The sequence below is a fragment of the Rhyacophila brunnea genome, unplaced genomic scaffold (assembly GCF_057557595.1).
Source record: "Rhyacophila brunnea isolate RB1 unplaced genomic scaffold, BYU_Rbru_1.0 scaffold_9, whole genome shotgun sequence".
In the NCBI taxonomy this organism is placed as follows: Eukaryota; Metazoa; Arthropoda; class Insecta; order Trichoptera; family Rhyacophilidae; genus Rhyacophila; species Rhyacophila brunnea.
Genome location: NW_028233361.1, coordinates 43,791,938 through 43,850,930, shown reverse-complemented (window position 1 = coordinate 43,850,930; position 58,993 = coordinate 43,791,938). Strand labels below are relative to the sequence as shown.

General features: G+C 34.6%; 2 protein-coding genes across 2 annotated transcripts; one reads left to right on the top strand and one right to left on the bottom strand.

The window, feature by feature from the left end:
• Positions 1-9,582: 9,582 nt before the first annotated feature.
• Positions 9,583-22,950, bottom strand: LOC147063701 (ubiquitin-conjugating enzyme E2 W). The gene is made up of 6 exons (XM_085960118.1): positions 22,905-22,950; positions 22,568-22,659; positions 19,231-19,333; positions 15,153-15,308; positions 13,736-13,811; positions 9,583-11,943 (listed from the first exon to the last, which is right to left on the bottom strand). Exons 1-6 carry the CDS (start codon positions 22,926-22,928, stop codon positions 11,930-11,932), a joined length of 465 nt encoding a protein of 154 aa, XP_085816244.1. The 5' UTR covers positions 22,929-22,950; the 3' UTR covers positions 9,583-11,929.
• A 269-nt stretch (positions 22,951-23,219) lies between these two features.
• Positions 23,220-47,460, top strand: LOC147063700 (N-acetylneuraminate (7)9-O-acetyltransferase). The gene is made up of 7 exons (XM_085959835.1): positions 23,220-23,368; positions 23,477-23,573; positions 26,698-26,801; positions 40,586-40,748; positions 41,533-41,794; positions 42,920-43,149; positions 45,225-47,460. The coding sequence occupies exons 1-7, from the start codon at positions 23,233-23,235 to the stop codon at positions 46,624-46,626; spliced, it is 2,394 nt and encodes a 797-aa protein (XP_085815961.1). The 5' UTR covers positions 23,220-23,232; the 3' UTR covers positions 46,627-47,460.
• Positions 47,461-58,993: the final 11,533 nt, after the last annotated feature.

Genomic DNA, 58,993 nt, shown 5'->3' with positions numbered 1-58,993 from the left:
ATTGCAGGAGTAAACCTGTAATAGCTTATATCTTGCCTCTAATCTGTCAAGCAAGTTGCATGACGTGTGTTGAATTCAACTTCAAAATGTCACTTTCGAATTACTTAAAAGGTAAATCAGGTATATAACAAATTTGGATGTTTATCTTTATATATGTCACATTTTATTGGATATTATCATTATATTAGGCGTTATGTGTTTTGCTTTACCACTTTTTACGTTACGGGCAATTGGCATGCTATGTAGTTACAACATGTGTAAACTATTGTTTGGTATGGTATGGTATGGTATGGACCAAAGGTTGGTATGACTTCAGTGGGGTATGCCTTGATGCCAGATCAGGTGTGCTTCCATTTGAAATGCTGAGTATGTCGACTATCCATGATAGCCAACAAATCCTACCTCTAACCTCTCCGTGGGGGTCCCTAGGCAATGCAGCATGCTGTAGCAGATAGAGGAGGGTGCAAGGCGAATCACCAGCGCCTAAAAACTGGTACATTCTGGCTACGGGAAGGAAAACCCCTACAGAAAACCAGGGCATGTTCACGGGCCCTAAGGTGGCAGCCCCACCAGTGAACTCGGGTGCTGTGGGATGATCACCTGCACACCCTAAAACAACAGATTAATCCAAGCACAGGGAAGCCTCGGACCCCCGTTTCCATCTTGACGACCTCGCCTGAATTCGGTAAACGATTTTGTTTTGGAACCTACAATATCCGTACTCTAAATGTCCCTGGAAAGGCCGAGCATCTAACAGTAATACTTTCTCAATACAAGTTAGATGTTCTCTGGATCAGTGAGTGTCGACTCACTGGCATTGGCGAGAAGTTTATTCGTGGGTTTCGTCTATTGTACTCCGGACACGCCACATTGCGACGTAGTGGAGTCGGATTGCTGATGTCCAAGGAAGCTTGCAAGTGCCTCACCAGCTGGGAACCTATCTCCGAACGTCTACTCCGCGCTACTTTCAAGACCAAGTCGGGCTCCATCACTTTTCTGCAGTGCTATGCTCCCACAGAGGCTGCTAGCGATGCAGATAAGGATACATTCTACGAAAGTTTGGCGGAAGCCGCTGGAAATATCCCCAGCTGTGATCATGCAGTTATCCTTGGTGATCTTAATGCCAAAGTAGGATCTGACCCCTCGCGTGGACCCTTTGTGCTGGGAAAACATGGCCTTGGCCAAATGAACGATAATGGTTCCCGTCTGGTAGATTTTGCCTCAATGAATGGTCTTGTGATTGGTGGTAGTCTTTTCCCTCATAAGACCATCCACAAATATACATGGACATCGCCAGACGGTAATACAAGAAACCAGATCGACCACATTTTGGTCAAAGCGAAATACCGGCATGAACTGCTAGACGTGCGGACATATAGAGGTGCAGACATCCACAGTGACCACGAACTCTTGGTCGGGAAATCCCGTATAGACCTCAAACGAGTCCCAAAACCCAAAAGGACGGTCAGACTCGATGTGGAAAAACTGAAAAGTACCCGTGTGCGTGCAACCTATGAGCTGGAGCTGCAGAAGCGCTTATATGATGCTAGAACTCTCACGTCTTCCATCGACTCGGATCCCTTGGAAGGAAAATGGATATTATTCCGGGATGCTATAATGAGCTCCGCAACTACTGCATTAGGAGAGCGGCATACGCACAGACCGGACTGGATGTCACCTCATACATGGGAGATGATTGAGAAGAGGAAGCTCCTGAAAGAATTGCGAGACAATGGTACATACGACCCACAGCGCAGCGCGGAATACCAGACAATGGACCGCGTGGTAAAGCGTTCTGCCCGCCGCGATAAGCGCCGACGCCTGGATGACCTCATTCGGGATGCGGAATCTGCTGCCTGCAAGAATAATCCAAGTGCTCTCTTCCGCATCACCAGAGCAATTTGCGGTAAGATACGTCCAGTGGTCACTGCATTACGCAACTCTGACGGAGTGACAGTCACCGAACCTGCAAAGGTCCAGGAGCTATGGCGCCAACATTTCAGTGATGTCCTGAATCGCCCACCTCCATTGCATCCCTTCGATATTCCGTCGGAGATCACCGCCCTCGGAATCACTACTGCATCGGGATTCTGCGAAGATCCTCCGACAACTGCTGAAGTTAAAGAGGCTGTCAAAAGACTGAAGCGCAGGAAAGCTCCTGGAGATGATGGCATCCATGCAGAATTTCTGCTCTGCGGACTGAGCGCTGTATTGCCGTCCTTGTGTGACCTTCTGCACGAGGTGTGGGAAAGGGAGCAGTGCCCCAAAGCCTGGAGGGATGGTACCGTTGTTACTCTGCACAAAAAGGGTAACCCACAAGACTGTAATAATTACAGAGGAATCACTCTCCTCAGCGTTCCCGGGAAGGTGTTGGCGCAGATTCTCCTGTACAGGATTAGAAGTCCCATGCTGGACGTTTTGCGTGCGCAGCAGAGTGGATTTGTCCCGGGGAAGTCCTGCTCAGAGCATATTTCAACTCTCCGAAGCCTTCTGCAACAGTACCAAGAGATGAATATACCTGTCGCCTGCTGCTTCGTGGACTATGAAAAGGCATTTGACAGTCCTCATCGTGAATCTCTGTGGCAAATTCTGCTAGGATATGGTGTCCCACGGAAACTGGTCGCCGTGATAAGTGCTCTCTACACCAATACAGAGTGTCGCGTGAGAGCAACCGGAACATCCTCTGACCTCTTTGAAATCACGTCAGGAGTCAAGCAAGGATGTGTACTTGCGCCCTTTCTTTTTATCATCATGATGGATTTCATAATGCGTAAGACGGTTTGCCCCGACAGTGGGATACGCCTACATCATGATGACACAAGCGATCTATGCGAAGAAAGACTGTGCGACTTGGAGTATGCAGACGACGCAGTCGTGTTTGATTCGACGATCGAGAGGTTGGAGGTGACCGTGAACAGGCTAGCCGCGAACTCGATGCGTGTGGGTCTTCATCTGAATGCCGCTAAGACCAAATCCATGTGCAGTGCTGCTTGCATCGACGCCGACACTCCTCTGCGGGTTTCTGGTCTGCCCGTCGAGCTGGTGTCCAGATTCAAGTACTTGGGTGCCACGGTTGCCGATGATGGTGGTATTTCTAGTGAGCTTGGAATCCGCATGGGTGTGGCGGGCTCTGCGTTCAACCAACTTGGAGTCGCATGGAGGTCAAGGCTGTATTCTGTGAGGACCAAATGTCGTTTGTTTAACGCGTGCGTGCTACCTGTGCTCCTGTATGGCTGTGAGACATGGCATCTTACTAAGCTTCAAGAGTCACGGCTTTTGAGCTTTGAGAATCGATGTCTCCGCAGAATCTTAGGGGTACATTGGTACGACCGCGTTACAAATATCCGAGTTCGTGAGCAGACACAACAGCCTTCGGTGATTGAAGTTATCACGAAGAGACGATTCACGTGGCTGGGACATGTATTCCGGATGCCGCCAAAGAGTGCGGCACTTCGTACCCTTGTGGCACAGCCTCAAGGGTTCCGTCGCCGTGGCCGGCCCTCCCTCACCCTGCAGCGATGCTACAAAAGCGACCTACGTGCTGCAGGTCTGACATGGCGGGAGGCACAGGAGTTGGCGATGGACCGAGGGAAGTGGCGCCAACTTGTGCTTGCCCTATGCCCCAATGTTGGGACGTGACAGGGTGAAAGAAGAAGAAGAAGAAACTATTAACAGCCAGATACAGGATATTAAATATTTAATTTTTTTAGCTTCCTGCACAATTTGTAAAAAACCACTTACGGGATATTAACATTAGGCCATCGATATCTGATATCAGTGATACTATTCTAAAATCATACTTGGGCTACAATTTCCTTGGTACCTCCAATTGTACCTAAAAGAGCGGGGTAATTTGTAGTTCCGAAGATCCCTGCTAAGACGTCCGCAGCCATGATATAATGGTAAGGCTATATACATCAACTTGTTTCAGGTAACTCAGAATATTGCCTTGTAAAAGACAAAAAGAAAGAATATACTTTATAGTGAAATGTTTATACTATTGTCACATTATCGCAATTTAGTGTTTTTATAAAACACAATCCATGCATAAATAGCACGGTCCTGCTTTTGTTGTTTGTTTTGACAAATACTTAATGCCATCAAAGTGTAGGTATAACAGAGAATAAGACAGGATATGCAGGAATGTAGTATTCCAAAAATGGATTCAAAAAGCTAAGGGATCTTGTAATTATAATAAGGCATTCCAGGCGGTCGTCGACTTTCATATATTTTCATTTCGTACAATTTGCTGTTTCATACATTTAATATTTAGATTTTTGTCGATAATGCAAAAACTGTACACTTCCATACAGTCGCTCCCCGAAATATTTCGCCCTTATAAATTTATAAACATGAGTGAGAAACAAAAAAAATGCAGTGTTGACAGGAAATAATTAGGCGTTCTGAAAGAGGCAAATCTTTTGCTTCAATCTGTCGTTTAAACGTACATTAAGATTGTTTCCAAAAGACATGGCATAGCGATGGAAGAAATGGAGAGATCTTTGCTATCATGAATTGATGATAAACATCAAAAAGATGTCCCTCTGCTAAGGCTCTTTGTTTGTATAAAGATTGGAAGACGCAAGAACAAATATTATGTTATGTAATTGCAAAATGCGTTTCTTCCTTTGGCACATCATTATGTTACCTTACTATTGATTCAAACAATCAAGATTCTATTGTACTATATGGCCATATCATCGTTGAAACTAGAAAAATGTGTTAACTCCGTTTTCATTGAAAATTGACTTTGAATGCTATCTAGTGGCCATTGTTAATATCTACCCGTCTTGGAAATGATGTAATTCCAAAAAAATTGTAACATTGTTAAATCATGGATTATTTAACTCCATAACCATATATTTGTAAACGAAACCATAATGTTTTTTGTCTCTCCTGTTAAGTAGCATTTGGAGTTACACAATTTTCACAAGTTTCAATGACGGACGATATAGGAAAAATCAATTTGATTTCAATATTAAAATATGTACTGCATCGCAATGTAAAATTTACAGTTTTACAAACAGGGATAAAATTGATACAACGTAATTTTCATAGGATAATTGTTATATTTGAAGTCTTGCAATAACTATTCTATAATAAATATAAAAATATATTATCGTACAATAAAAAAAGTAGGATTCCACTGTAATCATGAATTTGATTAGAATATAACCATTCTTTTCGTTTGCCTATGGGTCTTTAAAACAGTGCAAAAGCATTCATCGGTTCAGATGTTTTTATTTATTATTGTCAGACATAAAATAATTATCAATGAGGTAAAAGTGCAATAGTTCATTGATGCACTTAATGAGTTTTTACCTCTGGTACGATATGCTCTTATATTTCAAACGCAGTTCTCAGTAGAAATACAAAACCATTGTGTAACTTTAACGTAAACCTGTTTAATAAGTGAAAATAATAATTATGAGAATATATTATCATGTATAAAACAACTGTTGGACTTTACATTGGTTACAACAATGACATTATTAATGGACAATGCACTCAATACAGTAGCTAGCAAGTAAATTCGCGCATAGCGACATTCGCACATGTATAGGTAGACGTTACGCAATTTCCATTATGTGATATCACGCATCGGGAATTTATAGCAATATCACCTTTATTGTAATGGCGTTAGAACAGTGTTTCTAGTGTCAATGTTCATTTGAGCAAACCCGTTCGAACCGAACCATTCGGCAGACCCGACAAAAAGCATCAGGAATTTATAGCAATATCACCTTTATTGTAATGGCGTTAGAACAGATTATGCCATTCGGCAGACCTGACAAAAAAGTGAGTGTCATTTTTTTTTCCAGGTGCTTCGTCCATATTAATGTCATTGGGTTACAATGATATTATCAATAAGTGTTGACCAACAAAACTGGATACAGTTTAAAAGTGTGCCAGGCAAAAGATCAAATGGTTATAATCTAACAACAAATTATATAACAACCATAGTATGCCTGTCCCAAATATAAACATTGTATATGCCATTTTTTATATAAATTCACTTTTATTGCATATTGTAGGCACCTATAATTTCATCTTTTATGTTTTTCCTAGATTTTAGAAATTAAAAAAATCGCATTTGTGCATTTCGTAAACATTACTTGTTGGCATATACAATGTTTTTACTTGGTGCAGCCAAGTATTGCTCAGAATCCGCCCAACGGATTAATAATCTCTCGATTTTATTCAAAGGTAGATCAGTTTTTCTGCTCTAAAATGGAGCATTTAGACCTCCCCTCCGCAGTATGGAGGTAAGTACACAAACAGATGTTCTTTTAACCAAGATCAGTTGTTAGACGTCCGGTCAACCCCTTAGGCACAACCTCATTACATTAGTGGCGAGGGGTAGAGGTAGGCTATTGAGATTTGAGATAAATAGTGCACACTAAACGTTGTCAGTGATACTTATTTGTTTTCATTGAAATAAGAATACAAGTTGCAGATGGTATTGGTTAATTTTTTAAACTTTACTAAACCCTGTCTAACGCAAGTTATTAAATCATACATAATTTTAGATATTTTATAGGTAGAAGAATATTTTTTATCCACTATGGTTTGGTTGAGGCAGCGTTTAATTAAATTTTATAGATTAGTCGACATCATCTGCAATTTATATTCTTAGTTCAATGAAAACAAATAAGTATGACTGACAATGTTTAGTGTGCATTATTTATGTTTGATCTTAACAGCCTATTTCCACCCTTCGCCAATGGATTACATACACCACAAACGTGTGAATTTTATGCCTGAGGATAATTAGAAGTGAAACGCGCTAACCTGTCTTTCATCGGGCGGCTCCATTTATTAAAATGTAATAAACATTACAACTTTAGATTCAGCCACACGGACCGCAAACAGAAAACATGTGGTAACCTGCAGTTGGTTACAACTGGCATGGAAAGCAATGCCTTTTATGCATCTATCAATTTCAAGAATCAACAGACATAAGTACTATCTGCCAGCATATGTACTTCATTTATTGACTTCTCAGATTAACAGATTTAAAAAAAATATAGGTATATATATCAGCTGTTTTAAATTAAATTGTTAGGGTAAATAATTATTATTTTTTCATTGTTTACAAACGCAAAAAGCGTATGTTTTCTGTGATTGATTGCTGTCAGTGTAGGCCGGCCCTTAGTTCAACTCATATATTGCTCTATAAATATCTATAGCAATTAACTATTGAGTATCAAGTAAATGTGCACAGGAAAATATATGGGCGGATTCAAAAATAAAAATGAATGCATATTACATCTGACTCATGTGTACAGTATGGCACCGTCTCTCGCCATCATGATAAAAAAAATCTCCTGCAAGTTCTCATAGTGACACCACGGAGAGACTGCGCTATACAGTATGAATGAATAATACTAGTACACAAATTACTTTCTATAAACGATAATGACTATGAATATATTGTTTATATAATATAGTATAAATAAAGACAAACACTTATCATTATTGTTAAAATAATATACATTATAACTTGCATTTTGCCATAATGAATAAAAATTTAATACATACAATGTTAAATTTAACAATAAAGTTTTGTAAAGTCATTTTCATAATAATTCTGTGTGCAAAATAAAAGGTTTAAATCACTTCTTAACAAAAAGAAGATAAGAGTCTTTGACAACTTTGTATGTTTTTATGTAAAAATTACTACATAATTCAGAGGAGTTGATTCGACTCACCCCTTTTTCCATTTACGCATATGAATTGTGGTTAATTTGGCATAATGTCGTTGTATCGTAAATACCTCCAATGTGGTGATTTTGACGGAAATGAATTATTGATACCACATCATGCGCATTTTTTTCCTCTACCATGTTTTACATCACTTGTGGAAAGATCTAATAAAAAATTAAATCACCAAATAAAATCGATATTAAATTAATACTATGTGAGAGCATTCAAAATCATGCACCGTAAATAATCCTATGTGAGCGTCCGCCGCAACAGATCAATATTAAAATAATCTTATGTGAACACGGCATGTTTACACATGATTCAACGTATTCAACACGGTGCATATAGGGATCTACAAAAAATGTTAAAACATATCATTTACGATCATCTTTTAAAACAGTTTTTTTCGATTATCTCAGAATATGACCCAACTCACATAGGAGGTATTTAAAATACAACAACGATAATAAACTAATTTTTTAATTACCTTTCTTTTACTTTCGCACACAAAATTATATAGGTAGGTAGGCATATGGAACTGTTTGATTATTTTCCCTTTAGACATTATTTTATCAAAGATTTTGTTTAAATTTTTATTTGCATTACATAATTATCCACTCATAAATAAATTTACAGTATTATAGATAGATTAAATTACTTGTTTCTACATACAAAGAAAAGTTATCATGAATATATTTTGGATAAAATTGTTCATCTAACATAAGATATTATAATGTTAGTATGTACATGTAACAACATGCATCTGAAATACATACAAGCCAGAGTAAGGTGCAAAATTTCATGAAAAATACTCATCCATATTACATACAATGTATAAAATGTTAATACTATCAAAGAAAATTCAACAAAAATCTATCAACATTAAGTACTTAGTTAATCTGTTTTGTCAGTTCCTGAACGTTTACCGTACCTAATTGGAATGTACAAAATGTTGTGAAACACATGAATCTAATGTTACAGTATCTGTATAGGCCGATTTTAGTGAAACTTCATGTCAATGGAGATTACTAACTAGTAAATAACAGCTACATAATTTTATATTCCTAGCAACTAAATTATGCATTTATTGTTAGATCAAACGCAACACCACCGAATCAAACGAGTTCCGTCCAGTAAAATCTCTTTTCTTCCACATTTGTGAATATTATGCTTTATTATTATTAAGACGGGCCGCATATCTAAATTCATCTCTACTGCAACACATTAAATATGTCAATGTGATTTTGTTGATATTCACAGAACACAATATGTAACCTAATGTAATATATAGTGTGTCCTTGGTGTTTGCTGCTACGCAAACGCAGAGTCGTCGGTCATTTCTAATATATCGATTTGACGAGATGATTTTGTCTTAGGCCAGTAGTTAGCACATAAGAAAGACAGTTGGTAGAAACATTTGAAATGTCTAGTGAGTGGCCAAGCAGATGAATGAATCAATTAACAGAGAACTCAAAATTCAAAACAGACTACTCAGTTTGCCGTCGACAGACTCTATGTCATATGGACGGACCAGATCAAGAATGCTACAAGTTTTTCATGGACACACTGTCATTGAATACCGAGAAGGGTGAAACAAAGCCGGGGAGAAGGCTGCCCAATCTTTTGCTAAAGCCTCATTTAATCTACAAATACAAAAAGGTGATTCAATTATATAGAAGAGATCACAATCTTAACGATAGATAACATATTAAAAATAATTTGAATCCTATTACATACTTTGCACGCGTGAAAGTACTAAGCAAAGAGGATCAACTACATTTTCAGTTATTGTGAGATTAAATAAATTGCACTATATTTTGGTTTCAATAATTGCACATATTATGAATTGATTACATTTTGTTATTTTCTTAATTTGGTAAGTTATGTTTTGAAAGTAACTTGTACTAAACTGGGCAAAACAATTACAATTTTTTTTCCTCAACATTTAACGTTGATTAAGTTATGTCATATTAGATACTAATTTACGTGTTACCATTGAGCATTCAGTAATTTTTCAATAACATTGTTCAAAACTACTTTCAGTGGTTTTGCCCTTAATTTATATTAAACAACATTAATTAGCCAGTGCACACTAAGAATAGAATGTAAGCAATAATTTTGCTCAATGACAAATTGTTTTGTTGCCACACAAAAAAAGTAAATAAAAGATTTAAGAACTTCATTAAAATTACTGACTTTTGGCATTCTGGCGATATTTCCAGGGTATATGGTTCAATACCATGGCCCCTACAAGGGAGGGGGCTGACAAGGCTATAGCGTTGAGGCCCGGGGTCAGAAGGGGCCCGGTGAGGCGAGTCGACAAGATAAATGTGATAAACACACATAACAAATTTGCTTTGATAGTAAAAAAATATCTATTTTCCTTCAATAATGTTATATTTAAAATCCTGTAGTTGTACAATAAAATTTTTAATTGTGTATCGATACTTGACAACTCCGTAATTCAAATGGATGTATTAAAATATACAAAAAAAACACTAAATATACACATTAATTTTACCACGTAAACCATTTGGAAAACGCTACTTAGAGCGTCACATTGCCTTTATCCTTAGCAATAGGTAGGGGGCCCGAAAAAGATTCTAGCCTGGGGGTCAGGTTCAGGATGTGGGGGCCAGGTTCAATACATTCTTCAGGCGCACGATAGTCTGCAGTCAAATCGAAGTTGAGTGATTGTGCAAGTTTAAACACTTTGATGATAGCAGCCTTTCAAGTGACGTTATCATGGCGTGCTGAAAATGCCGGTTTCCATCGCGCACGTGTTACCCATGCTGCTGCATGGCTATAACCCTTCAGCTTTTAAGTTTGAACTTTAGGGAAACAACTGCCTCATGAATGCTCAAGATTCTGAACAGATGCGTTAGGATTACTTGAGAGTGTGTGCCCTTATATATTATAAACCCTGTAGATTCCGTCGTTGCGGATGACCCTTTCTCACCCTGCAGCGATGCTATTGAGACTGAAATGGCGAGGCGCTGGACCAAAGAATGCGCAAAAGTTTCAATGTAATACATCTCGATTTGGCAACAAGACTACCTATAGTGCGCACATGCTTTAAATCTATGGAATGCATAAAATATATGGAATTAATAGTCCCCTTTCACATCCAGTCTCAATAATTTTGTTTTGATTTAATCTTATGCGTCGAAATGTATGAAATTTACTTCTCATTACTGTCAAGTGTATACAGCCTGCACAGATACTGTCAACATAAAAGAGAAATAATGCTAGGTACACAGGTTACAATTTAGGATTTTGTTTGGTACAATAATATACAATTTATAGACAATGACTCATTTTCAGAACTGTACCAAAGTGGTTCAACTCAGAACATTGAAAATAGAATTTTCGATCCATCAACTACACTCTATTCTGGCAGTTGTATTTATTTTTAACGTGAAATCTGCACCTGCGTATGGACAATATTACAATAGTAATAAATAATAGGCATATACTTTTAAAGTGGGCGAGCAGGTGCTAAATTTTGTGTTAACAGTCAACAGAACTGCTAGAATACGGCCACCAGAGTTTTGTCACATTAGAGCAGTCAACACGACCAAGAAAATAAACATTTTACTGTATTTCTTGGATTTGTATGTTTAAAAATAAGAGTATGTACCATTTCTGCACGGAACTTCAGCAATAAAGATTAAGAGCGGTACAGTTTTTCCAAATGTGATTACTATAAATAAAACAGTTAATTGCTTTAATCTCCACAGCTTTTTATTTTATTATCGGAGAAAACATTACTAAATTCTTCTAATGGGTGGTAATACCAGTAAAATAAAAATAAATCTCACTAAGATGCGATATACATTCGCTCGGATCGCACACTTGTTTGTTGCAGAAATGGTAGACACACTGTTATTCTTTATCTTCTTCTTTCACATAGAAGATGAAAGGGAAAGAAATATTATTTAAATAATTATTATAGATCGATAAGTTTAATCCGAATATTAAACACGGAGCAGAGAGACTATACTACTATTTTTAAATGCTAGCGATAACCATGAGGACAACAGCACTATCGAATTTCACTCGTTCATAAGACTATTTTGTAATCCTGAAGCACTGACGGCCACGGCTCTAGTGTACCAACGAATTGGTAAATGATTTATGAGGAATTTCGCAACAGAAAATATTATTTCAACAATTTTCAATAAATGTCTTAGGGTCACACTTTACACGGATCGTTCCTGCGTTAGACTGTGTCATCTGCAAAAAGAGAAAATAATGCATTTACATATATTCATTTTAGTCTAATTTAGGGTCTACAGACTCATAACATAAAGCTAAAAAAACATATATATCGCACCGTGAGTGTAAAACCAAGGCATCTGCAAAATACATATTTTGGATATATTAGGGTTTGAAGTTTTCGTTTTGTTAGGACCAATAGAGTTTCTAAAAAAAAACCATAATATTTGGTTTATATCTACATTATATTGCATGTTCTTTCAGCTACTTCACTTTTACATTATCAAGTTCACGACTTTTGCAGTTGTTTCGCATTTAATCTCGAAATTGAAAAATTTGCAGATGCCTTGGTTTTACACTCACGGTGCGATATGTATTAACAAATTTATCAAATGTGAGATTTAAACCCTGCATCAAAATCAACATCTGCAACTACTTCACCGTGGTGGTTATTAGAATGAGTAGGTACATGAATCAAAATCGAACATCTATTATATCCGTGTATGGCGTGAATATGTTATGTCTAAAAACATCAATTCTCAGGGCAGCTATTTATTTGTAAGGTTGGTTTTCTGTGGTAAATCAGGAATGTTTTTAAATTTAATTTGTTGAGAATTTACAAACATTTTACTAAAATTTAAAAACATCCAATAACATAATTATTACAGTCGAACTTGGTTATTACGAGGAAGATGGGACCGACTGAATTTGCTCGTTATAAGCGTTACTCGTTATATCAGAGAATACGTTTTTTTAAATGAGCGGTCACGTAACACAAAAAGTCGCAATTCAAACAAAAATACACTATTAGAATTTTTCCCCGAAACAAGCATGGCATTTATAACTACAAAAGAAGTTGTTTATTGTAATAAACGCTGGTAGATACCTATTTACTTCACAAACCTTGGATTTTTTTTATATGCGTGGATAGTTTTTCAATCTTGTCGGCGAAAACACTAATTAGGTATGTACTTAGACACTTAACTAGTGTAATAAATGTAATCCGAACCCAGCGGCATCCTGTACGTCGGATTTTATTGCTTAGGGTCGAAATGTTTTTAAATGATCAACACAATTTTAATAAAATTTTTGATGATATTTTAGCTCGGTATATCCGATAAGGAGCTCGTTATAAAAGTGAATACACGTATTGAGAAAATCATAAACTAAAATGTCAATGAATGTTTCCCAGTTATATCCGAGATCTAGCTATATCCGTGATCGTAATAACTGAGCTCGACTGTATAAATTGATTTACCACAGAAAGCCGAACGTACAAAAAGCTGCCTTGAAAATTGATGTTTTTAGACTTATCAACATATTCACGCCATACAATCCATTTACAAGGGCATGGATTTAATGCTGATAATATGTATTATCGCGGCCATAACAAGAAAATGCATGTGTAAACTGCAAATTGCAAGATTCCATGCATGAATCAAAAATGTTAGGAAGTTACTGAATTTTCACGCGACAGTTGGAATTTGTTTGATATCTGCGCCTGCGCAGTAGAACGATAGTGGCAAGCCTGCCGAAAAAAAAACCAGCTATACCGCTCATAGATTCACTTTGAGGTAAACCGATTTTTACGACTATCAAATAGTACCATAAAATGACAACATCACCTCTCGCTTACTCTTGAAGAATGAGATTGATAAGACAGTCTGCACTTTTACTTGTGTAAACAGTTATTATTGCGATAGTCGTGTACAAGCGGTAATAGTACATATTAAATTAATAATAATTTTAAGTTTTACTGTAAAACAAAAATTAAGTTCAGCATGAAAAAAATATAGCAAAAATTTCTTACCGTGATACCACCAATTTGTCTTCTTAGGGTTTTTATTACAGGTTTTGACATAGAAAGCATTATCAGGAGGCCTTTTCTGAAATTGAATTATACAGCGTTAATATCAAATGATAATAATATTCATCTGATTATAATGGCATCGTCATCTGGCTAACTTGCAGATACTGTTACATGTAAATTTTACGTATTACATTTCACTGTAACACAGTTCGCCGTGAGCTTTCCTATCAGAAAGAGATGAAAAAATTACACTTTGTTCATGGAGCATTGCAGACAATAATTTTCCAATTTTATTAGATCCAAACCTAACCTAACTTAACTTAACCTAATAAATAATCCAGTATATTGGCTATTTACAAAATTTGTTTGCCGCTGGCTTCCTGTAGAGCAGCGATACTCAACCTGCGGCCCTTTAAGCTTTTATGTGCGGCCCGAAACACATTTATTATCAGGAATTTCGTATATCTTGAGATTCATTTTGACTTTAACGCACAGATAGTGACACCCGAAGAGGATTGTCATTATGGTCCACATCAGATCTGGTATAAGAGTGTTGCTATTGCACACGATTATTTTTAAAATCTCAAAAATGTTTTGTAAAAAAGGGGGGTTTTCATGATTTTTTTCGTCACACCAGTAGTGATGCGGCCCGTGTTACTTTACAAATATAATATGTAGTTGGCCCGAAGAAAAAAAAGGTTGAGTATCATTGCTGTAGACTGTAGACCGACAAGAATCGTGTTTTATGTAGACATAAATTTTATCTCAGTACTATTCGACCCAAACAGGTTGGACGGTCTTTAATATACGACCTCATATTTTCGATACAACATTTCACGGTGAAGTGTGATACGGCGAACTACATACGTACAAATTTCCGGACACGGCAGATACAGGGGGTCTTCATTAGCTGAGTGTCCGCAGTAACGAATTTGCAGGTAAATGCGAAAAAAACTATAAAAACACAAGCACAATAGTTCACAGTCATCAACTGTCACTTTCAATCCCATACTCTTACGTTATTTCTGTCTGGCTCACTTGTCTTTTTTTTCTTAGCGTGTCCCAATTAAACCAAAGTTCTCCGTTTTAAGCCGATTCACTTTAAGAAGTATTTTTTCAGTCCTAATTACTCTCGGATAACGAGGATCTTCTGTACTCATTTTGGACCAAGAAATATTTTTATGCTTGACTAATGGAATGGAAAATCACGAATCACTATACACTATTTATTCTGCAGTTTATCATAACGCTAAAATTTATACGAAAAGGGTTTGCCATCCCTGCTATGCATAACATGAGTACATTTCAATCAAAGGTGAATTTTGAATCATTCCGACAGTAGAGGACAACTTACTGTACTCCTAATTCAAATATGTAATGACATGATTTAAAAAAGTATATAACATATTTGAATTACCTTATCTTTGCAACTGCTGAGCATGGAGACAATTGAGAGGCAGACAGAGCGCACGGAGAGAGCCGGAGACCAATCGTCCGTCAATATGGAGAGGCAGATGTGGCCATTTGAATAGATGTGAGGATGCACCGGTATGTTATTGCCAATGAATGTCACCTATAAAACAATCAATGCAATTTTCAAACACACGATAAAACATGGAGGCTTACAAATGGAAGAAGAATTTTTGGATCTCACAGACAACAGCGTGATGTACATTGTAGAGGTTTTACCCAACTCAACTGTCACGTCATTGTCTATGCTCATGTTTGGGGCATAGACAGTGGCGAAGCGAAAATAAAAAACTGATGGTTGTCTAGAGACCTCGTTATGTAGAAGTTATAAGGACGCTCAGTCCTTCGCTGAATTATCAAGTTAAAAGATTTATGTTAAACCTTAGCGATATAACATAGCACCATGTTATTTGGCATGTAATAACAAACAAGTTAATGTGCGCCATAATATAAATGATATAAAACATCAATTCGTGTATCATTCAACACTGCCCAGCAACCTTCAGATAATAAACATATAATGGGTGTAGTTGAAACAAAGTAAGTAACGACCACATCCCTTATAATCTACAAACACATCAGTCCTTGTGTTCATTCAGATGCATGATAGTAAAACGCTGAGATAAATCGCAGTAGACCAATGTGTCCAAAATAGATATTTTGTTAAATTCCTTGTGACTTGCCATGTTATTTTTTTTTTATAATAACCATACCCTTGCTTTTTCGTACAAGGTGGTTGGGTGGGTTAGTTGCATTGATGTGGGGCTAATTAGGTGCCTCCGTTTATATCTTTAATTTTCTTTATGGCCAGGATTAAATATTTTGTGTAGTGTTCTTGTGTTGTTCTATTGCTTAGTGCTTCGTGAGGCTTTTGGAGGTCAATTTCGTGATTATGTTGTCTACATCGAGTCCTGAGAGTCCATCGCTCCCTTTCTAGTATAGGGCAGTCGTTGATGACATGCCACACAGTTTGAGATGTGTTGCCGTCACATGGACAACAGTCGTCATCCCTCAATTTAAATCTTTTTAGATAAGCTCGCACCGATCCGTGGCCTGTTAGTATCTGTGTGAGTTCATGTGATATTTTTAAGTTCCTGGCAAGAGTGATGGCACAGTTTATGTTTGGAATAAATTTCTGCGTTATTGATCCTGTGGCGGATGTTGTGTATCTGTGGTTCCATAGCTCTATGGTATCTTCGTTTAGTTTTTGTTTTGCGTAACTCAGAGGGAAGTGTGTATAGGTTAAAGGTCTTTTGTCTGTTGTGGCTTGTTTAGCGTATTTATCAGCTTCCTCGTTTCCGGCTATCCCTGTGTGACTTCTTATCCAGAAGAATCTGGGGTTTGTTCCTATCATTCGAAGCTGTGTTGACAGTGTTAAAATGTCTCTTACAAGTGGATGTGTCGATGATGGGTTTTGGAGAGCTACCAGACTGGATTGGCTATCTGAGAATATGTTTACATAGTCGTGTCTGTGGAACTTTAATCTTTTGAGTGTCCACTCGAGAGATTCTCTGATAGCAAATATTTCTGCTTGGAAAACAGTGCAGTAGCTTTCGAGCTTAAATTTTCGGGGTGTTATTAATGTTCCATTTTCGTAGGCTACAAAAGCTGCCCCTACTTTGTTATCGATTAGACTGCCATCTGTGTAGATCTCCAATCCTGTGATGTGGTATTTTGTTTTAGTGTCTTCGTCAACTGTTCCTATGTGTTCTATATTTTCTAGATGTCTGTTGCCAGGATGTGGAAGTTGTGTGTAGTGTATTTTATTTTCGTATGTTCTGTCTGTAGGTAAGTGTCGGGGAAGTATGTGGCTTGTTTTAACTTGGTATATTCCTGTAAGTTCTTGTATTTTTATATCTATTGGCGCTATTCCTGCCAGGGCTTGTGCTGACGTTAGCGATATTGTGCGATATCCCTTGCAAATTGATATTGCGAAAGGTCTTTGCGCGGAATTCAGTCTTTTTTGGATCGACTTTCTGTGAGTTGCTTTATTCCAGACCGATGCCGCGTAAGTTAAGGTTGGCTCCACAGCTCCATGATATATAATTTTTAAAACTTCAGGAGACGCCCCCCAAGTGGCTCTTGCTGTTTTTAAAAAGAATTTTCCCATTTGAGCTGCTTTCTTACATATGTAGTCGACGTGTTTCGCCCAATTACTGTGCCTGTCTAGTATTATGCCAAGAATTTTAAAGGAATCGACCAACTCTTTCGGTTTTCCTTTCCACTGGATTTCTGGTGTTCGTATTTTCCTTTTGTTGATAAACTTGCCATGTTGTATTTATTACATTTTAATCAGCGTCAGAGATCTTCAATATTCGACAATAAGAATCATTTGGTTCAGTTTATGTTGATGGAAACAAAAATTATATACCTACATATGGGAAGGAATTATAATGTTATAATTATTGATTTGATTGCTGACAAAGTATCATATTAAGCAGAGACTTAATTCTTATGCACTAATAGTATTTTTTTAAATCAAATCTATGTAACTGTATGTAACTTTTAAATTAAACACTGGACTTTTTTATTAATTGAACTGGCGTTTAGATGGTAGAAGCCGATTGTAATTGACTTTCTTAGAATGCAATTATTTTAATAAAATAACTGCTTTATTACCCAAGTTGTAGAAATAAATCTTTCTAATGTATGTAATAACAATAAATGAATGGAAAGAAAACCACACCACTGTTGTATACAAGGGGCGTAGCAGACAAGTTTAATAGAGTACATCTTCTCTTTCTGACATGATTTACAGATCATGAACGTTCGCTGTTTGATTTGTTGTCATGAGACGAAAATAATATATATTTCTCAAATAGTGGGACAGAATGATTATTGTATTTATTGCATTCATGCAGTCGAAAAAACTTTCCATAGGTTATTTAAAATGCAGCAACGACTTTGGGTTTTGTCTCCGCCAGTAAATTTGCAGGTGTTTGCCTACTTATTTGCAGTGATTAAATTTATTACTTTCCAAGAAAAAAAAGTATTTTACAATTATTTATTTCGATTTATATGGATAAAAATGGCCTTTGGGACCAAATTCCATTTCGAATTAAGAAATAATTAATATTTCAATTCGTAATGAACTTTTTGTATGAAAAATGATTCTTGGGGGTTAAAATTGATGAAATATTTGATTTAGCGAGTTTCGAATTATCGGGGTTTTACTGTAGAAAAGTACGGGATAATTACGGACCAATTTGATTAGTTTCGTTGATTTGCCCTGTAAAATTTGTGAGTAATGAAATTCGCAGCGAATGTTCCGTTGCAAATTCGCACGCTCGATGCAAGATGGTCGCTCAAAGTTTGCTCTTGCCCGTAAGCCGATATGAGCATCATAGTTCAAGTGACACGAAACATTTGCAGCTGCGAATAAAACGAATGTTGTTACCTTTATACATCACAGAATTAACAAAAGTTTTTTAAATAGATAGATATATAAAATTAAAATTTTGTTCGATTGAACAATTTCGCAAACCAGTATCAGGGCACTAATCCACCCTTGATTTTTTGCACGGTTAAAAATTGTGTTTGCACTATGCAATATTTGTACAGTGAATTGATTCTGCCCAAGACGGCCGAGCGAATTGAGTGTCAGCTAATAATGTCGTGGGTCCGAGATTCGAATTCTGAGTCTGGCAAATACACATTTTGTTTTTCAATTTGTGTTTAGAGTCAGAGTATGGACCTAATAAATTGGGCAAGTGGCTAACATTTATTTCTCGTAAAAACAAAAATCTGTTAATACAAACCTCCACCCTGTGGAGCCACTCATATGATCCTATTACGTTCGGACATGGTCAAAAGAAAAGAAGAAAGAGAGAAGAATTGATTCTGCATGCCATTCACAACCAGAATTCTGGGAAATTCTTCCCAGGACGCTCCCAGCACAACTTTGAAGTCAAACTTCTGTTTGCCACTTCACAGTGTTCGGACGTGGTGGATGGTAAGCATATTTTCCTACAGCAGACTGACGAAACTGAAAGGGTAATTAAAAATAAGCCGGCCAAATGACTTACCTCGGGGGAATCGAACGGATATTTGTGAGTGAATTTGAATTGCAGTAAGAATTGCTCGCCTTCATACAACGTCCCAGTTACCCCCTCCATATGAACTATCCATCTGAAACAGAAACATGTTGCGATGATTTACTGTGAATGTGAATACATACACATGTAATACAATAGAGAAAAAGAATGTTGATATTGCTTTCATACAGGCGACGGGTGGTGCGATGATTTCAATTATTCAACAAAAGGTTTCCGTACGAGATTAAGCCACAATAGTGTTGCATTTTAACACTTAACTGATTTATTTCATGTTTTGTCTAAAAGACGATTCTATTTAGGAAATTTCTAAATATTAACAATGTCAATTCCAATTTGATAGGGAAAGGTAAATTACCATATTCGTTAATCGAAAATAATTCTTACGAGCAAGGAACACAAAAATAAAAAATGTGTGGATAAATATGGCATACCGACGATGGTCGTGCGACTTAAACGTCGGCCTATAACGTCATGGTTCGAATCCTGGGTCTGGCAAATACACACATAGTTTTTCAATTTGTATTTGAAGCAGAGTATGGACCTAATAGGTTGGGCAAGTGGCTGCTAACATCCATTTCTCATAAAAACAAAAATCTGTTAATACAAACCTCCACTCTGTGGAGGCCCATAATATGATCCTATTAGGATCGGACATTGTCAAAAATAAACATGTCAAGTTACATTAAATAGTTATTTGTACCATAATATGCATCAAAGTTTGTCACGTAAACAAAACATGCATTCAAATTTGGTAATATTTGAAAACACATAACCGACATTAAGTAATAAACTAAAACTAGCTTCAAAGCCCTGGTCTATAGGGACTGGCTTTCGCATTTCTATTTTATTAATCTATTCCATGGTTACGAGGAATGGTTGTTATCTATTCGCTCAAGCCATTGGGTCCTTGCTCTTTAATAGACCATCATTAAACCAATGTTATTTTAATTTGCTTAATAGTACTTGCCCAATTTGAGGGTCGAGGGTTCGAGTACGGCTGAGTGAAATTAACGTGTTTGTTTAATCAATCCGTCGAGAAAACAAACAATCCATCCTCGTAAAAAATCTGGTCAGTATTAACACACTGTAAAGGTGGTTAACCTCTCTTATTTCATTATATTACTTTTCAGAAGGTGCATATGGCCACCACTTTAAGAGAATGTTTCATTAGGTACTTAAGGCATTTTGATTTTGGTTGTTAACCGATGCTGCAAATTTTTTCAGGTAGATGAAAGGAAATAAATCACCGCTCTAATGAATCAAATGAAATCAAATACCTAAAAAAGTTAGTACATACTTAATGATTATTTAACGGTTACCTTGAATCGTAAAAAATAATTTAATTATGTAGTTAGTGAAATATGTTAGACTATGTGACACCCCCGTATGGTCCCCATTTGGGGATGTCTTTGTGTATCTGGAGCGGCCCGAATCGGTATCAAATGCAACAAATAGTAACGGCTGATTGCGAAAATAATTAAATAATGTTAAATATCTGCCGGCAACATTGTCTGATTAGCGTTAAAAAAAAATACGAATGGCAATGCTGCATTTTGTACGGCTCTCAAGTGACCGTTGGTTTTAGCGGGAGAAGCGTTTTTGACAGCAACGCTGTAAGCAGTGTTAACCTCGCTATCCGTCAAAATTGAATCGAAAAGAATTTGTATAAAAATGTAACCGTTTAGAATATATTAACGTAAATATACCTTGCCGTTTCCAAAACGATTCCGGTGTGTTATCTGTTCACCTCCACATCCCGAATCCAGGCGAAAAACAAGACAACAAAATAAAAGTGACAACCTCCACATCCCGAATCCAGGCGAAAAACCAGACAACAAAATAAAAGTGACAGCATGCTATCACTTTCGAAAATGGAGGGAAATGATAACTAGTTAGTTAATATTGAAATAAGGCCCACAATAAATAGTCAGGCCGTCATATGAAACTGTAAACTTCGATGGTAGTGCTAGTTATTGCTTATACTTTGAATGCAATATGGTGTAGTATTTGTAGAAATTAACGATTGTTGCATACTGAAATAAATGGTAATAATCAAAAATATTCATTTATTGCCAACAGGATCCCGTTACCGCATCGCATTCGAAAATAATCTATAGCTAGCACTGCCGTAGTAATTCACAATTTAGTGCCACGACATGAATATTGAATTAACAATGTGACGAACTAGCAACATCTATAAACAGTATTGCATTGGTTAAAAAGTTGAATGTGTGTAATTATTGATCAGAAATCCTAACTTAGAAGTGTGAAATAATTAACAAGACACTGCGGAGAAAAAAAAAGATTTGGAAATATATTATATTATTATATAAAAAAAAAATACTTCAGAAAAGTTGACTATTGAGAGTTTATAAAATCAAATTTGTCACATTTTGTCACATAACGCTGTGCATGTGCAATTTATTTATAATTGTTTTTGTCCAACAGATATTCTTCACCACTACCATCCACGTATATGTTGTAAAAATAATGCTATTTTTATACATAAATTAATTGATAGTTTTTATTTCATGGCGCCTTTATATCGTCTCTGTTCTGGCAGAACACACTAACTGGAGAATACTAGTTTTGAGTAATTTGACTTTGAAGTTGTTAAAATGTTTGAAATAATGGTATATCATGTGAGTTTATTAAGTAATCGTAAAAAGGATGACTTTAAAATAAAGACTGTTTATTTATTAAGATTTCCAGACGGTAAAGTTTGAAATAAGGAACATTTTGGTACTAACTCAATATGTAATTTTTTCGAATTAGTGTCTTCTGCCAGAACAGTGACGATATTATGATTATTTTGTGGTGCACACTTTGAATACCGCTGACAAAACTCATATCAACAGAGTTACCAATCGTCATTTGAATTATTTATTAGGCACAAAGCATTATTTTAAAAATTACATTGGTGAATGTCCAATGTTATTGTACTTATTAGAGACAAACTAGATGTCATGTATATTCAAATATGTAGATTAGACAACTTGTTACCTACGTGAAAATAATACGAGTGATTAGTATAATTTAATTAGCAACGACTCATTAGGTAAAAAAAACAACAGTATAAAGGTCGGGTTTTGATTTTTATAGTTTTATAGAAAGTAAATACTATTTTATGGAAAATATCATCAGGTATTGATAGTAACATATTGATAAACATTTCCAAATCATTCTCAACGTACGTAATTTTGATCGCTGTGATTGGCTTAGGAAATGTTATGCTGTCACAATCGGATTATAAACTGATTTCATCACTGGAGGAGAAAATTCAAAATAAAAATAATGATTTACTTACATCGTAAGGTTTTGACTCGCTTGATCTCCATCGACTGATACACCAGGAGGAGGTTCTTTCATTAGAGACATCAACTCTTTCTGTAAACGTTTCTAAAACAATAATAAACCCGATTATTTTCAATGTATGTATTTTCAAAGGCTTTCTTTTTGTCTTTGAAAGATCAATGATTTGGCTCATCGATATCTTTGGAGTTAGTCATTGATACTAAAGTCGTCGCAATTTCGCATGATGGCTATTACAATAGATTAATCATAATCGTATTTTCAATTTGACAGAGCCGTCATGAGAAAAAGCGCTTGAAAGATTGGAAATAAAATATTATAAATACACAAACCTCGGACGGCGACACAGCGGCCATCGTTGATCAATTCAATTGATTTGATAGAATATTGGTGTTGCAAGTCGTAAGCCATTTTAACAATTTATTCCCCTGACATTTCGGCTTTTTTTGAAAACAAAAACATCACAACCTTTTAAATAAAATCATATTTTTATTACGCTTTTTTACTAGAATTAAATTTATGTAAATCTAAAGTTTGATTGTTAATAGTTATGTGTATTAACTAATAAAACTGAGTATCCCCTGTGTAATTTATTTTATATTATATTGTTATATTTTACGTTGAATCAATGATGGCAATATTAAATTCTTAAAGTAAAAAATGGTCGTTGAAGTGTCAAAACGTTCTACCACTGAAAAGTTTATTGACCAATTAAACGCTACAAATTCGAAAAAGACTGCCTTAATATTGGTTTTGGGCTTTATTGCGTATCACGGAATTTTACACCTCAGATATGGTAAAGTGTATATTACGCTAGATACGCGAATGACATTTGCCGGTTTCGCGTGACAGTTGCCAATTGATTCTGTTTTTGGGTGTTATTATTTCGGTTTGCATGTTTCAGGACCGGATTCGTGCACTTGGCTGTTGTCGGCAGGGAGATATAAGGGAAATCACGAATGGCAGCCTTATGGGTGCATGCTACACCGCTATACACAAACGTAATTATTCTGACACCGATTATGCTTATTTTATATTTTTCTCAATAAATTATATATCGTAACACAAATTACGATCGATTTATATGCTCTTCCATGTGTGAATAGAGTTGTATATTTGGAAAGTTTCATTCATTAGAGTAGCCCCATATATATGTACCTATTTTTCTATACTGAAAAGCTACATCCAAATAGATATGATCCTAGTACTTAGATAATAAAATAGTAAAACAAACAGATTATCTACTAAAACTGCTAATGCTTCATATCCTATATGAAAGTAGTGAAATAAAATTTTTGATACATAATATGTTACACTGAATGTGCGAAATTAACTATTACATAAAATGGGCAAAATTTTAGCTAATTCATGTAATAGTCAAGCCTGTCGCCTTATTCATGAATTAGGTAAATTTTCTGCTGAGTACATGAATTCGCCAGGGTATGGAATTCTTGACTGTCAACATGACAGAAGAAAAAGTAAATTTAATACGGATGGTTTTATTAGTTATAATTGGACATAATATAATATTATTATTATTAGGTTAGGTTAGGTTAGGTTTTGTAATTCTGAATTAAATTATTCAACTGAATGTCCATTTTGAGGTTAGCTATCAAGTTTCAACAAACTATCACAAACATTCAATCGACCATTGCAAGTTTGATACCCAACCACGAATCAAATCGCGAAAATACTTTTCAATAAAATTCTTCCGTTATCATAATATTATAGTTCTAGATTTTTTTTGCGCATAGTAAATAGATATGAACGTCATTGTAGGATTGGTATATTTTTATATTATAATCAATGACATTTGACACATTTGTTTAGTTTGATTAGTTGCAAAAAATACCACCGGAGCGCGATCATCTATTTTGACCATAGATAATATATGTACATTTTGACCAATGCATGAGCATTTGATACATTAGTTTAGTTGCAAAAAATACCACCGTAGCGCTACTATCTAATTTGTCCAATACATGAAGTAGGCAGAAAAATTACTGCCGAATTCACGCACTCTTCAGATATTTTGTCTAATTCATGAATAAGGCAACGGGCTTCCATTTTTCATGATTTAGGCAAAATTTTGCCCATTTCATGTAATATTCAATTTCGGACATTCGGCGTAACCAGTGGCGATTCTCCCTTGAGAGCGTTGGAGCGGTGCACACCCACCCACTCAATTTATGCGAAAAGACTTTTTTTAAATGAGTATTTAATTTATATTTGATTAATTAAAAGTGTTCTGATATATTACCGTAGTCATTAATTCATATACAAAAACAAATTCTAATATGTGTTTTTAACCGGCTATTTTAAATAATAATATTATATGTTGATGTGAGGGATATTCGCCATCGCTCGACCAAAGCGCCCAGTAATCTAATTTCGATTTCTTTGCAATGCGAAAGAGCGTCGTCTGGCGCGTGGAACAGCAATACGTAAATATTTTTTCTACGTGCTCGGGAGCGACAGTTCAAGTCGCTCTCGGCCCGAACGCAGATTCATCGGTTTTAAAACAATACAGCCCGTATCACACGTACAATTATTGTATGACAATTTTTATTCAATATTATTATAAAAATAAATTCTTTTCACAGTACGCATTTAAATTTCTGCACATGTTGACAACATTTCTCAAATTTAGGCGAAGTACAATTTAAAAATAAACTTCAAGTTTTTTTCAGTTTGATAACTAAATTCACAATGTTTATCAATTATGATATCTCTTCAAACTAGCTCTGTAATACGTCTGACTTTTGAGATAAAAATAAACTCAAAAATGAATTGTCTGTTATTTACAGCTTGGATAATTTTTATAATGCTGATGGCGCCTCAGCATTATAAAACATTTTAATCGAAAAAAATCTCATTGACACATTTACGGAAACGGTTTTACTATTAAATTTAATTTTTACTATTCCGATGACATCAGTGGAAAGCGAAAGATGTTTTTTCACACTCAAACGGATCAAGTGTTTTAGTGGAAACACCATCGCGCAATCAAGATTGAACGCATTATGTATGCTCAGTATCGAAAAAAGAATGATACAAGAGATTCCTGACTTCAACAAACGCGTAATTGAAAAATTTGTGTCGATGAAAAACAGAAGAATGGATTTCTCATACAAATGAACAATAAATCCCGGTCACTGCCAGATACGAGATATTTCGGTACTACTAATAATTCGGTCAAAACAAAATAGTTTGTGTTAAAGTTTAAAATCCATTTTTTTCAAGAAAAACTGTTTTTAGAGGTACAACAAATAATAAATAGTGAGTTATTTATTATTTCTTTTAAATGTACTAAATTAAAAAAAACCAATAGTTTTTTTTTTTGATTTTTTGGTGAAGTTTTGATGAAGGCAAATGCCTTTTTACGGCAGTCAAAAGGTGAAAAAAGTGAACTCCCAGTAAAATAACTCACCGGTCGCCACTGGGCGTAACACATATATAAAATGCTGGGTTCAAAGCCCACATAGATCAGAAATTACCCAATACGGATCTTGGATTGCGTACATAATTCGTTCCACATACATGTAATCCAAAGTACGGTTCTTCCAGTTTAAGGGAAGCCAGCGGTAAACAAAATTTGAAAATAGGTAGCCGATATACTGAATTATTTGTTAGGTTCGGTAAGGTTAGGTTTTTATTCTTGAATTCAAGAATTTTGCCAAAATCGGCTATGAAAATTGGCGCGGTTCCCGTAAACCGACTTGTACCCAAAGCACTTGTATATCAAAGCGAATTTCCCCACAAGAAATAATGGAAACTCATGATTCGTTCCAAAACCCAAAAATATTCATATAAAAATACCTTTTTATAATTTAAATAAAATATAAAGTACTTACTTAATTGAATTTATTATTATTATTAGGTAATGGAGTTTTTACCTACTTTATTGTATTGATTTATTATATAAGCTAGAGTTAAGAGTGTTGATTGTCAGTGTATGTTTACCATTGGTGAGTGTAGACAGCGCCTGAAGATGCCGAAAGGCGAAACCCGGGTCGCAAAAAACGAATTAATCCATTAGAATTTAAATTCAAATTCCATCAGGTACCTTCGGTCGATAGCATTAATATTAGTAATTTATTTCATTTGTTGTCGATGACGTTACAGGGATACGAGGCACTGCTTTCGATACTTGGCCTTTTGGGGGAGATACAATCACTTTGCTTTTATCGGAGACGACCGGATACGCCAGTTGTATTATTCGTTCATCTGTAAGTATACATGTACCCTTTTCCTACGGTATGAAGTAGAGGTAAAGTACTCATTTATGAAACTATGGATGCCGGCTCGAATTCTGCATCAGACAAAAATTACATTATTTTTGTGTGTGTTTGATCAGTACAAGGAATAATCTGTTGGGCAAATAAATAAGTAATAACCGTTCAATATAATAAAAATCTGTCAATGAAACATCTTACTGTAGAGGCCAAATGCACTACCAGGGTCCTCGACTTCGGTACAATTCGCTATTTCGTAGATTTCTTAAAATTGAGATTTTTGTCGATAATGCAAAAATTACGCTTCTATGCATTCGCTCCCCTCTCCTCCACTCTCCTAAATATTTCACCCATATAAATTTATAAACATAAGTGAGAAACGAAGAAACTGCAGTATCAATACTGACAAAAAGAAATTATGTACTCTTCATAGGATCGTGACAAAGATGGAAATAATTAGGCGTTCTGAAAGTAGTGAATCTTTTGCTTTAATCGGCCGTTCTTTCTACTTAAACCGATCTACGATGGAAATATAATTTCAATGATTGGTTCTAAAAGACACAGCATAGTGATGGATGAAATGGATAGATCTTTGCCATCATGAAACTGGTGATAAACATCAAAAAGATGTCCCTTTGAATTTTTCAATTATTCAAGCTAAGGCTCTTACTGACATATGCATATAACAGCAAACTGCATTCAAGCTATTTACTGCAAATTTGCATGCATAAACCTAAATAGAGTCCGTTGAATAGTGACGTCACGTCGCTAACATAATACGCGTCATGCCGTGACTAATGTTACCAACTTTTAAATTTTGATTCCCCGATAATTAATTTAAAATTTTGAAATTGTGAATAGGTGTAAAAATGTGCAAACGGTACCATATAAATTTAATAATTATAAATGAATAATTATCATGAACTTTAAATAATTTATTTGTTATAATATCATATTTATTTTATACTTCTTAATGCACAAAAGGATAAAGTATACCCAGTAAACATTTCCATAATATGGCAATACAGCTTCGCGGGCTCAATGACAATATTGACATTTCCATCGATCCTCCATATCTGTATACATTTTTACAATTTTAGCATTTTTTACCATCATGAATCCATCTATAGCCTAATGACGACGGGCAGTTAACTTCAATCAAGACGAACTAAACCTACTAAACGTTTGCTGTGATGAACTCATTTTAGACATAAAAGTGACAATGACAGCTCGCGCAGATCGCCGCCATTTTAAGTTCGGTGCGCATTCCTGTAGGCATCTTCGTGACGTATGCATTTTTTATAGTTTTCTTATTCGGCCGATAAAACACTAACTGCGTTGAGTGCGATTAGTGACTGTATGAATACGGCTGTTAGTAGATTGGAAAACTCAATTAAAAGAAGATTCTGACTTGGAATTTCAAGCAAGTAAAGGCTGGTTCAACATATTATCGTTTCTGTATTTTAAATACCTCCTATATGGTTTGAGTCATATTTTGAGATAATCGAAAAAAACTGTTAAAAAATAATCGTAAATGATATATAATTATTATGTTTTAACATTTTTTGTAGATCCTAATCATAAATTAAAATTGGATAATCATATTTTTTATAATATATTTTATTATGGTTAAATCATAGCTTTTTCCATCTTTTTATCACATAGGATTAATTCTATATGCACCGTGTTGAATACGTTGAATCATGTGTAAAGTCGCAGACCCCTTGTATCCATTGTTTTATGATTTGGTTCAATGCGGTTGAAAATTTTTCGACCCAATTAATTAGATACCTCTTCACATACTAGTCTGGTTCCAGGACGGTGAAATATACTATAATGTATTCAAAACGGAGATTATATTTCCAAGTTTCTATTGAGTGAAGGGATTTAGGATTTTTAATGGAAAGTTAAGTTTATTTACATTTTTAATTAATGTGATTTTGTTGTCATTTTTATAATATTAACCCTTTCGCTGCGAGCCATTTTCGCGGGAATTTATTTTCAGTCAACTGATCTGTTAAAACGGTCACTACAGCTAAAACAGATCGATTCCAAAATTAAAAAATAGATTACTAGATGAACTATATATCAGTTATTCCAAATGCACCAAGAAATAAACTATATTCGTTTCATTCTCACTAAAATAAATCGAAGAAAGTGAAGACGCTAAAAATTATCCAAGCTTTGACCGCGCGTTCAAAATGGCGGCCGTCCAGTCTTCACATACATGGTTTCTACACATACTACCGAGCAATTCGACGCGTTTGTATTTGTTATACACAGGGCTGTGTTGAATACATGCTGCCGTGTAGTTGGTTACGGTCTATGACAGATATATTATTACTAAATCACTTGTGGAATAATCAGTGGGTTATCGCTTATCGCATTTAGTAAGTCGTAAACTCAAATTTTATTACCGTTTCAAATTCTGAACCTATATTTATTTTCGTCACCATAAAATAATGTTGTCATCCACTTATTCATTAGGATGTTTTGGAGAATAAAACACTAAAAATAATTACCGCACTGCTAAAATACTATTATAATATAATTTATGAGGCGCCATCGGCTTTTTAATTGTACAAAGGGCCTGTCGAATAATCGCCAGGCATGTGAACAGAGCTAACACAGTTTCGTGGCACATAAAAAATATAAATTATTACCCATTATAATAATGTAAATATCAAACATGGAACAATGAACAAAGCCAAACAACTGGAGAGCTGTGCATCGATAAAATATTTTCCAGCATTATTTCTTCGATAATATTATGTGGTAGTGACATTTTGGCGGGTGAAATAATTATTTCACATAAATTTATAATGACAAAAAATACTAAAAACAAATCTTCAATATGTTTCTTTCGAGATCACAAATCACTAAGAAAAAATACATAACACTAACGTAATCATAATAATTAATTAAAAGGTAAATAAAAATGTTATCGATGCACACTTTTCGATGCATGACCAATGTTTTGTTTTGATAACCCTGGTGACGCATCTAGTACACCCGTCTTCGCAATGGCGCGCGATTCAAACAACTGAATAACGAGTGTTCTTTTCAAAAATATATTTCCTTGTGTTTTACTTGACATTTTTATGATCTGTTGCCTGATATGTCTACCTAAAGGTTTGAACTAATTTTTAAAGCATATAATCCACAAGTGTCTCTTCTAGTTTGGTCAAAAATACGAGATAAAGTCTATGGCATGTTTACATGCCATACGCAGTCTAAGGGTTAAAAGTATAAATAAGAGTTCCCCTTAAAATTTCCTACTCCCTCTCCTCAAATTGTAACATGGGCATTTAATCAACTATCTCTTTCTCACACCATATAGCTTTTTTTCTACCTCACACCTCATAACATTGACAATAATTAAAAGTAAAATTTTCATACGTATACTTGATAAGGCTTAGTAAGCGGAACATGTTCTATATTTTAATCAAAATAAAAATTAAACATGTGTGATAGATAAATTTTATAAAATATTTTGTATTTTATTAACAATATATTGATTAGAAGTTACTTATTCAGTTTGTGTGTTGAAGCAGTTGCGTATATATTAGTAATTCCCAACCTTCTGAAACGTTTTCTTAAAACTCAGGAAACACTTGACATGCTAACAAAATAATTGCATGTAACAGGGATAAAAAAAAACACACATTTTAACTCTACGTCTTGATTTTGATGAAATTTTTCCATTTTGAATGTCGTCGTGTGGCAGTATTGCGACAGCATTGCAGTATTGACATTATTGTATATTCGTTAGATGAAAATGTGAATAATTAATGATGTATGACATCTATTAATGGCGGCTTATAAATTAGTGTTGTAATTTAAAAAAATATATTCCACAGTTTTTGTGTTGTGTGCATTTATTCTGTTGAACAACTGATAACACAACCATAAAATTATTTAAAGTATTTATAATCACAGTGAGACCTCGATTTTACGTTTTTGAAGGGGTAAAAATGGGGTGGGGAATATACTTATTGAATATTAAGAAATCAACTCTTTCAATATTATATAGTGATGTAACGGTTTCGTTTTGTACGTCATCAATACTAGTATGCAACACAAAACTTATAAATGATGTAAACAATATGAACGAAGTATGTTAGTGACAAACGACTGTAATATTTGAGCCAAAACCTGGAATGTCACAATACCATCTGACCACCCTGACTTAAACTAATCAATTGCGTTTTGTAAACTTGGCCTTGGACTCTGCAGACGTGTCTATAAAATGATATGCTCACATGCGTCTGAACCTCAATATGTATTCCCTTCAATGATTGCCATATTATGTCTATTTACTTAATTCAATGTTTACTTAATTTAAAATTTTAATTGAATTTTGGTGTATTTCTAACGTAAATAATTGCGGGAAATAAAAATTTAAAACTGTTTATTAAATGTACTAAAACTACACACAACAAGTAGGAAAATGTGAATTCTGGGCATGTAAAACTATATTCAATTTATATTGTATATTTCTCAATTAAAAAAATATTTTATCACACTAGAAAAATCTAAAATATCAAATATATCATTTCCATTTTTTTTAATAGAAGAATGAATGAAGCCAAATAAATATCGAGACTATATGCGTGATGCAGGTGACTAGCTCATAAAGAACAAAATTCCTGACAAATGTAAAAAAAGTGAAGGTTACTGATTGCAACTAATACCCTCACATTATTCACAAGCTTTTACAAATTCTGACAAACTTGTGATTGGGAATCACCTTAAACTGTATGCAACGTTTTAAATTCTAATCTTATCTTATATTTGCAAATTGCATTACAATTGCCGTCTAATGTTAAGCTTAGGTAAGAAAGAAATAGAGTATTATGGCATGCACGATAACAATTTGAAGTTGCAACTGACACATATTATCAGAAACCACATTGAGGCTAATTGGACATTGTTATGGTGTAATTATAAAGCATCCAAACTAGTTCAGTCTGGTTATCTCCATGCGAAACTTTACGTTTGGAAAAAAACAAATGCATTTGTCAGCTTTGGGTGGTGACACTAAAAATGTAAATGTAAAACAATATCAAATTTTGTAATAATAAAGCTTATTTGACTATAGCCAGTACCGTCTCTCGATCTTGGTTGATTGAACTGCGCTGAAATATCCGTACAGACTATAGAGCTAATCATTGTATATTTTCCTTCAATCATTGCTGTATCTGATTGGGGTATAGACTGGACACCAGGTCCACTGTACGACACGTCTGGGCACCGCACAAATTAATGAAATGATTTAAGGTTCCAATAACTTGTGTCGATCGTTTGCTATCAGATTCCAATCTTGCACAGAAATACAGCAATATTGTGAATATTATTTATAGACCTGACCATATTGCGCAATATATTTTGAGAACTGTCCGTGATTGCACAATAGTGCCGATACATATTGCTCAACATTCTTGATTATTTAGTCGATATACTAAAGTTTTAGGTATATTGTGCCCAATGACATTAATATGGACGAAGCATCTGGAAAAAAAATGACACTCACTTTTTGGCGGGTCTGCCGAATGGCATAATCTGTTCTAACGCCATTACAATAAAGGTGATATTGCTATAAATTCTCGATGCTCTTTGTCGGGTCTGCCGAATCGTTCGGTTAGAACGGGTTCGCTCAAACAAACATTGATACTAGAAACACTGTTCTAACGCCATTACAATAAAGGTGATATTGCTGTAAATTCCCGATGCCTGATATCGCATAAAGGATATTGCGTGACATCTACCTATGCACGTGCAAATTGTACGTTTGAATTTACTTGCTAGCTACTGTACTGAGTGCTTCGTCCATTAACGCCCATAGACCGCGTCGAGCGAGGCTCACTAGGTGCGACAAGCGTACATATAAAACCATAATCACACGCCTCCTACCCGCTACCTCTTTTATCAATGTGTGGCGCGCGCCGATTACCGTCGCCTCGTGTTTCATTGCGAAACAATAAAATTTATTAACATGTTTGTCGGCTAATTCATTTTCACAATGATGCCATTGTACTAGTAGTAAGTAAATAATTGCAAAGACCTTGAAGATATTGGATTATCCTTTGCGAAGCGAAACTAATAATAGTAATAATAATTCATGTATTTAAAACACACGTTCAATTGTTTTGGCAGAGCGGACGGCCAGCGCAATTTTAATCCAGACGGACCAACAGTACTATACTTATAGTATTTGTACCTACTATAATTTTGGTGTGTGTGCGTATATGTAAGTACGATATAAAAGGGATATTGTACGCCCAAATCGGTGACAAAAATATGGCAACACTGTAAAATTCATTACATTTTAATTTAGTCACGATGTCATCCTCAGACAGTGACGACACGTTGTCGATGGTGAATTTACTCAATTTGCAAAGGCGAAGAAGATATTGGGTTCATCCTTGGCGGAGTGAAAACAAGAAAAATGCTACATTTAATGTATTTAAAGAGCTGAATTTGTATCCAGAACTATTTCAAAACTTTTATAGAATGTCACAAGATACTTTTAACGTATTGCTAGAAAAAACAAGAGAGAAAATTACAAAGCAGCGTACTAACTAGAGAGTTCCTGTCAGTCCCGAAGAACGACTTCTCATTACTATAAGGTAAGATAAAAACAATTATTTTCTCGGGGACGTGTTCAAAATAGGTCAAGGTTTACGAGTCAATTACAAATAGCTAAGAAATTATTTTCATAATATATTTTTACTAAATCGGTGAATAAAATGATAATTGGTAGGTACATACTTTGAAAATGTACAATCACATAAGTATTTTAATAAACGAAATACGACTGCTTAAAATTTTACAAAACATAAGTTTAAAATATTATTTATCTATGGTATATCAATATATAAGTCTATGAAAACATATAAACATATTTAGAGCATGTCACCGTTAATGTTTCCTATATTTAAAATTATGTTAGCATTTAATTACAAAGAAACTTATACCTGTAGGTAGGTACACCTATATAAAGTATTGCCATTTAATACTTCCGATTGTTAATGGTATAATCGGTAGCATATTCTGTATGAGAATATGATGGCAAGTGCTGATTTTCTTTTCCTTTCAACACTTGCTCAGCCAAATTCAAAACACCAATTCTAAAAATCCTTCTTTCGTCATTTGACATGTTTTTGACATCTGGTAGGATGCTGATAAAAAATGCCATGTCTGGATCGACTGTTTTTTCAGAGTTAATCTCCAGTTGTTTTTTTTTTCGTTTCGAAATAATTAAATGCAGACGCATTTACATCTTGCAATGTTTTCTTTCTCTTTCTTTCGTTTAGATTCAATACAGGATCCGATGGTCCGGCTGACTCACGACTTGTCTCTTGCATATCAGGATCATTGTCGTGCTCATTTTCTAAATCAACGAAACTCTCCGTTGTTGATGTTGATGTAGTTAGTGAGCGAGGAATATTGCCTGTTGTGGTCCTAGATTTCATAAATCTATCAATAAATTTTAAACTCTCTGCCAAGTAATATGGTTTCACTGGCTTTGCAGCAGAACCTGATGGCGGAATCCTCTTAATATATCTTATATATCTTCCTCTAATGTTCCTCCACCTCTCCTTGCAGTCATTCACTAAAATAAAATAAATATATACAATATTAACTAAAGTTAGTGTTTTCTTTTTGTTTTAGATATTTTGCCACGGGTTGCTCCTTCAAGTCAATTTCCTTTTATTTTCTTAAGGGACAAACGACTGTTCGTAAAATAATACATGCCACGTCTAAAATAATTTGGGAAATTCTACAACCAGAATATATGCCAGTACCGACAAAAGAAAAGTGGTTAGAAGTAGCTGCACGCTATCACGATTTATGGAATTCGCCTAATTGTATCGGCAGTATCGATGGAAAACATATACGAATAAAATCACCGCCGAAATCTGGTTCAACTTATTACAATTACAAAGGTTATTTCTCCATCGTTTTGTTAGGTGTTGTGGATGCCGACGGTTTATTCTTGACAATTGACGTGGGAGAGTATGGGCGCAACAGTGATGGGCGTGTATTACAAGAGAGTAATTTCGGGAAAGCCTTGCAAAGAGGATGTTTGGACCTACCGGAGAGATCAGCTCTTATTGGGGAACAAACTACAACCGGTTTCCCGTATTATTTCGTGGGCGATGAAGCTTTCCCTTTGAAAACTAATTTGATGAGACCGTTTCCCAGAAATGTTCTAACGAACGAAAGGAGGATATTTAATTATAGATTATCAAGAGGACGTAAATCCGTAGAGTGTGCATTTGAAATGTTAGTTTCAAAATTCAGAATACTGCATACGCCTATTTGCTGTGATCCGAATAAAGTAGACACCATGGTGCAAGCAATGTGCGTATTGCATAACTTTATACGAATTCGTGATGGAATCACTTCAGTGCCCTCGGTACATAACCGTATATTAACAGGGAATTTAGAACAAATAATGTACCGACAAATTTAAGAAATCGTCTTTGTAAATACTTTTGCCAAATTGCACCGATACCGTTTCAAAACAATTATCGCTTATAATAAAATAATACATGAACATTAAAAATACCTGTTTCATTTACTGTCCTGGAAATTTCCCTCCATGCTGCATCCTGTACGTCTCTGTTGCTATAGTCTGATCGACTATGGTCATAAATGCATCTTTGTTGTTCCCTAATTCAACAAACCTGACGTTGAATGCAATATCATCCATTTTATTGTTAAATTAATTATATAATAACTGTATAATAATTGGCACACTTTGCACAATTGCACCTATGAAAAATATTACTGTTGAGTATTCACTATGAGCTATGTACGCGCACTGCCTGGAATAAATGCTGTATAACCGACCGACGGCGCGCGCCTGTTGACGACGCTTCGACAAGCGAGTAAAATCAAGTCCGTCGCGCCCATCTCGCTTATCACATCCAATGGGCTTTGACGTATTTGAATATATAGTCTTTTCATTTTATTGTCGTGCTATGACGTCAAAGGACGCCGCGCTTAACTGTGTATGCGTTGAAATATAAAGCGGGCGAGGCGTTATTGTTGTCATACGCTGAGTAGACTCTATTGTATTTTTCGTGACTCATCGGCCAAAATTGCAAAAATGAGCGCGCACAGCGCGCGCGTGATTCTGTGGGCACTATCGCTAAGGGTTAATAATGTCATTGATTGTGCCAATCAAATTAAAATTTATCACATCAATGAATATGGGTACGTTTCTATCAATTAAAGTCTTTGGAACAACCATAAACCTCAAATTATTTTAAGACTTGCTGGTTCAAATCATAACGTACATGTAATTTGGCTGATTTTATTAAGTTTTACGTTGTCTGGCGGTCTGTTGACAGTATTGTATCATTGTATTCCCTTGTGATTTGTTCATAGACTTATTTATTTATAGAAAAGTGATGGGTTAATTGAGCCCATATACGGAAAACGATAATGCTGTTTTTCGGTAAATCAGTTTAAATTACGCGGCTTACACCTATGCATGCACAAACCAAATATTACTTTGATATTCTAACAATAGGTGGCAGCAGACAGTCCAAACTGACCACGCGGGGTACGCTGTTTACCCGTATACCATAATATCTATGCTGTACACGACATACACACAATTCATGAATGCGGACGGTCGCGTCATTTCCATTTGTTATTTGATAAATTTGTCACTTCAGAGTATATGAAATCTGAATCTATTTGTTCAAAAAAGCGTGTCATTTATGAAACTAATTATTACGTCAAGAAGGAATAGTGGTCAAAGTTATGAAACTTGTTACAGAAAACGGTGTATGTGGGTAAGTGCTCTCAAAAATTGTGCAATACAATATTTTCAGCCGTTGAACAAAATAGTTTGTTTTCCATGTTTTGGGAAATAGGAAATAAAATCCAACGGTGCAAAGAAACCTTTTGTTTTGTTCGCATTTTGTGAAACCAACAAAGTGCTGATTGGTTAAAAAATATATTGGAATTTATCCCAATAAATGTTGAAAATGGATCTCCTAATGAAGACCTTCAAGTGACTGATTAAAAACTTAGTGTAAAGAATGTTACCATCAAAATCAGAGTTCTACGATTATTTTATGTTATGCAGAAAAACAGCGTTAAATTTGTTACCCCATATTTTATTATAAACATAGTGGTATATCCAATAAAGTTTTTTTGTTTAATTAACCGTGTTCTCAATTACTCAAACTGACTTTATTATTAATTATTAACAATTATATATTTTCGATAATGGGTATCTCCACAATAATCAACTGAAATGTTTAACCCATCGCGCCCTATCGGCGGCAATTTGGCGCCGGTGTTACAGGATGCAGGACGTGATGAAAATCAAAAAAAAAAAATCATATTTTGATTTTTTTTAAGTTGAAATTACTTAATAATATATGTAGCTATCATTTTATGATGTTAGTTATATACAGTATAATATAATTTTATAGAATTATTTGATTTATAAAATCTATTTTTATTAAAATTTGTCAAAATAATGATCAGTTCGCTAGGTATGAGGTGTTTGAGACAGTAAAAAACATAAAATGGCCCACCATCTTCTAAATATCTTGAAAAGTGTTATATTTAGCTCCAGTTTTAGTATATCTTCCTTTTATTATTAATTCTATCACGGACTTTTTATCTATGTTATTTTGTATAAAAAAAAGGCTAAAAAAACCCAAAAAACTATATTTGACATGTTTTTTTCATTCCACTTATACACAAAGTTTACTTAAAATGTAAATACTTAATAGAAAAATTCAAAACCTATAAATATTTAAAAGATTTATTTGAATTGAATGAATAATACATGAGTTATATGCCCACGGTGGCCGCGCGGCATAAGCGTTGGACTATAAAGCCGTAGTTCCCAGGTTCGAATCCTGGGTCTGGCAAGTACACATATTGTTTTTCAATTTGTGTGTGTCAGGGTATGGACCTAATAGGTTGAGCAAGTGGCTGACATTCATTTCTCGTAAAAAACAAAATCTGTCAATACAAACCTCCACTCTGTGGAGGCCCATATGATCCTATCAGGATCGGACATGGTCGGAAAAAATATATCAATTTTAGTAATCAGTGTGCCTTTTTAAGTGATCCTGAAAAATTAAATCTGTGTGGAATGTGGAACATTCGGTATCTGTTGTTTAATTTGTAACAGAAATTATTAGTCTGCAAATTAATATTGTCAAGCCAATTTCCCTATCGCGTTATATTGTAGTGATTCAAGCGAGTTACGTTATCAATGTTGTTTGTACAAAGCTTCATTAAAAATACTTTGCTCTAATCAGCCTCTCCTTTGTTTGTTCACCGTTTATTATCTAGATCACAATTGTAAGCGGGAGAATTAATATTATGTCATCATTTTCCTCGATAAAATTTTCCTCTGATATTTTGCAACAAATTGCACACTTTAATCGGACTACGACATGTGTTAGGGCTTTATGCATAGAATATTGGTAATATTCAAAACTAGCTAGTTAATAACGCTATGCATAGAAGAAAGTTGAATGACAAATAAGTAAAACAGTAATTAACACAATGATGTTGAAGTAAACTGATATATTAGTATTTTGTGATTGTGATCTTTGTCGTCACAACCACAAAATAAAAGGAAGTTTCTAACTGGGATAGAGTATAGTATATAGATACTAGTATAGTTAAATAGCAAAGAGAGCATGAGACACAAGAGAAACAAAAGGAAGGGCCATGAGTTACCTGATCTTCTTCAAGCCGAACAATAATTACTTCCGCAACCTCGCAACTGACAACTGTAAAATTTAATTAGAAAACAAGAAGGGATTACACGGCTGAAGGCACGTGCAATCCATGGTTAAAGAGGTACATAATAAAGTCCTGGACGCCACACGATCTTGAGACCGTGAAAGATTATAATTATTTAACAGTGTGGAATAAAGTGGGAACAATAAATAAAAGAGCAATTTATATACTTGACAGAAACTATATTATCGTCAAAGCAAGAGTTTAGAAATACATTAAAAGGTTATTAAGCGGCTCGATATTGAAATTTGGAAATACTAAAATAAATGCAAGCAGCTAAGTTTGAAAAGAAACATTGGAAGAGTAGTGAATCAAATAATATATTTAAAATACCAAACTGGAACGATCAGAGGCTTCAAGCACTGCGGCTGCAATCGTGCTCCGTTAAGTGACGTCCATTATAAATGTTGGGTAAAACTCGAGCGGAGCACGACTATACTAGACGACAGTCAGAATCAAAAAGCCATGTTGCTGCGTTCGCACATCCATCCATCCATTCCATCAGCGACATCTGTTTTAATCGCGTACGCTCCATCGACGTGACCATAGATAATCGTCGAGGTTGCCAGTGGTATGAAAGTTAGTTATGTTCATTTTGAACATAACAAAACCTTCTATGGAAATGGAGCCTAAATGTTTAAAATTGAAGCAAAAAAAGACCTCTGGTCTACTGATTAATATAGCTACAAATGACTTTGCATCACAGGTTTATTTGAAGAGAAGTTCACAGTTCTGCTACGACATTTCTCTATAGTTTCAGATTCACCCAATTAGTTGATTACATACTGATGGCTCAGGTCCATGATACAACTAGGAATTGGTAGTTTTGAGTGATGGCTTATCAAAGTTTTGACTCACCTACACTGAACGTAGAAAAGTGACAAAAACATAGGCCCTACGAGGACAATTAGTAATTTTTTGAAGTTGTAATTTTGTGGAACTAAAGGAGCTATATATGAATACAATGGCTAACATAACCCACAAATTGAAATTTTTGACTTATCGTACTATGAAATTAAGCCATCGATACATGATTATAAATGTGCAGATATTGCCTACAATTTAATATATCACTTATCTCCGTATCAAACCAGACATTTGAATTTATAATCTTTATTTTGAGAATTTTTTTGAGAAAGATTTTGGAAAACGCACTAACGGGTCATTTAAGCGACATTTTATTGTTATTTTTACATCGTCACTTCGATATGTGCGCTACCGAATTATCTACCAATTGAATTGACCAAATTTGAGAAATATCCGATATAAATACCTCTAGAAAGATACTCCCATGTCAATTTTATGTAGGCAGTCAAAAGCAATACGTTGTCCATTGTTTTTAAGATGAATAATCACGTAAAACACTGAGAAATGTGTAAGTATACTCGAACAACATCTTGTTGGCTACGTGTTAAAACTGTGAACTACCAAGCTCCTCCCATTTAGTCGACAACAGCGCCTTCCGGTTTTTGCCTAAATCTTCTTGTTAGAGAGTAGGTTGGTCATGTAAACAAAGCAACAAATGTCAAACCAGAACGCGAGCCGCCATTTTATTTTCGGCGCTGCCAATAGAAGAAGAAAACGTTTGTTACCAATACAACAACCACACTTACTACCGTTTGATTCGAAAATCGAACTGCCTTAAAAATCTCTGAAATGCGTATATGATACCTTCTATCTAGGAGTGCAAATTCTTTGAGTTCATGTCATCTTCGCCTTCAGCAGTTAGAAGTACTGTTATTTAAAATTTACCGTTTTTCATAAATTACTGAAATAATTTTTAATTCACATACCTACCTACAATGGTGGTAAACGTATGAAACCTGTACAATATAAATTGAATAATAACTCATTAATAGTTAATATTCTAAACATTAAATAATAATTTAATAATTACTTTATTATGTAGTATTTTAATATAATTCAAGGGGGCAATATAGTAGTCATTTTGGGGAGCAACTGGTATAAATGACTTCGTCTTGCAGCTCACATAAAAGACAAAGAGGATGCAGACGTGACGGATGCTACCCTTCAGAGCATGAAAGGTCACTCCAATCTGACATACTTTGACATAAAGCTGCGAGTTTCGGTGGAGTTCATCTGGAGTCCATATATATCTAAGACGATGGTTGATCAGTTCATAACGTGGTAAGTTTGTCTAATGGCCATTAAATTATACCATATAATTCATCGTTGAAACTAGAAAATTGTGTTACTCCAAAAACATTACTTTACAGGAGAGACAAAAAATATTATAGTTTCCTATACAAATCTATGCGCTATAGATGTTATCATCTATGAAATTAATAATGTTACAATTTTTATGGAATTACATCATTTGCCAGACGGGTATTAACAACGGCCACTAAATGGTATTCAAAGTCAATTTCACCCACAATTATTCTTGATTTCCTATTTATTATCATATCGTCGCTATAGGATTGGTTTGTCGAATATCCGTTTTTGTCAAAATCAACCTTTTAATGCAGAATGTTTTTTTGTATCTAAATGGACTAGAACCATCCTTTTCTGTAAATTACTTTGTAATGGTAATGAATACATCATTCATATGCTGTAAAAATAACAATTTAAATATCTCCATATATTTAAATATAGGATTATGAAATTTGTTTTTCGTCTCCTGAACATTTGGTCTATTCGACAAACCAATCCTACAGCGACGATATGTTTTCCATACACCACGCGCTATTACGTTTTCACATTTTTTGAGCCAAGACCCTGGATGGCATGTAAATATTAGGATATCTAGACCAATTATTACTTCAGTCAAGCCTAAATTGGATATAATCAACCATCATGGGAATCATGTCATAATAGCCGATTGGCTCAAAGAATTCATTATTAGCACCATCCCCCTTAAACAGGTTTTGTAACCAACAATTTCACTTACATATATTTGTATATTCTTCAGGAAAAACAGTGGCAGTCCACCCAGTACGATAATAGTGGGATGCGGTACTACGATAATCAGAGAGCAGAATGCTTCTGTTAAGGCTCTGGAGGAATACCGAACCAACCTGACACGCCTCGTGCAACCTATAGATAACTTGGCGGCGCGCAAGACCAACATTTTGTGGACCCTTCAGGAGCCTGTCGACACGGAGAAGCTTAGCCCAGAGAACAAACCAATCACTGAACAACAGATTGATATGTACAATAGAGTTGCTGTAGAAGTAAGTTGTTGAATCCAAACATTCAAATCATTTACTTTTCATATTTTTCTAAATAAAATTAATTGCCTATCAACATCAACAAAGATTTTGACGAAAATCCTTCTTTCATATAAAGAAAGTGAGGCTCAAAAAATGAATATAGCAAGCACACACAACAGAAGTGACAAATGTTTGTTTGAGCCGGCTCGCACATGTAAACTCGCCTCATCTGCAACACAGCCATAAACCAAACCTTGCAATGTTGCATTCATGTTGCATAGCTGGCCGTGCACATAATGAGTCTAGCAACCTCTCGAAACGTCAAAGTCGTCAAAAAAATGAAACATTAACCATTAACATAACAGCGATTATTATATATTGTATTGAGTACAGAAATCTTCTGAACTGCTCTATTCTTGTATAAACATATATGCACATATATATTTCAAATCTCTTGGACCAAGTCGTAAATTGGTGCGCTCGTCTGTCATTTTATAGGAGATACGGCGACCGGTGATGTTTGAATTAAAATAGCCCACTCGTAGCAGTTTGTGCATGCGTAACTGCAGAACTGACGGCGATGCGAGTCGCGTGAAATTTGTTGCTAGCGACATCAGATGTTGTTTTCAAATTAAAATGTTGCATTCTACCAATGTGCGGAGCTCCATTTGGTAACGTGTGTTTTGTGAATAACAACTAGATATGTCACATCGACGTATTCGATATGTTGCAGACGAGACGAGTTTAGATGTGCGAGCCGGCTTACTCTTCATTCTCAGACATGTAGATTTTTTGAAGTGTTTTAATATTACTGCTGTTTTTATCTATCATTCACGAAACCTAAATCTCTTTTTACTGCCATATGTTAATATGTACTAACACAATAATCAAAACATAAATCGATAATTTTTTTATTTCTGTCTACAATAAAAGTTTTCTTCTATATATAGATAAAAAATTATCATTCATCCAATGCCCGAAATGGAGCAATCAGCATTATACACGCTTTGATAACCTTTTGTTTCAGATACTCCACTTGTATGAGGAGAGTTTAGGCGGATGTTATTTTATGAATCCTGAAGATAGGGTTTATTTATGTCATTTCAATGTTTTTATTTATAATGCTATCATTATGTTTATCTATAGATGTTGACCCACTCGAGCGCAAAGTTGTGGGAGTCGTCGCGTTTGGTAGTGGCAGGCTCCCTATCACCGGACGGTATAAGCCTTAGTGACACGGCCCTCAAGCACGACACGCAGATCTTGCTGAACATGTACTGCAACGACCATATGAACTTCAACGATGGCACCTGTTGCTCCTCTGCAGAAGCCTACACCACTCTTCAAGTTGTCACCTATTCCATATTTCTCGTCTGGTACATATTTTTGTCATAGCTTATATATTAGACTGACATATGAGACACTAGTGCTTTTGTTCTTGTGAAATACGGAAAGAAAAAGTAACCGATATACAAAATGATAAATACACAGATTCGATTTGAACGACATTTAACAATCTATTATTATTTTTCAAATGAATGAAATCAATGATTGGATTTAGCCGCAAGCCTTTCTACCCAGCTGTTCCATTTCTATGAATATCCAGCGGGTTCCTTTAGATATGCACGTCGGTAGCACGTTCATGTAAACCACTCGTGATCAAAAGCAGTGGAATGTGGGCGTCGCACTTTAATCCACCATTCCATCGCTGCTATCTGACCACTTTATCTACGGATGAATTGTTAGTGTATTATTTTTGAGAGGTTTTATCTTGTAACTTTGGAAGTTTTTGAAATATTGAGATGAAACTAAATTAGCACTTACAATGTGGTCCATAATCTGTGCGAGTTTCATCAACATTAGTCCTGTAATTTTTTAGTTATAACGGATAGTCTGATAAAAATTAAAAAAATATATATTTGGATAATAGAGATAGATGATTTTATTATTACTGTCGAACAAGATCTTCTTTTCAACGTGTTAAAACTGTGAACTAATAAGCCCCTCCTGTTTTTAACCGCACTTTGACTCCAGCGACTTCCGGTTAGATTAGTTAGGTTAGATCTTCTTGTCGGACAGTAGTAATGTTATTAATATGGCTCAATACCTGATATTTACAAGACGTGTTGTAACAATGGTGTGGTTATAAAACTTAATTGCAAAAGACAACGAAAAATCACCGCACTATAAACTTCTAGTAAAATCGTCATTTTCTACAATTATCGATCGGCATAGCTAAACAATTGTCCATTTTTGTGTAAAAGCATGTACTACAGAATGATGAATAGGCATATCTTAAGGGGAAGACGCATGCCAGCAGAGAACCTAGCGGAAATATACGAAGCTTGCAATTTGAGATTTTTTTTTGATAATTTACAATTTCAACTGTATTATTTAATAAATATGTATCCGAAAACATTAAAAAGATTTTTTATTTTTTTTTAAACTTAAAGATAAACTTACAATTGTAAAAAAATGTAATAAAATGTGAATTCGTTGCAGGGTCAAATCTTATTATTGCATTATATTTTATGGTCATAATTATCATTAAAATTTAGTTTATTAAGTTTTAGATTTTATGTGGTGTAGATTTTTGACTAATTCATCGTTTTAATATTTTTTATATATATTTTAAAAAACATCGATTTTTATAAAAATATAAATGTCTATAACTTGAAATCCTTTTTATTTATATCAACTCGAGCTTCAATATTGTGACCATGCCTAAAATAAAATTTGATATAAATAAAAAGGATTTCCAGTTATACATATTTATATTTTTTTTAAAATCGATGTTTTTTAAAATATATATAAAAAATATTAAAACGATGAATTAGTCAAAAATCTACACCACATAAAATCTAAAACTTAATAAACTAAATTTTAATAATAAATATGGCCATAAAATATAATGTAATAATAAGATTTGACCCTGCAACGAATTCACATTTTTTTACAATTGCCAGTTTATCTTTAAATTTAAAAAAAAATAAAAAATCTTTTTAGTGTTTTCAGATACATATTTATTAATTACTACAGTTGAAATTGTAAATTATCAAAAAAAAACTCAAATTGCAAGCTTCGTATTTTTCCGTTAGGTGCCTCTTTTCGCCTCTGATAGTATAAGCATCCCCCTTAATGGTCATTTTTAAGATATTGAGCCGCTTGGGCTGAATAATAATTCGAGGTAAAACTAGACATTTGGTAATTAGAACCCTATGAAATACCAAGATGGCGGTCTAAATAATAACACTGCTTATTTTTTCTGATTGAATTGATTATTTTTTAAGCAATTGTATTAAATTTAATGTATAAAAAGCCCTAACAAACTTTATGAGATACATTATATGTGTATACATAATGTATATTATTTATTTAACACATGCATGGACACTCGAATTAGTACATTACAATATAAATTATACTGAATGTTTACCTCCGTTTCTTCCAGTATGATCATCGCAATCGTACTAACCTTGTACCGCTGGGTAGAGACCGCTCGCCGCGGACGTGACTACATCCCCGTCGCCACGAACCCAACTGTACCCGCCACAACCGACAGCTACCAAGTCTTCACCGCCCTGTCGACACTCGGCCTGATAGTCTGCTACTTCTACCTCTGCGACCGCACCAATTTCTTCATGAAAGAAAATAAATACTACTCCGAATGGAGCTTCTGGCTTCCCGTCGGCTACGTCCTGGTCTTGGGACTATTCTTCACGGAAGACGCTAGAAGCCCGAGGGTTCTACACCGCGATCAAACCGTAGAGTGGCGAGGATGGATGCAGCTTTTAGTTCTCGCAGCGCAGGTGACAGGAGCTGTTCGACTTCTACCGATACACATGCTGATGAGATCTTTGAGCAGTGCATATTTATTTCTAACAGGCTATGGCCATTTTTGTTACGCATGGCATACCGGTAATACAGGAATCGTACGCTTGTTCAACGTTTTATTTCGACTCAATTTCATGACGGTTGTTCTGTGTCTTACTATGAATCGTCCATACCAATTTTACCATTTCGTTCCATTGGTGTCTTTTTGGGTTGTTTTGCTCTACGCTGTACTGGCGTTACCTCCACATGTGACCGCACACAGCAGTGAAAGTCATCCTTATCAATACTTTTATCTAGTCTTAAAATTCATAGGACTCTTCGTTATAATTACTGTCCTTTACATGTCGGAAGTGTTCTTTGAGAAAGTATTCGTGACACGTCCGTGGAAAGCATTATTCGTTACGACAGATGATGATATACAGCAATGGTGGATCCATTGGAAGCAGGATAGATACTCGATGACGTGCGGTGCCGTATTCGCTGCATGCTTTTTACTGGCACAGAGACACGGCTTATTAGACGACAGCTCACACGGTAATTTATTATCACCGAGACTTGCCATCGGCGCTGCTCTGTTTGCTCTTGGAGTATTAGGCGGATGGTTAGCTTTGCCGTTCATTTGCGGAGGATTACAAGAATGCGATGAAGTCCACAGTTATATCGGTGCCGTCCCTATAGTTAGTTACATCGTGTTAAGAAACGTATCCGGGGCATTACGGTCGCGTTATTCAAGTTTTCTCGCATGGTTCGGAGACATATCTCTCGAGTTGTTTGTCTGCCAGCATCACATCTGGCTGGCGGCTGATACTCACGGGGTGTTAGTTCTCTTACCGAACGCTCCGAATCTGAATCTTATGCTCACGTCTTTCATATTTGTTTGCGCGGCTCACGAAGTAAGGCGACTCACTTGCGTTCTCCTGCCCGTGGCAGTCCCGAGTGATTTACGAAAATGTTTACGCAACTTTGCCGTGTTTATTGCAATACTTATACCGATAGGCATACACGATGGGATGTTTTAATAACGCATAGTTTATTTATTGCCAAATGCAGTGAGGATATTACTGTAATGTTTGCAAAACTTGTTGCTATAGGGCGGAGGTCGGTAAACTACGACTCGCGGGTCACACGCTTGGCTTGGCTTGGCTCTTCAGAAATATAGGATGGGAAAATTAAACCGCGGTAACCGCTTTTATCAGCATGTATTCTGTCAAGAGATAAAATTCAGAGTCAGGAAATTATAGAAGTGATCGTGTGATAAGTACCTGCACAACTGAACTGCATGGTTATTTTTCACATTAGTTTTAAGGAGTGCTTGTGTGTTTTGTGTAGTTTAATTTTTGTAAAGTTATACATGTAAAAATGTATTTATGGATCTCGAAAAAATTCTAAACCTGTGCGATAACTCGTATATAGTTATTCAGTCTCAAACGTTTGCGGCCGCCCTTGTTATACGATGATGCATTTTTGTATTTAATGAAACTTTTTGTATTTGAAAAAAAACGCAGCTTTTCAATGAGATCACATGTAACAAGACTTAATATTGTCTTTCATTTGTAAGTAGTGATAGACCCGCATAATAACTATTATAATATTAGCAATAACGAACACTTCAATATGTTTTATTTGGGTATAGGACGATTCGGTGCCGGGACAATTGGGCGCCATGCAATCGAATGAAATTAGAAAATAAATAAACGTTCGTGAATTATAGATATTTTTAAAATATATATTTAAATATGCACTCGTAAATAATGATTTAATTGTGCATATGAGAACGAGAAGAGAGTTCTTATATTTTTATATAAAGCCTCAAGGCATGATTATTCTCAATCCACAATAAAAAACATTATGTTAAAAGCAAAATGAATTAAAACTACTAATTAGTATGTCGATACATACCTCGTCTACTTTATGTATAAAATCGTAAATGAACGTCTATTTATTTCATTCAACAGTGCGGTGCCCAATTGTCCTGGCGTCCAGTTCTCCCAGACCCGTTTTAGTTATATTTTATTTGTCATACTTGTTTTTAGAATATACCTATTATTATAAAGAAGACCGGTTTCGTTCTAGCGGACATTTTCAATTGGATTAGAATGAAACAACCTAGTACAGAATTTAATTTACTAGTCAAATGCATAATATGGTGTGCCATCACGAATGAGCAGTTTGAACAAATTTTCGAAGATAGATTGCTAAGCCCAAAGAGATTGAATCACTACAGTAAAGGGAGTTACACAAACTTTTATATTACAGCACTTTGATAGCGATTCAAGAACGTTTTTAGTATTATTGAATTGGTAACTGTAGAATAAAATAATATTCTCTGCGTTGCATGCATTGCTGCAAATAGAAAATTGTTAACATTTTGCTTTTGTTACTTATTTATATAGTGATATTTATGATACTTGTAACACTAAGGCGTGTTTATGTCAGTGCGGCTCTGGCAAATAAATCGCAGAGCACAAGTGTGAAGCTTGCTATAAATAAATCTGCAATGCGTAACATGTTTTCAATGTCACTTTCATAATATTAATAATAATATAAAACCCTTTTTTGCATAATAGAAGGTTTACCTTCAACTTTTTTGTACATAACGTATTAGTTATCTTCTTGCAGTGGTGAAGATAACTAACGAAAAGAATTATAATACACACTTACACAGTACCTAACCAATGTGTTATAATATACCTACAATAAATAGTAAAGCCCGTCAAGTTGTGCTGGGATATTCAACTTAGGGATCGTTCACAAATGACGTCACACAATTTTCAATATTTATTTATTTACCATATTATTAACTGTGGCAATTCATGATAAAACAAATTCGTTGTAAATGATCAATTTCCTCAGAAAAAAGTGTTTATGTTTTGTGGTTTTGTCTCGCGATTTTCTACAATGTAGGGTGTGACTTCATTAAGTGGGCGACCCCCTTTGTTCGAATATATAATTTATTAACATTATTTTGTATAGAAACTTTCGAGTCTTTTTTATTTTTCCAAAATGTCTCTAGTTATTTTCATACAAAAATTAGTTATGATTACAGACAAATAATTTTATACTATTTCAAATGTTGTTAGTTTCCCACTTTTGTTACTTGTGTATGGAGTAAATTAGTTTGAACTATTTATGGCAAATGCATTGTATTGAGTTCACCAAATTCTCATACCGACTGCTTAATCTTCAAACTGGCTAACTCCATTTCGGCAAATTGTTCAGGAAGAAGAAAAAACTTAATAATTTAAATATCAAACGGAATTTAACAATTCCAAAAATACACTTGGTTTTTTTTTTTTTTTACAAATAAGCTCCACTATGAATTAATACACTATTTTAGCTTCCCTTTATATATAAAGAAAAACTATATAAAGAGCGGAGTAGTTCCATTTATGATATCGATGGTGCAGATCACAAACCTCCTTAGTCAAAAAATACGATTTTACAGGGGAAGGTTAAAACTGATTTATTTGCAGCATAATACGATGAATATGACATAGGAGTTTTAATTAAAAGACCAATAAACTCGGCTATTTTTCTCTTTGACATAGGAGGTAAAGTTCAACAGATGCGTTAATTTTTTGTTGATTTTTTGATACCATAAAGTCAAAATCATAAAATTTGACATAGAAGGTTTGTGATCTGCACCATCGATATTGAAAATTTGGCACCTGCAGTTGGATGTTTTGTGTGAAGAACGATAACGCATTTATTTATAGGTTCAGGAGTTTGAAATTTTGTGTGAGCATAGAAAACATGCTTTATAACAAAATGCCATCAAATCCCATTTTTAGTCAAAAGTGCAGTTAGCTGGTTTGTAGATTAAGCAGTCGTTATAATATATTCTGGAGTCTTCACCACTGTTTTCTTATAATATGTAGGTATATTTCGATTCTGTTTGTACATCATTAGTATAGTAAACTAAGCACATTGTGATAATATGTAATAATAATTAATCAAATATCGTAATGAATACTTAATCATGTATTCAGATGTTTGTTTACACAACATCGTGACTTGTTGCAATATGGCTGTTGTAAATCTCTTCTATTAAAAGGAAGGTTGCTAAAATCTAGTAACTATTATGACAATGCATAATATTTTTCAAGTATGCCTCGTGTGGCAATAATGTAAAATCATTTTACTACTAATTCTTTTGTCAAACGTTGTTTATTTGGTTTAATGTATGATTTACATGTCTACAATTGCATTGTAGACGAAGCAATATTTTTTTGTAAAAATTACGCAATCAGTAGAATATTATGTCTGTATAATTTCGCAATACATACTGAGATAATTGGCTTCAATGTTTTGTCTTTCCTCGATAACATTCGTGGATAGTTCAGAATTTGAGGTACCATCTGTATAGACACTCATTGTAATTTTTTTATAGACATTTATCTTAGGTTAGGAATCACCAATATAGTAGGAAAATGGGATTATTTAGTAATTTAATTTTCTTTATAACTCGTAGTAGATATCACATTTTTTACAACCCCTGTCCACTAACTCCTTCATCAAATTATATCAGACCCTCTCCCTCTCTTAAGACGTAACATCATACATATAAGAACGATCCCTAATTGTATGAAAGTTAATTCAATAATCTCAGGATTCCTGCAGTTTCAATCCTGTTTTTCGGGATTCAAAAATCGAGTGGGATTTTGGGTTTTCAACCCTTATCTTTGACCTTATGTTGGCAAGACTAGAAATTGTTTTGTAGTAGATAAACTGTTAATGTCTATAGCAGAGATGGCGAACCGATGACACGCGTCTCATGTAGTGACAAGCAGGCAAACTACAAATTTTGTGTGCATTTTTGTATAGAAATTAATAATACAATACACTCTCAGAAATCCGCCACCCCAAAAACCAGACAAGCAGCCAATTAGTGAGAGCGGCGGATTATAGTGCAGACATACAAAATATGGTAAAAATTAAATCAGCTATTTCGTAAAAATAGTTTTTTGAGAAATTTGTACTAGCAAATTTTATTTATAATCAAAATCAAGTATTTAATAAATTATACATACCTATTTATAAACTAAGTTTATTAACTAAATATTAAACAGTAAATCACTTGACACAACCAGTTTTTCAGTGAGGTAGATATTCTTGAGTGGCTTAGGATTCCTGGATCTCCTATGACCAAAAGCTTCATTTTGTGTGTCCCGGTTGCATTGGAGCACGGCATTATTGTGATGCGGTCGTTGGGGACTTTCTTCCCAGGTACATTACTTTCTTCACGATGAACGTACGTTTTACGAAGGAGAAGTTTCCAAAATAAACCCGTCTCATCTGCGTTGTATACTTGTACGCGGCGGACTACTGAATTTGACAATCGAACACCGGCGAATTATAGAGCTTTCAACTAGTAAAAATAACGGCGGATTATAGTAGTTGTCGGATAATCGAGTGGCGGACTACTGAGAGTGTACTGTATTGACCACTTTTGCCATGATTTTTAAGATTTATACCTACTACATGTAGCAAAATGTATCTTCTTATTTTATCGACATCCAAACACATAACGTTATAATTTCAAAAATATACCGTGTATCCATAGCAATGTGGTTGTGAATGAAAAATAATATCATTGAAGAATTTGTTTAATCGTTTGAAGTAAATGGAAAAGCACTACATACCAGATACATACAGTCGAACTTGGTTATTACGAGGAAGATGGGACCGACTGAATTTGCTCGTTATATCAGAGAATAGATATTTTTAAATGAGCAGTCACATAACACAAAAAGTCGCAATTCATAAACTACAAAAGAAGTTGTTTATTGTAATGAACGCTGGTAGGTACCTACTTACTTCACAAACCTTGGTTTTTTTTTTCAACCATATGCGTGGATACTTTTTCAATCTTGTCGGCGAAAACACCAATTAGGAAGGTAGTTAGACACTTAACTAGTGTCATAAACGTAATCCGAACCCAGCGGCACCCTGTCCGGTCGGATTTTATTGCTTAGGGTCGAAATCTTTTTAAACGATTTGCCACTTGCTCAACCTATTAGGTCCATACTCTGTGTAAACACACATTAAAAATAACATGTGAATTTTGGGAGACCCGGGGATCGAACCCACTAAGACGCTATAAGCGCTCGTCCACCGTGATCAATTTAATTTTATTTTTTGATGATTTTTATTTCAATGTATTATTGCAAACAATTATTTTCGTTGATGAATTACCTATATCAAATCGAAAATAAAACTTAGTGACGGTTGGTAATGATGTGACTGAAACAAGTGTATGATTAAAAGCCTCCAAATTGACTAAAAAAGTCATCAAATATCTTAGTTAATTGTATAAAAATATTTGTTGTATGTTATATAAATTTTGCACTACACATAATTTGACACACTTGCAGAAAAAGGTTCACCATCCCTAGTCTACAGACTAAAAATAATTGTAGTTTGCGTCTGTCTATAGACGATATGAAATCTAGTCAGAACATATCCATGTGATAATTCATTATAAAAAATCTGATAAGCGTATGTACTTAACTAAATTGTAATACATTTTTATTTTCCTATGCATGTATTTTTTAGTGTTGCTACATTTGAATATTCACATATTTGTGTGTTTAAAATATTGCATTTTTGTTTTTATATATGTTACGCCGAATGTGCGAAATTGAATATTACATGAAATGGGCAAAATTTTGCCAAAATCATGAAAAATGCAAGCCCGTTGCCTTATTCATGAATTAGACAAAATATCTGGAGAGTGCGTGAAATCGGCAGTAATTTTTCTGCCTACTTCATGTCTTGGACAAATTAGATAGTAGCGCTATTTTTTGCAACTAAACTAAATGTATCAAATGCTCGTGCATTGGTCAAAATGTACATTTATATTATCTATGGTCAAAATAGATCGCGCTCCGTGGTGTTTTTTGCAACTAAACAAATGTGTCAAATGAGATTGATTATAATATAAAAATAAACCAATCAATAATATGATAACGGAAGAATTTTATTGAAAAGTATTTTCGCGATTTGATTCGTGCTTGGGTATCAATTGTTCAATGGTCGATTGAATGTTTGTGATAGTTTGTTGACACTTGATAGCTAACCTCAAAATGGACATTCAGTTGAATAATTTAATTCAGAATTACAAAACCTAACCTAACCTAACCTAATAATAATAATATTATATTATGTCCAATTATAACTAATAAAACCATCCGTATTAAATTTACTTTTTCTTCTGTCGTGTTGACAGTTCAAGAATTCCATACCGTGGCGAATTCATGTACTCAGCAGAAAAATTACCTAATTCATGAATAAGGCAACAGGCTTGACTATTACATGAATTAGCCAAAATTTTGCCCATTTCATGTAATAGTCAATTTCGCACATTCGGTGTAACATATACATAATAATCTTATTATAATCTTCGATGAAAATTTAGTTTTGATAACTTTTTTTCAGTGAAAAAAGTAATGCTATCTTAGTTTCAAATACAATTATTCGCTTTTGTAGTACAGAAAATTTGTTCCAATTTTATACATGTGTAAAAATGTTGTAATTTTTTTACTTTTAGATGGAGCGCATGGTCACTGCCTAGTGTGATTTGAAATGTTTTATCGCATTGTTTAACATAGTTTTTCTATTGAGCATTTACTCTCTACATACATGGTATTAATGCTGAAAATTAAATTAGTAGATTAAGTTTATTTGGTTACTACACTGAATAACAGTAGTCATTCCAATGCAGCGCTCAACTTTGTAGTGTTGTATAATGAATCATATACATATTTCCATACAATTTCCATTGGATGTTTTAAAGTTACATTTATTTACCTATTTTAAAATCAAATTTGCATTACAAAAATAAATGCATTCTTCATTATGATCAATTTGAATGTTTTGTGCAATAACTCCTGTCCTGGTAAAGATCTCTCCCTGATTAGTAAAAGACAAAATATCAGGAGTTTTGATAATATCTCGAGATACATATCACAGGAGATCGCACTTTGAAAAAAGTCACAATTTGATGCGTCAAGTCTGGGACTCATGGCTGTACCCGGCTAAAACCAAATGCCACGTATTCGTAGACGCTTGCATTCTAACAATGCTGCTTTATGGTAGTGAGTCATGGCACCTTACGAAGGCTCAGATCGACAGAAACTGTATGTGCAGTAGAGTAATGAAGAGATTAGAAAGCTGAACGTGCTTTTTTATTACATTAAGAGTAAAGAAATTACGTTAAACTGGTTCAGTCAAGCATTACGGATGCCTCAAGAGAGTTTTAACGTGACCTGTCTATTCTTCAAGCAAAGACAACCCGGTATCCCGGACGGTCGCTAAATACCATCCACAGGGTGTACACAGCAGAGCAACGAGATACTAGTATAACCTCGGAAGACATAAGAATACTAGTAAATGACAGATATTCTTGTAGATGGTACGTATTGTCCATATGCTCCAACTAAAGAGCAGCCATACTATCAGTCATTTGTTACCTGTTAAAACAATCTCTAATATTTTACAGTAATATTTTAAATGAGAAAATACATGAGAACACTGTTTACAGTAGCCATTAAGTTGGTCAAAATATTTGTTTTAATCTACTTGCATTTTTTACACTGGCAACACAATGTATGTCATGAATCAATTACATGTATCTGGGCGATCCAATTGGCACCTGAATCATTGGCTGTAATTTCTATTTAAGATTGATGTAAGTCCACGAGTATATAATTTGAACGTCAAGAGAAGGGAGAACTGTGGGGCTGTCAGGTAGAAGAATATTGCAAATTCATTGACGTGAGGGATGTAAAAAGTTGAATACGGCTTTAGAATTACACCGGTTATTTGGTATAGATAATTTCTTATAACAATTAAATGAGGCATTTACCATGTTTTATAATAGTAATGATATATTTTTGTATCTTTCTAAAGCAATATTGACTAAGCACAGAAAGATGTCTTAGAATAAGTAAAGTGTACATATTGAATTAATGTAAATTAATACATATTTGTAATAATAATTATTAACCTTATGCTGGTACTCGAAATATTAGAAGTAAGCTAATGTATGGTATGTAATGATTATTAACATGCATAATTATTTTATTTGTTACACGAAAATACCTGATTAAAACTAAAGGTTATACACATGCAAGTAAAAGAGAGCTTCTCACATGTGTATAGGCCACTTAAAGATATCTCAATTTTAAGAAGTGTCCAATCTAAACTCATAAAAATTTTCTTCCGAATAAAAAGCTATACATTGTGTTTAGCTAATAGGATTTGGGCTTATATAGGTCAACGTTTGACTATTCCTAAATTTAAAGTTAATTTTTGAATGTCAACTTTAACACTTTACGGTCCGGTCACGCCACATTGGCATCCTTTGCAAGCCGAACGTTACGATCCGGTGACGCCTACGTGGCGTCCTCACATAGGCATATCTTTACTGTGAAAAATAAATATGAAATTTAATATTTGGTTGCAAGATCTATCGACAGATGGTTGAATGACATGTGCAAGAAGTAAAAGCATGATGGAAAAAAAATATTTCGGGGTTTTTACAGAGATGGCGGACGTAATACCATTCAGTATTTTTTTTGTACCTATACCATTTTTTTTATTAGTTACAAGCCCATTTCTAGACGGCTGAATCACGAGACGTAAACAAAAACGGTAATAAACACTCAATGTTATATTCCAGTGTCGTCACTTCAACTTCGAAATTTAATTGTCGACCCTTTTCAGTGGTAGTCACCCATTTATGAACCTGCATTCTTTTTTTTTTAAATGAACGCGATTTTTCGCTATGAAATTGCATCCTATTTGATAATTTGTCATTAATGGTTTATTACCCATGAAACATCCACCCACCATGCTTCATCATCCATGATAGAAATCTTAACTTGAAAATGAGAATAGTTATAAATGTAAACTTGTATCGCGTTGTCATTTTCGTTCGCTTTTTTCGGGAGATTATTGCTTGTGTAACTGCATAAATAATAGCTATTATTATTTATATTGCACTAATTTCATTGAAAAAATAATTAATCTAAGTATATTTCAGCTAGGATATATATTTTTTATTAGTTTTATCTCCAAAAAAACTTTTTAAAATGGAGGACCATTCGTTTTTAAACAGAGGAAAACTATGCGGATTGTATGTCAGATATTCCCAGTGACTGAAGATATCGGAGATTTTAGTGTAATTTTCAATCACAATCAAATATTTCCGGGGATTTCCGCAACTAATAAACGTTTAAGAAGAAAGTGTAAAGTGTGTTCCTCACATAAACTTCGAAAAGAAACTATTTACATGTCCAAAGAGTGTAAAGTACCTCTACATCTACATATTGGTAATTGGTTTTCTTCGTATAATTTTAAAAAAAGTGTATTAGTTGTTAGTTCATTTTACATTCATAGTTTTATAAACTATTTCAAATAATTTCAGCTTTAGTGTGATAATAATTATTTCGTGCCTAGCCAGTTATCTAAAGGTATTATCCATAAGATTGAGTGTTGATTCAAATATTTTTGTGGAATGTAGATGTTTGTTTTACAATTCTATTGCTCATAGATTTTGTTATATGATTTTTTTACGCACGCCTCTGCACTGTTATTGGATTGTCTCGATTCCTACAATAATACCAAATTGTAATAAACGGTGGGAATGTATATGCGTGCATTTTATTTATTTGAATTTACTCGAAAATATGCACGCCACTGCACTGCCTCAGCCATAAAACCCATAAAACCAATAAATCAGATTAGTGTTCGTTCGGGAATGAATGTGCATTTATTTTTAAACACTTCACAGTTTGTGTGAAGTGTTTGTTATTTTATTATATTTGATAATCAGAGATATGAGTAGTAGCGCTAAAAATGAATTGATACGTATTCTATAGCGGTGTAAAACATTTTGTATTTGAATATTTTATTACATTTTTAAATTAAAAAATAATATATTGTGATTGCTTTATATCAATAGGCTGTTTCCTTTACATTATATTTAACAAATTGAACTAATCTAATAACATATAATAAACAATTTACGAAAATTTACAAATTATATACTTTACCTTTATGGAACGCGGGCCAGAGGTTGACAAGTGTTAAATAAATGACACAATTTGATGCATTGATATATTTTAAGTATTTTCTGAAAATTTTATTGAAATATATCAATAGGTTCAAAAGTTATATCATTTTTAACTTCGCGATCGAAAATTGTTGATTTTCATTAAAAAATACCGGATATTGGCGTAGGTTCTTCGCGAAAATTCGCGGACCGTATAGTGTTAATGTTGAATTCTGTGTTTGAATAGAAAAGGGTGAATTGTTTTGAATATGCCAAGTGAACCATAATGCATGTGTAGGGATTGCAATACAGGTATTTTAAAACTAGTATTCCAGTATTTTTCAGTACCGGTTTTAAAAATCAGACAATACCGATATATCCGGTATTGAAAGTGAAAATAAAATGTATTAATTAACATAATAAGGTTAGCATAACTGTATTTTTTTTTTGTCGGGTTACGCGATGTCTGGTTTACTTCCGTTGCCTTTCAACTTCCTCGGTGGCCAGCAATGATACGTGCAGATTTGCGAAATTCATTTGCATTAAATGTAGATGGGTATCTACTTCTGTAATTTTCAATTTATCCAAACTATTTTGCCAGTCACTCGCGGGTCTTAGAAGTTGTCAGATGTATTTTTAAATAAATATATCTCAATACCGGTATTCAATAAGAAGTACCTAAATACCGGTATTGGTATTTTCATTCAGTATTGCAATCCCTATGCATGTGTATATTAATGAGAAATTGAACAAGTCGAATCAACGACTGTCTCTAAATAAAATTTCACATAGAAAAATTTTGCATACTTTGGGTCAATTTGGTCCATAACTAATTTTTTTTTGGCTTTCCCAAAAAGAAGTGATTTTAGACTGATTTTCCTTTTGCACACAGAATTATTACAATTTAGTGTGAAAAGGGTGATAAGTTCAGAGAAACAATCTATTTAAATGAGAAAAAGAGTGAGTAACGCCTGTAAATCACGAAATTTCACACATACACTTAATTGTTTCTAAAAACCAATCTTCTTTTGGCTCTCCTGAAAAGTAGTAATTTTAGACCTATCGCCTTGTTCTTTTTGTCCACAGATTTTCTCACTAGTTTTTGTCCAATGAGGGAAAAACGCCAATTTTTTATATGACATTAGCTCACGTAAATAATATGCTTTCATAGTAGATACAAGAAAGGTGTGTTCAAACCTGGGAACACAGAATTAATGGGAACTGAAATACCTAACGGGTGTGGGGTAACAGGCAACCGATCTTGAGTGGAAGAATATGGGATAAACTTAAACACGTGTCAAGAATACGCCATTCGAAGCTTGTCCTTAGTTCTGACAACCACTCTCAGTTTATGCATTGCACATCTATAATGTGTTTAATTTTCATAGGACACTCACATTCAAAACACTGCTTTAAAATGTAGTGTATTGCGGGTATAGTCTGGTATCACTATCTGAATTCTATTTATTAATCTGTTCTGTGGTTCACACACTCATTTTGAATGTATCTATTTGTAGTGATGGTATATTAAGAAAATGGGTTTTTTATTTATCTTTATATTAAAAAGAATTCCTGTGTATTCTCGAACAACATCTTCTTGGCTACGTGTTAAAACTGTGAACTAACAAGCTCCTCCCATTTAGTCAACAACAGCGCCTTCAGGCTTTTGCCTAAATCTTGTTGGAGAGTAAGTATCTTCATTTTTAGATAATTATTTCTTATTGTTTTCAAAGGAAAATTGCTTCATAATGATGGCAATGGCATGCAATATTTACAATATGCCTCCGTCTCAATGTTGACATATACTAGTTTTTCACTATTTGTCGTTTGGATCCAGGGCATAGACAGTGGCGGGCTTAGGGACTTGGAGGCCTTAGGCATTGACTGATTCCCCGCACCCCAAGATAAAAAATAAAATAAATATTGTATATTCCAACTACCATCGTAGATATATCAATGTACCCAGAATCACATCCTGTAACTAAAAATAATTATAATTGGAGATGTGACAGTGATGACTCAATAACATTGGCGATATATATATTTTATGTATATGATTGAGTGGTTATGTCATAGGCCACTTTGATGTCAGTTGCGGGGATTTTTCTTATGCTTTGAGTAATACATTTTATATTTAGGTACCCACTCAATTTGTGAGAAACGCGCATCACTTTAGTAAAATTTAATAATCATATGACTGGTTTGAACTGTTTCGAGGCCCCTTTTAAATCTTTTGACGAATCAAATGCGTCTTCTGCGTCAAAGAAAATCGTCACTGGGTATAGATCCAATGATTTGAGGAAAAGGCTAACAACCGATCCTTATAAAAA

Coding starts and splice junctions, on each gene's coding strand:
- LOC147063701 (XM_085960118.1), bottom strand. CDS start 22,928: ATGGCCGCTGTGTCGCCGTCCGAG. Junction 19,334..22,567: donor GCGAGTCAAAACCTTACGAT/GTAAGTAAATCA, acceptor TTTCTGTTTCAG/ATGGATAGTTCATATGGAGG. Junction 15,309..19,230: donor ATCCGTTCGATTCCCCCGAG/GTAAGTCATTTG, acceptor ATTGTTTTATAG/GTGACATTCATTGGCAATAA.
- LOC147063700 (XM_085959835.1), top strand. CDS start 23,233: ATGGTCGTTGAAGTGTCAAAACGTTCTACCACTGAAAAGTTTATTGAC. Junction 23,369..23,476: donor AATTTTACACCTCAGATATG/GTAAAGTGTATA, acceptor TGCATGTTTCAG/GACCGGATTCGTGCACTTGG. Junction 23,574..26,697: donor CTACACCGCTATACACAAAC/GTAATTATTCTG, acceptor ATGACGTTACAG/GGATACGAGGCACTGCTTTC.